Source organism: Castor canadensis, chromosome 1 (genome assembly GCF_047511655.1).
Source record: "Castor canadensis chromosome 1, mCasCan1.hap1v2, whole genome shotgun sequence".
NCBI classification, from domain to species: domain Eukaryota; kingdom Metazoa; phylum Chordata; class Mammalia; order Rodentia; family Castoridae; genus Castor; species Castor canadensis.
This window is the reverse complement of record NC_133386.1, coordinates 149579640-149651728: the sequence shown is the minus strand read 5'-3', so window position 1 is coordinate 149651728 and position 72089 is coordinate 149579640.

Sequence of the window (72089 nt, the reverse complement as noted above, 5' to 3'; positions counted from 1 at the left end):
GGTCTGGAGGGATAGCTCAGTGACAGGGTGGTAGAGTTCTTGCTTATTATGCAAAAGGCACCACCACGGGAGGGGGGTGGGGAGAGATGGTTAGAGTTTCCCCAACCCACCCCACCCAACATGCCCCACCACCATACCCACATGGGAGGCCATCCTCATTTGGAAGAGGTGGAGAGCCCTCAACAAGACTGCAAAGTGAGGAGGAGGTGCTCCAAGGGTATGGGCCTAGTTCCCAGTGCTGCATATGCTGCTGGGTGGCCCCAAACTGCATGATTACCCCACCCCAACACACAGAGGGAGTTTCAGTACTTTCAGTTCCACCATCCTCAATCTAGAAGCAAGTTGAAAAGGCATATGCAGCAGACAAGTTCTAAGGATCTCTCAAAGCTCAGGTCCCAGACTTCTGCATCCACAATCCTAGAGGGTCCTTTTGCATCCCTAATCCCATAGTCAGCTGCCTTTCCTGCTGTGTATCACAACCTCCCTCCAGGCCTGAGCCCACCCTGAGCCCCAGCACTTGCCAAGCTCCAACAGTCTCTCCCACAGGGCCCGTTACACTTCCCGGGGCCCCCATGGCCTCCTGGTACTTCTTGGTAATCCCTCTGAGAATGGAAGTGCATCTATCAAGATATGAATAATAACAATAGCATTTGCTACATAGCAAGTATTTACTATTACCCAGGCATCCCACTAAATGCTTTATACACCTTAGAATCTCATTTAACCCTTTAAGTACCCGCAAGAAGTAAATGCTGTCCTCATTTCATATATGGAAAAACAAGAAGCTAGAATGGAATCTTCAGCATCACATGGTCCCAGGGTAACTACCCATGGCAGGACCAGTTAGATCTGTCTGACTCCAGGGCCCATGCTTACAGTCACCACTCTAAGTGGCCTCCTGGCTAGCAACACTGCTAAGGTTTCCACAGTGGGGAGAGGAGTGGTGCGTGACTTTATCCCTTCCATACTTTACTCATAGGGCTAAGGAGAGAAACAAGCAGAGTTCGGGAGAAAGGAATAACACAGGGATGACCAGCGCTTCACTCTACCAGCATCCCCTCACTTTAACATGCTACTAAACTCTACTGAGTTCTGTATATATTGCTATGCAAGAGTAGCTTTAACCTTAATTCAGTCAACTGTGGATCTCTAAAGCCTTCCAACATAAAAACTCTGGAGCCACCCTGACAAGGTTCCTCCAATATTGTCCTGAAAGAAGACCAACCACGCTCAGGTGAACTCACCTACCCAATTGGACTCTAGTACCAACATCTGTCCTCCCTAGGACCACCCTCTGTGGCCAGGACAGCTTTTGCCAAGGTATACCTGTGCCCTGTCCAGTTGACTCTTTCCCAGTATTCCTCTAGTCCCCCAGTCCACAAGCTTTGGGGCATTCTGCATTCAGGCTGCCTCTTGCAAAGTCACCCCATTATGCAAGCAAAAGGCTTCTTCCCTCCTATGATTCATTGGTATGGCATCCAAAAAGAAGAGAATAGCAATAAAAAATGATAATAAAGCTTTGGTTTTAAGGGTTCCTGGCATAATTCAAAGGAAGATTATGCTAAGTATAGGAGGAAATATTTCACCAAAAGAACATCATTAGCATTTTCCACATCATTTAAGCCCCTATAATTATTTAAAACCAGTGAATTTCTTATAATAATAACAACAACAACAATAATAATAATAATAATTATGGCCACCATTCTGAAAGCACAGATAACATATTGAAACAAATGCCTAGGAAGCTGCTCACAATGTCTTTGAATGGAGTCCCTTTTTCCAACACTAAGAGGAGACAACAATCATATATTTATGAAGAATTAGCACTAAAGGGGAATTGATGAGAAGACCTTGTCCAAGGGACTGTGGTGTGCACAGGAGGGAGTTGGGGCAGGGCACAACAAGATGGTGAGGGGATAGCATGTCTGCTCGCCAAGTCTACTTTGCAGCCCTATGATACAGAGATTAAAAGAAACACCTGGTCTCTGGCTGCAGGCAATTTCCAGTCCATCAGGGGTGACAGGCTTGTAAGCCAGCAACTATCCCATTAAAAAAAAAAGCACAGGCACCAGTAACACACATGGGCAGAAGCTCTAGAATTCAGTTAGCTCTTTGGTTCACTTGGGAAAGTCATTGAATCTCAGCATCTCTCTTTCCTCACATAGAAAACGAGGATGAAACTAAGGAGCTCAATTACGTAAAAGGAAGAGCTCCTGCTACATTCTGAGTGTGGCTGGCCATCATTGTCCTTACTAGAGATTCAACACCAAGCCAGAGCCACCTTCTCACCACCACCTCCAAAGGCAAAGTTTGAGGAAGGCAAAATCTGTACTAAAGTGCATGTTACACACACTGCACGTATCAAATGATATGTTGTGCACGTGCATTACACTGGAAGCCATGTTGTATGCATGTGCACACATTAAGTAGCACATTGTATATACATGTATGTACACTAAATGGCACACTGTGTGCATGTGCATACATTACATGGCATGTTGCACACAGGCATATTAAATGGTATATTGTGTGTTGTTGGGATGATGGGTAGTGAGTGGGAATAGCTGATAAGACAGAGGTGCAAAAGTCACCCTACAGGGAATCTTGGTCATATTAAGGAGCTCGAGTGCTTTTGTTTGTGTGTTGGAAGCTGCTAAAGGATTTAAACAGAAGCAACATAATCAGATTTGCAGCTTGGGAGAAAGCTTTGCATGGGGAGAGGCTGGAAGTAAGCAGCCGGCTCCAGATGGTAGAAGGCTGATGCAATCTTTCTCTTAGAAATGATGAGGATATGAAGTAGAATAGATCAAGACAGAGAATCAAGAGATATTTAGGACTGCCATTTCTGGTCCGTGGATTGAGCACGTACATTTTTATCTTTGCTACCTCTTAAAGCAACTGTATGTTATTTAAATTATATATTATGTAATTTTTTATATATTATCTAAATTAAATTTGTATATATAGATATACACACACAATAAAGGAAAAAGAGAAAAAAATGAAGAATAGATAGCAACAAACTCTCAGAACCCTGGAAGCAGACAACCACTTAGTAATTGACAAGCAAGCCAAGGACACTGGGTTCCAGTCAGACAGTGAGCAAAGTCAAGAACCACACACTCTATGGACACCCACAGGCTCAAGCAGGGCTCAGAGGGAAGCTGAGACTCAGACCAGCCTCTTCTCACTGGAGCAGCATCCTAGCCTTCAAGACAGCATGCCAATGGAAATGTAGTGCAAGCCACACACATAATTTCACATTTTCTACTGGAAATTTTAATTTAATAATTAAATTTAATTAACAACTTAGTTATTAAGATATACATTTCCACATTATAGTGGGGAGGGTTATCAGTACTGGGATTTGAACTCAAAGCCTTGCACTTGCTAGGCAGGTGCTCTTCCACTTGAACCATGCCCCCCAGCCCTAGTATCCACATTTTATAAAGTAAAATAAAAAAAGGAAAATTAACTTTTTAAAAAGTTTTATATTTTATTTTAAATTGATATGATAGGTATTAATTGGTACAATCTGATGTTTTGATACATGTGTACAGTGTGTGGTGATTAGCATACTTATCACTTCAACCCAATCCTTTATCAGTTCTTTGGTGTGAGAACATCAAAGTCCACTCTTCCATCTATTTTGAAATACGCAATACATTATTGTTAACTATAGTCACCCTGCTCTGCAATAGATCACCAGAACTTACTCCTTCTGCATCACTGTGGCTTTGTGTGTTGACCATCCTCTCCCCATCTCTGATAATCACTATTCTACTCCACTTCTATGAGATCAACTTTTTTTAGACTCCATATATGAGTAAAATTAACTTTAATATCATAATTCACTTAGCCTAATATATCCAAAGTGTGTCATTTTAATGTATAATCAATTTTAAAAATATTGACAAGCTCTTTTGCATTCTTTCTTTCAAAACACAGTGTGTATTTACACCTATAACATATCTCAATTTAGTTGCTGAATTTTCAAGGGAAACATTTGATCTGTTGTTGGATTTCATGAGATTTACTGGTGAAAAGTAAATCCACATACCCAAATCATTGTAAAACATGTAAAAGTTTCCTGCTACCGAATAAATTATGTGCTTGGGAAAATAAATAGTTTAAAATTAAAACTTTAGTTCCTGGCTAAAATGTTGCACTGGCTACATTAAAAGTGCTCAAAAGCCCCATGTATCCAAGGCCTATTACATTGGACAACACAGGTCTAGGATCTCTGCACTAAGAATACAGATTTCCAATTGAAACCAGAGACCCCATACTAACAAAGGAATAGGTGAAACCAGCTTTACTCACTGAATGTCAAAGTCTCCTGGCCTTCCCCAGACAGTCTCCAGTGATTGCTACTAAGCTAGGCTCATAGCCACCAGGCAGGAGACTAGAAAAATCTTTTTCAAAAAATGTAACCAGTGCAAGAGAAAGTCCCAAACCTATGACATTAAGGGATCCAATTAAACACCCCAGCAAAATTAGCCTACATTGAGGCCCAGAGTCATTGAGATTCAACCATAAACAATGTTATGGTTTAGACCAAAAATGTTCCCCAAAGGCCCAAAGGCTCATGTGTTGAAGGCTTGGTCCACAATGCAGCCATACTTAGAGCTAGGACTTTTGAGAAGTGACTGGATCATAAGGACTCTCATGATCATCAGTGGATTAATCCATTGATGGGTTTATAACTGATGGGCTACTAGGAGGTGATGGAAACATAGGAGATGGAATCTGGCTGAAGGGAATGGATCATTTGGGGCCTGCCTTTGGGTACTACATTTTGTCCCCAGTCGCTCTCTCTCTGTCTGACTGTCTGTCTGTCTCTCTCTCTCTCTTTCTCTCTCTAAGGTGAGCAACTATATAACTTTACTGTGCCTCAAGCTATCTGCCATGATGTTTCTGCTTCAGCATAGGCCCACAAACAATGTAGCCAAATGACCATGAACCACAACCTCTGAAACCATGGACCAAAATGAATCTTTCTTCCTCAAAATTGATTTTCTGGGGTATTTTGTCACAATGATAGAAAGGGAACTGACACAGAAAATTGGTAACCAAAGTAGGATTTTGCTGATTCCTGAGATGCCCTCAAGGTATCTTTTCCATTGTTTCTATACAAAGTACTCAACTTCTTTTTAATGTCACTAATCTCTTTAGTGACCATACCCTCATTGGCCTCAACTTTACATGCATTCCTTTTCTGACCAAACTGCACGTTTGGTTTTTTTCAAATCTTTGTGTTCTGCTTTTCACTGCAAAAAGCAGCCAGGGATACCTATGCCATAACCTTAATGCTGTGCTGTCTTGATGTTTCCTTCACCAGATTTGTCTATTACCTCCCATGAAGTCTCAAGGCATGGACAAAACGTATACAAGTTCTTTACCAAAATATAATGTAAATGGCCTCTAGTCCAATTGCCAAGAGAGTTCTCATTTTCATCTTAAACTGAATGAGCCTGGCCTTTATTCTCTGCATTCTGGTCTTCTGAGTTCCCACCAGAATCACTAAGCTATACTTACAGCAATCTAGACTTTCTCTAGCCTGCTTCCTGCCTGAGGAATTTTTCCAAATCCTTCCTGTAAACCAGTTCCAAAGGCATCTGAGCCACATAATCAAGTATAGTCACAGCAATGGCCCAACTTCTTGATACAAATTTTCTGTGTTAATCATCTTTCTGTTTCTGTGACAGAATACCTGAAAAAGTCAACTTAAAGGGAAAAAGCTTTGTTTTGGCTCGTGGTTACAGAGGTTTCAGTCCACAGTCATATGGCACTCCCTCCTTCACAGCTGCCATGAAGTGAGCAACTGTGCTCTACCATATGCTCTCTGCCATGATGTGCTGTCTCACCACAGGACCAGAAGGAACGAACCAAGTAACCTCAGACTGAAACATCTGAAACTGTGAGCCAAAAGAAATTTTCCTCCTATAAGCTGATGTTCTCAGGTATTTTGTTGCAGTAATGGGAAGATGAAAGACAGAAGGAATCCCAAGCATGTGAAGAATGCCACTAGCCTGCAGGCAGACTTCGTTAGTTAGCCTTACATTACTATAACAAACATGTAATATAACAACTTATAAAAAGAAAAGGTTTATTTTGGCTCAATTTTGGAGGTTTCAGTCCATTACTAATTGTCCTCATTGCTTTGAATCTGTGGCAACACGTTACGGTTACGGTAGCAGCACACAGTAGAGCAAAACTACTCATTTCATGACTGGTATACAAAAATAAATAAATAAATAAAAAGAGGAAGAAAAAGGGATAATGGGTCCCAGTATCCCTTTCAAGAGCACATATCTCCAATGACCAGAATATCTCCCACCAGGCCTGTCCTCTTAAAGTTTCTACCATCTCCCAGTAGTGCTACTCTCGGTATTAAGTCTTTAACATAGATTCCTTTAGAGGAATATTTAAGATCCAACTATAGGGGCCAGGCATGGTGGCACAAGTTTATAATCCCAGCTATGAAGCGGGTAGAAATAGGATGATTATGGTCCAAGGCTGACCCAGGGAAAAGTATGAGAACTTATTTAAGAAACTAAAAGCAAAAGGACTGGGGCATAGCTCAAGTGATAGACACTTGCCTAGCAAGATGAGGCCCTGAGTTCAATCCCAAGTACCATCTAATAAAAAAAAAAGATTCAACTATAACACAGACTAAAACACGGGGGCGGCGGAGGGGGGGCGGTGGTGAACAACTTGAGAAAAACAGAAACTAGGCAAGAAGAAGAAAATATCCAAAAACCTATTGATAAAACCATACAGAGCTATCTGAAGATTTTGAATTCATTATATTAGAGAAGAATACTACTCAAAACTAATATTCAGGAGACATAAGACAACAAAAAAACTGGTGGGCAATAACATAACCTATAACCAGAAATGAAATCTTCAATACAAAGTCTAGAAGATAAAAACTGACTAGATTTCCTAGAAAGTACAGCAAACAGATCAGAAGATGGAAAATGAGAGAAAAAAGATTTTAAAAAATGAAAGGATCAAACCAAAAGATGCAGTAGTTTAGAACTAGGAATTCTAGATATGGTAAGGATAAAGTGATGGTGAAAGAAACACTTTTTTAAAGTTCAAAAAAATACCCTAGAGCTTGAAACTCGTGGATTTCAAGGTCCATCGCATACCCAGCAAAGTGAATAAAAATAAATTCACTCTAAGGCATAGAAGGGAAATTTCAGAATACTGGGGGACAAATAAAATACCCTAACAGGTTTTCAGAGATGGTAGGGGAAGGGAAAAGATTGTAAAACATGAATCCAAATTGTATTTGCATGGGACATCCCAATAGCAACTCTGAAATCTGGAAGAAAATGGAACAATGGCTTTAATATGCTAAGGGAAAATAATTTTCAACTCAAGATTCTATGCTCATTCAAAATATAAAGTAAGTTTAAAAGTAGAATAAAAGTACTTCATATTCTCAAAAAATTTTTAAATTATTTCCCATAAACCCTTTCTCAGAAAGATACTTTAGGACACACTGTACCAAAATGAGGGAGTAAATGAAGAAAGAGGACAACATGAGATCCAAGAAATGAGATCTAATACAAATGAGAGGTCAGGGGACATTTAGGATGCTGATGAAAAACAATTTAGTCTGGTTTCTGTGCAGCAGACCTAGAGGTCAGAATTGGTCAGAAGTTTCATAAGCAACTTCTGCAATAAGACATTGATAAGTGACCTTATATACTTAAATATATTGAGAGGTAGTTTAGAAATCTAGGGGAGAATTTAGGGGTTGAATTAGTGATGAGTATAAAGAAAGCCAAGGAAATTATTTAAAGTAAGATAATTATAAATTCCACTGAGAACAAAAAAAGTGCAAAAAAGGTCGAGTAATAATTGTGCTGCAAATAAAATTTACATAATTATATAAATGCTGGATATTAGCATATGAATATCAATGAAGGAGAGCCAGTTGCAAAAAAGCATGTCGTGTGCTCACATGAGGAGCTAAGGGTGAAAGGGAATTAAATTCTCAGTCCTATTGAGGAAGTCAGCAGATGAGACTAAAGCCAAACTATCACAAAGTAGCAGTATGAACATATAATTCCTCACTGGAGGTGAACACTGAAATAAACAGAGAGGGTCCTTGACAGGGTGAAGTGACCTGGAGTGGGACTGAAGTATTTTTGTAAAGGACTTGCAGAATTATCAGTCTTTTCAAACTATGGCCACATATCATTTTGACAAAAATTAAAACTTCAAACAAGAGTACTATTTGGACACTAAGAGTGACTGAATTTTATTATTTGCAGAGAATAAAATGAAAAATAATATATTAGTCTGTTCCAGCTGCCATTACAAAATATCACAGAAAGTGATTTAAACAACAGGAGTTTATCTTCCAGAGTTCTAGAGGCTGGAAATCCCAGGGACCAGCAGGGTCAGTTTCTGGCGAGGCCTCTTTTCCTGACTTGTAGATGTATGTCTTTTCTCTATGTCAGAGAGAGAGAGAGAGAGACAGAGAGATCTTCCTCTTCTTATAAGGGCATGGTTCTGTTGAATTAGGATCTCATTCTTCCTCACTTAACCTTAATTATCTCCTAAAGACTTAACCCCAGATACAGTTAGTTTAGCCAAAGTCTACAGTGTCAGTGGGACACTTGAGAAGAGCTGTCTGGTTTTCCCTGTTCACCTCTCATTAATATATTCCTTAATGAGTTTCCACTTCCACTATGACCAAACTCACAGCACAGGGCAAACACAAAGGCAACCTGGGAAGCTAGGACTGAAGTGTTCAGGTCCAAGCACCCAACACCTGGCTTTTGAGCCTTCCAGGAGTTGTAGATAAAAAACAGCTGGTGGTGTAGCTGGGTCATTAGTGTCCTTCAGAGAGATACTTCACTGGCAGGTGGTAATGTCACCTTCCTCAACCTCTGCCCAGTAGGTTGAGGAAATGGAAGAGTAAGAGAGGGAGTTCAGCCCACCAAGATGTGAGTCCTTTCTCAGATCCCTGGGCATTTCTGACCTTTCCAAATGAAATCCAAAAAGTTCTTAGGCCCAAACCATATATCATCACAGTGGTGGCACTTTTATTATTTATTGATTAAGAAAACACAATTCCAAAAGACTTCTCTAAAAGGTCTGAATGTGCCTTTAGGTAGTTTCTCTTTCACAAGAGCATCTATATACATTTGCAATGTAAGTGAGTACTTAATTTCAAGACACAATTGCCTACTGTATAGGCAATGTTTGCTGAGCATATGGATCCATGGAACTCTGAAATAATTCATTTTTTCCCAAGTATCAGGGTCCACGGTCCACTTGCTGGAAAAGATTGACTCAGACTATGAGGAGGATGGAATATTCTGCCATGGCAGAGAAAAATTGGTACTCTCATGAGGGTGTCAACACAGATATTAGCAAAATCAAGGAATGGGACTCTTCCCAGAGATAGAATTAGAAAGTTCAAGATTCCATGGGAAGATGCAGGTCAGAGTCTTCATTCACTCCTGCATAGAGTGTGCTACCCAGGCCTACAAGCACCAAAAGGTAACATCCGAATAAGCATGGGGTCTTAGAGCTCTCTCCTCAATTGTCATAATTATCCACCCTTGCCCTAACTCAGCTCAGCAATCCAGTATGTGCCAGGCCAGGTGCTACAATCTTTTATGTATGCCATCTCATGTTGCTGAATATCTGCAACAGCCTATGGAACAGGTATCATTATCTTCATTTTATAGCTATGGAAAATGAGGGTCAGAGAGAGGTAAATTGCTTTGTGCAAGGTCACATAGCCAATAAATGATGACTTAGGATCCAGACTCAGTTTGGGGGTACAAATTCTCTTTTCACCATAATATATTGCCTTTTCCCTCTGAAATATAGAATTACTGTTGAGAGATGGGATGGAGACAAGGGGTGGGTGGTAGTCATTTTTTAAGCCAGTTCCAGGCAGAAGGAACTCCTCCTAATGGCATTTCCATAATTAGAATGCATTTTTTCTGATAGTTATAATTTAGGCAATTGCAGTGACATTCAGCAGAAACCTGGCATACAAGATGTTCATTTCTCTTAAAAGTTCACTTTTAATTGGCCCCAGTTCTTTCCAAGCCTGGAAGAGGTACAGAATGGGTACATCTGACGTTTCCAATGTTGATATCTGTTTGACACAAGTACTCAGTCTCTGGAGTTTATTCTGAATTCTCTGGTAAGGGAGGAGGGGAGCTAGGTAGTAAAGGAAGAAAAACAAAAAGAGAGGGAAGGGCCTTGTCAGACAAGAGGGCTGCTCCCACAGACATGCTATTTCCAAAGGGACTCTGGAATCATAAATGCATTCTGTGTACCAGACAGAGTAGAAAATATCCTGAAAATGAGATTTCACTCCCTCAGTCCCCATGGGTCTCTAGAGACACATAGACTGCACGTGATGCCCCATTTCTCAGTTTGTTCAGTCACAGCTGCTCTTCCACCTTAATAAAAGTGCATACCTTCAGGAGAAGCAGAGCTGTGTGTGGTCAAGTGAGAGGAGAACAGAAGCCAAACATCTCCTGCAATTTCAGTGTACTTCTGAATTTTAGGAAGAACCCAAACCCTGGAGATTCCTGGAATTTGCACTAAATGAAGCTAAGAAAGCCAGAGAACTAGAATAGTATGGTGGAGAGGCAGAAAATGAACTGAAATCAAAAGGTGTAGATTGAAGGTCCATCCCTTCTCTGCTGCTTGCTGTTTGTGTAATCTCCTTGAGCCTCATTTTCCTGGACCAAAAGATTGAGCTCATAATCCCAAGATTATTGTAAGAACTAAATGATATTTCATGTGACCTAGCTCAAACTACTATTTCTGGTACTGTAACAGACTAGGTATTCTGACAAACACTCCCACTGTGCTAAATAAAGTACAGAAATAAATAAGAAGAAAGTAAAAAAAAAAAGCAAAAAGAAACTTCTCAGAGACCAAAAACTAAGTAAAAGTGAAAACCTAGAGCAACCAATTTCTTTTTTTTTAATTGTTTTATTATTCATATGTGCATACAAGGCTTGGGTCATTTCTCCCCCCTTCCCCCACCCCCTCTCTTACCACCCACTCCACTCCCACCTTCTCCCCCCACCCCCTCAATACCCAGCAGAAACTATTTTGCCCTTATCTCTAATTTTGTTGAAGAGAGAGTATAGGCAATAATAGGAAGGAACAAGGGGTTTTGCTGGTTGAGATAAGGATAGCCAAATAGGGAGTTGATCACATTAATTTCCTGTGCGTGTGTGTTACCTTCTAGGTTAATTCTTTTTGATCTAACCTTTTCTCTAGTTCCTGGTCCCCTATTCCTATTGGCCTCAGTTGCTTTTAAGATATCTGCTTTAGTTTCTCTGTGTTAAGGGCAATAAATGCTAGCTAGGTTTTTAGGTGTCTTACCTATCCTCACCCCTCCCTTGTGTGCTCTCACTTTTATCATGTGCTCATAGTCCAATCCCCTTGTTGTGTTTGCCCTTGATCTGATGTCCACATATGAGGGAGAACATACAATTTTTGGTCTTTTGGGCCAGGCTAACCTCACTCAGAATGATGTTCTCCAATTCCATCCATTTACCAGCGAATGATAACATTTCATTCTTCTTCATGGCTGCATAAAATTCCATTGTGTATAGATACCACATTTTCTTGATCCATTCATCAGTGGTGGGGCATCTTGGCTGTTTCCATAACTTGGCTATTGTGAATAGTAGAGCAACCAATTTCTTCAAGGACATTTGTCAAACCCAGATGGCCTTAAGGTTCATTCTTAGTAGTTTATAGAAAACAAAAGACAAAGACTTTGGCTCATCCAAAGTGGGGAGTCTTATAGGAGAACTACCACCCCTACAGAAAGCTCATAACTCAAAGGGCTGCATCCTCAATGCTAGGGAGAAGTAGGGACAATGAAGAGAGTTCCCCCCAGAATTTGGCTGCAATGTACAGGGAAAAATATTTTTGAGGACTATAACTATAATAGGTATTTATTTGCAGTTGAAATTGATACTACCTGGATTTTCCACAAAACCTCAAGCTTAAAAAGATCCTTATTTAATGGTATACACAGGCATGTGCTAGCACCAAACACAAATCGTTTCAACCCAGAGCTAAAATAATTCTTAGGAAGTTCCAAAAATTATCTGGTTATATTCAAAAAGGCACAATGCACAAAGAAACATGATACCATGAGCAAAAGGCACCAGCTTCGTCACAACATAAAGACTTCAGATATCAGAATTATCTGACACAAAATGTAAAATATATTTTATCTGTTCATAAATAAAAAAAGAGATTGACAATAAGAGTAGGAATATCTATAAACATGACCAAATAGACTTGAAAAAAAGAGGATTGGGGACATGCCTCAAATGGTAGAGTGCCTGCCTCATAAGCACAAACCCAAATACACCAAAAAAGGGGGGAGGGATAGGGGAAGATTTGAAAAAGAAATACACTATCTACAAAAATAATTGAAATCAAAAGCCAATAGATGGATATAACATTATTAGGTATGCCTAAAGAGAGATTGTCAACTCTAAGAAAAATCTGAAAAAAATACCCAAAATACAGCATAGAAGTAAAAACAAATTTGCAAATCTAAAAGAGAAGTTAAGAGACATGGATGTTAAAGTGAGAAGGACTAGCTGATATCTAACCAATTTTTCAAAAAGAGAAGAGAGAACTAGGACAGAAGCATTATTTGAAGAGGTAATGGCTGAGACTTTTCAAAGACCAAATAGACATTAATCTTCAAATTTGGCAAATTCTAAAATAATTAAAATCTGCTCTTCAACACGCAAGGGTTGTAATCTTTAAAACATCAAAGGCCAAGACAGAATCTTTAAACTATCTAGAAAAGAAGACAAAAGAAGAACAACCGAAAGACAGTGTGATGACACCTTCATGTGCTAAGAAAAAGATAAGTTGTGTACCCAGAAAATGTCCACCAAGAATGGGGAAGAGATTTTTAGACAAACTGAGACAGATGGCATCCACAGCTCCACACTGTACCAGTTATCCGGCTGGTACAGCTCTCAGCTCCAAATTTAAGCTTCTGATTTGCAAAACTGGAGATGGTCTCCAATATAAATATTTTTCTTCTGCCTGCTGGCATCACTTGTTGTCAACAGAGGACAAAGGGATTTCCCTTCCCATTTCCAGTTCTTGACCTCTCAGAAAACTCTAGAGCACACAGCTTCTCTCGTGCATAGCTAGTCATCATCCAGCACAATCAGCAACACCTGGTAGCCAATGGTTTCTTTAGACACTTCCCCAGGATATGTTCTGATCAAACAGATTTCCCTGGGAACCTAGAGGACAGATTTCCACTAAGTTCCATCAGTATAGCACCTCAGCAACTGTTCTTCCATTCAGTGAGCTACAGTCAACCTCTTTCCATCGAGGTCTGGATCTCAGCCCTGGGGAACTTATTCCTTGTATGTTCTTTCTCAGTCCTAGCAGTGCTGGCTGCTCGCATATCTGCTATTACTAGACCCTTAAGTTCTCTTTACTGCCTACTGGCTAACCCCTTATTACTCCACTCACTATTATAGTGAACTATTCTTTCTACTAAATTTTCCCTGTGCCAAATTAATGTGTGATTTTCATCTTCTGACTGGACCTAGGACATCCTTCACACAGAAAGAAAAATAACCACTAGTAGAAGGTCTGAAGTGCAAGAAGAAATGACAACTAAAGAAAGTGGTAAAAGGGAGTGCGTAAATCTAAAAATTGCATCATAATTTCATTTTTAAAAATGAAATTATAGTCCCTGGAAACTATATCCCCAAGACATTGTTCCTTTTGTCCTCTCCTCCTAGCAGAGCTAGAACAGTGGCATGATAAAAGTATAAGCTTTAGGGTCAGACAAACCTATGTATAAATCACAGCTCTGCCACTTGCCAGCTGTGTCCCAGAGAAACTTCTGCCCTCTGTAATCCTGTTTCCTTACCTGAAAACTAAGATAACCATCACTAACTCACTGACTAGCCATGAGATTTAGCTGAGATAATCTACATGGAGGTAACTGGAGCATAGTAGATCTTCTATTTCTTTTGAAGAAAGCATCTTGAAGAGATGCTTTCTTCTAGAAACCCTTGACTCTCTCTCTTAGTCAGAAAAGTTTCTTCCAGAGGACCTCAATGCTTTTAAAAGATTCTTTAATGTTCTTCTCCAAATGGGTTTATGTAATTAGCTGATGTCTGCACATAGCTAAGAAGAAAAGTGCTGAGTCAGTTCTTTCTATTATCTGATTCTCTTCCTTCCCTAATGGACTTCTAAATCTTTAAATCTGAGCCCTGGGTATCTATTTGATCCTCATGCTGTAAGGAGATTGGGAGACACCAACTGTCCTGAGCCAAGGATGAAGTGGCAAGGCAAAGTAAATGCTTACACATTCTCTAAGAATATTTGCTGTGCTGTGAGTTTTAAGTCAGCCTGCCTACTGGCACTGAGGATGCACTATATAATACATAGGGGTGTGGGGATGGTATCAGACTCTTCCCAAAATCTACAGGATAATCTGAGTATCAGCCAACTCTGCTTTCCTACCACAATATATTTGAATCTAGCTGGCCTGAATAGATACCTGCTAGACCCCATACTTTCTCAGTCATTCAGTTACTCAGTCCCTCTGTTAGTGACAGAAACTGAACATTCTGTGTCCAGACAGAGCTCATCATGAGGACCTGTACCAGACAAATGAAAAAATTTACCTCTGTGTTCTGGGAGCTCATCCATACACACACACAAAAGCAAGTGAACAGATAGTTTCACAATCTTAGTTCTAGAAAGGCTGCAGAAGTTGTCACGTGCCTCTTCCTTCCTACCCTAGGACTTCCAACTACTGCGTGGATGTTTCCAAGGATGGGGAGTTTATATTCTCTAGGGGAGGGTTTCTCATGGGAGAGTAGCTGAGCATTAGAATGTTCTGTCCCTACAGCTGAAAACTTCTTTCTTTGCATAAAAGTTCATACAGTGCCAATTCCTAAAACAAGCAGAGGGGCCGTATCTGAGTTACAGATATGTGAGGTGATGGAGTGTCCCAAGATAGCTGTCATAGGAGGGCATTCATTGAGTGCTTTGGCACATGTGACCTCTGTTCACTTCATCTGGGGCCTTCCACTGATATCTTCTAAACCCAAATCTCTCCTCAGAGGGTGGGCCTTTCACTTCTAGAAAGATGGATTAAATACTTTCCTCTATTCCTTCTCCTATGTATAGCTAAAAACCCTTACCATTATTTTTGAATAAATCAAAGAAAAGTTTGATGGATGGAGGGAAGGAGGCAGATCAGTAGAGAAGTTGGAACCAGGAATAACATGGTGATAAGTTCCCTGGTTTTTATTTTTGCCTCATATATCCTAGAAATGGAGCTGACAAAGCCAGCAACTTGAAAATGCCAAGAGGTGCAGATAACAAAAGCCTACTCTCTTCCTAACCAAAAATATCAGAAAAACAATCATCTAAAACAGAAAGCTTTTCAACAATAACCATTGTTCTCCAGTCAAACCACATAAAAATGTCTGTGGTCCCATCCCCACTCATACCAGCAAATGTTGATTGAGGAGCTTATATTTCACTCATGAGAGGCTGTACCTACACAAATGTATCATTCAGGATTCTCCAGAAAGGCAGAACCAATAGGATAAAGATATATCAATACATAGGTATTTGTTATAAGGATTAGTGCCTATAATTGTGGAAGCTGAGGCATTCCACAGTTTGCCATCTATAAGTTAGAGAATCAGGAAAGTTGGTAGTGTAGTTCAGTCCAAGTCCAAAGGCCTGAGAACCAAAAGCTCTGACAGCTAAGGACAGGAGATGGATGTCCTAGCTAAAGAAGAAAGAGAACGAATTGCCCTTCCTCTATCTTTTTGTTCTATGCATGCCCTGAACAGATGTTCACCAACATTGGTGAGGGTAGATCTTTTTTGCTTAGTTTATGAATTAAATAATATCTAATATCTTCTAGAAATATCCTCACAGACATACCCAGAAATAATGTTTTACCAGTTATCTGGGTATCTCTTAGCTCAGTTGAGTTGACAAGTCAAATTAACCATCGTAAAACCCTAGCGCCCCAGCCATGATGGTGTCAAGAAGGACAAATAGAGTTGGACTTACATCTCCACTGGGCAATAATAAGGCATCTGAGGTTCCTTCCTGGTTTAGAGAATACTACGTGGGGATTCTGGACTTTTACAGACATCTGACAGTAATGAAACTTCCTTCCGTTACTCACTACAGTGGTATCAGAGGAAGCCTAGAGGAGAGTCAAGACTTTCACCATTTCCCAGCAATATAAAGGCCATCCCTGGGGGGGGGTCAACTTGTACTTCTACTTCCACCTGACAGTAATGTGACCTCAGCTCATTTCCCCTGCCAGTGCTATGTCTGAGGAAATCGTTTTTAAAAGATTTGAATTTTATCCAGAGCCTTATAACGTAATACAAAAAAAAGTCTAGGTTTCAATTAAAATCTCAATTTGAATAAAAAATACAACAAAATATGTCAACTCTAAGATGAAAGGAATGTTAAAATCACCCTACAAAGATCTTAAAGCAGCCACGATTCTTAAATGCTTCATTGAACAAGTACAAACATGCTTGATGAAAAAGTTGAAAATCGCTTACAGATAATAGAATGTCTCAGAAGAGATACAGAAAATCTGTGGAAGAACCATGTGGAAATTTTGGAGCTAAAAAAATACAATAACTAAAATAAAAATCTCAGCGAATGGACTCAATAGAAGAATGGAGTGGACAGAGGAGGGGGGAAAAATCAGTGAAGTGGAAAATAGAAGAGCAATTCTCCAACCTGATCAGTGAAGAGAGAAAAAAAGGACAAAGCTGAAGGATCTGTGAGACTATAACTGACACTCATGTCACTGGAATCCCAAAAGAAGACAAAAAGAAGGAAAATATTTAAAGAAATGATGGCTAAAAATTTCCAGATTTGGCAAGAGACATAAACCTACAGATTTTACAAGTTGAGAGAATCATCAAATAGGCTAAGCCCCCAAATTTTTTAAAATTAAAACCTAAAAACAAAAAAACTTTAAGTAGGACAAGAGAAATAACACCTTACATATATACAAATGGCTATTTAAATGGCATAAGCAAAGATATGGACAAGTCCAATAGTTTCCTCTTGAGTTTCCTAAATTGTTTGAAACATGTCTTAAATTACATTGAAGCAGGAATTATAATACTTTCTTACATGGCTCTAAATACACAGAAAGGAAATATTTAAAGTAATTAAATTGTAATTAAGTCAATTTTATATATAATTGTAATTAAAGCAATTACACAGCAAATCCAGTAGAGTATAATAGTTTTGTATGTATATGTACGTGTATATACATATATATACATCTGTATATATTATGTATGAGTATATATCATATATCTGTAATGTATACATACAGATGTGTATATAAATATATTACACATACATAAAATTTAATATCTAGGCAATCACTAAAAAATACAAACAGTTAAAAAACACTATAGGTAAAATAGAATTCTAAAATATTTTCAAGTAGACCACAGAAAGGAAGGAAAAAGAAAACAGAGACTGAAAGATTGAGAGAACAAAAAATAAAACAACAGATTTAAATTCTAACACATCAATAATTGTATTAAATGTAACTTTAAATGAGACAGATTATCAGAGTAGAGTTTTTAAAAATCACCCAAAAATTCAATCATATGCTGCCTGTAAAAGACTCACTTAAAGTGAATTTTATAGGCAAAAGGAATGTAAATGGATAGGAAAAGATATATTACACAAGCACTAAGCAAAGGAGAGCAGATGCAACTCTATTAGTGCCAGATAAAGAAGACTTTAGAACAAAAACATATGACACTATGTAATAATGAAAGGATCAGTCCTCTAAGAAGATACAACAATCCTAAGTGGGTATGCACAAAATATCAATTGCAAAATATATGAAGCAAAAACTGATAGAAGTTAAAAGAGAAGCAGACAAATCCAATCTTATAACGATTTCAGCACCCCATCTCACCAATTAATAGAATAAATAGACAGAAAAGAAGTAATGAGAACATAAGAACACCTCAACCAAAGGGATCTAACCAGCATCTGTGAGATATTCATTCAACAATAGCAGCATCCACATTATTTTCAGGTTTCTGTGGAATATGCACCAAGATTAACTCTATGGGCCATAAAATAAACATTGACGAATTTAAAATTTTTAAATCATGAGGAACATGCTCTCTAACCACATTGAAATAAAACTTGAAATGAATAACAAAAATATCTTTAAACAATTGTAAACTAAACAATATATTCCTAAATAATCCTTGAATCAAAGAGGAAGACCCAAAAGAAAATTTAAAAGTACATTGAACAAAAATGAAAATTAAAATAAAACATATCAAAACTTGTGGATCATAACTACTGAGCGATAAATTTATACGCTGAAGAAGAGGAAAGTTCTCAAATCTGCCATCTAAACTTTTGTCTCAAAAACCTAGAAAAAGAAAAGCAAAATAAACCCAAAGCAAGAAGAAGAAAAGAAATAATAAGATAAGGACAAAAAAAAATCTATGCTATTAAAACCAGAAAAACAGTAGCAAACACCAATGAAACAAAAAGCTGGTTCTTTGAAAAGATTAATAGAATTGGCAAATTTCTATTGAGACTGACAAAGAAAAGTAGGAGGAGACAGAAATTCCCAATGCTGGGAATTAAACATGGGACATCAATAAAGACCCTGTAGACAGTCATGGATAATAAGGGAATGCTAACAACTCTACACACATAAATTTGATGGTTAGATAAAAATGGTTCAATTCATTGAAAAACATGAACTCATGTGATTCTCCCAATATAAACAGACAATTTGAATAACACTATAATTATTAAGGAAATTTAATTCATAATTTTAAAACTAAATTTTAAAAAATCTCCAGACTCAAATGGTTACATTTAACAAAGAATGAACAATCAATTTTGCCCAAGTTCTTCCAGGAAACAGAAGAAAAGGGTATATTTCTTAATTCACATTATGAGGCTCATATAGATTTCATACAAAGACCAGGAAAGAGCAGGGGAAGGAGAAAAAAATTCTCCTGGTTTGCAGATGACATGATTGTCTATGTACAAAATCCCAAGGATTTACAAAACAACTCCTAGAACTAACAAATGAGTCAGAACATCACTGGACACAAGGTAAGCACAAAAACCACCTTATTTTTGAATTTTAGTAATGAAACATTGACACAGAAACTAAAAATACAATACTCTTTACAACCATCCAAAAATTAAACATTTAGGTGTAAATCTAACAAAACAATTTCAGGACTTATACACTAAAAAATCGACTAATGAAAGAAGCCAAAGCAGAATTAAATAAATGGAAAAACGTTTCATATTCATGTACTAAAAGAATCAACATAGCAAAGGTGCCAGTGCTCAAACTGATACGCACTTCTAACCCAAATCACAAGATTTTTTGTAGCTGTAGACCAAAGAAAAGTATTTTTGAGATTTACCTGAATAGCTAAAACAATTTTGGAAAAGAAGAATAAAGTCAAAGAAATCAGTCTATCCAATTTCAAAAGACTTTTTGCCTTGCTACACTAATCAAGACTGAGAGACAGACACACTGATGAATACAACAGAATAGGGAATCCAGAAATAGCCCCCACAAAATGACCAATTGATCTTTTATAAAAGCACAAAAGCAATTCAATTTCCTTCTCAACATATAGTGCTGGACCAAAAAAAAATGAATTTGGAGAGTACTGTGGGAAAACAGTTGAAGATATAGTATAGGCAATGACTTTCTGAAGAGGGAAAAAAATACAAGAACTAATAAAATGGGGATGGCTGGGTAGCTCACACCTATAATTCCAGCTATTCAGGAGGTAAAGATTGGGAAGGTTATGGTTCAAGGACAGCCCAGACAAAAGTTATGACATCCCTCTTCCAACAAATAGGCCAGATGTGGTGACATGTGCCTAAACTCCTAGCTACACAGGAGGTGTTTGTAGGAGGATCATGGCCCAAGTCTGGCCCTATGACAAAAATTACAAGACCCTATCCAAAAAATAACTAAAGCAAAAAAAGGCTGGGGCATGGCCCAGGTGGTAGAGTGCCTGCTTAGCAAGCATTAGGACCTGACTTCAAATTTCAATACTACCAAAAAAAAAAAAGAATTGACAAATGGAATTTCATCTAATTAAAAATTTCTGAACATCAAAAAAAAAAACAATTACCATAACAAAGAGATGACTCACAGAAAAGGAGAAAAATTTTGCAAACTTTTCATCAAAGGACTGATAGCCAGAATATATAAAGAGTTCCAGAAATTAAACAACAAAAGAATAAATAATCCAATTAACAAATGGGTAAATAAATTGAACATACAGTTCTCAGAGGAAGTACAAATGGTTAATAAATACATGAAGAAATGTTCAACACCTTCAGACATAAAGGAAATGCAAATCAAAATGACATTGAGAGTCCATCTCACACCAGTCAAATTGGCAATCATCAAGAAAACAAAAAACAACAAATGCTGGCAAGAATGCAGAAAAAAAAGGAACCCTCATACACTAGTAGGAATGTAAACTAGTGCACCCAGTATGGAAATCAATATGGAGGCTCCTCATAAAACTAAAAATAGACCTACCTTATGATCCTGCTATACCACTCTTGGCCATATACTCAAAGGAATGTAAGTCAGCACTCCTGCACACCATGTTTATAGCAGCACTATTCACAAGAGCCCAACATCTAATAAATGGATAAAAAACGTAGTACATATCTGTGATGGAATATAATTCAGCCATAAAGAATAATGGGATTACATCATTTGCAAGAATATGGATAGAACTGGAGATCATCATGTTGAATGAGCTGAGCCAAGCTCAAAAAACAAATATTGCATGTTCTCACGCATATGTGGCATCTATACATAATAATAATACAATAGGGGACTATTTGGAGGGGGAAGACAGTGGAAGGGGAGAGTGGGAATGGAGCAGCTGATTTGTTTGAGGATCACAGTTTGAGGACAGCCTGGGCAAAAAGTTAGCAAGCCTCCACCTCAAAAAGTAAACGAGGTGTGGTGGTTCACGTCTGTAATCCCAGCCACAAAGGAGGCCATAAGTAGGAAGATACCAGTCTAAGACCTGCCCCCAGCAAAAACACATGCCTTAACTAAAAATAATTAAATCAAAGAGGGCTGGGGGCATGGCTCAAGTAGTAGAGTACCTGCTTAGCAAGTGTGAGGCCCAGAGTGCAAACCCAAGTACCGTCCCCTTGCCAAAATCTGTGGTGTGTCTCTGCCATAGACAGTACTTAACATTATTTTAAAAAAAAATAAACTACTGAAATATACAACCTGGATTGATCTCCACAGAAATGGAGTGTGGGGAATCAATCCCAAAGGCTACGTGCTGTATGATTCCATTTATATAACATTCGCGAACTGAGAAAATCATAGGAATTGAGAATGGATGACTGGTCGCCATGGTTACAGGGAGGGGAAAGGGGGAACATTAGAGTGGCTATAAAACAGCAACACATGCTGATGGAAATGGTCTGAGTATCAACTGTGTCAATATCATCACCCTGGTTTTGACATTGTAGTATGCTTTTGGAAGATGTTGTCACTGGAGGATGGGTAAAGAGTCTACAATTATCTCACAAGAAAAATTTAGTGTAAACAAACAAAAAACTCTACTCTCCCCATATCCAGTACTTTCTTGATTTAGTCATTGCTCAGCCTTTGACACCAAGCTCAAAACCAGAATTCTGGGACCCAGAGTCAGGTCTACTCCTTCAACATTTTCTCTATGCTAACAGTGAGATCCGGAGCTGCCTCCTGGTTCCAGGCCTAACAGGAAAGACCAATCTTATAAAGAGAGTCTTAAGGAAGGAAAGAAAGTCTGTCTGGCCTGACAGCTTAGAGCAACAGATCCTCACCCTAGTGATTTTCCAGGGCTCACCAGAAGGTCACCAGGTCCTTGGTGGCATAAGATGATGCACCTCCTGGTCCGTTGACTTTGTGGCAATAGTGAAGCCTTGGTCCCTTGGATCAGTTTTGATTGTGTGCAGAGTGGCAGAGCACCACTGGATCATCCACCCCTTTGCTGGCCAGCTGAGGTTAGATGAGTAGCTAAGCCCCTCCTCCAAGATTCAAGGCAGAGGTGATCTGCTCACACAAAGATGTGGTCTAATTCTCTTTTCCAACCACCTGAAGTTCTCCAACACTGTCTCAGCACCAGATTCTCAAGGACAGCTGACACTTCCCATAGCCGTACATCCACCACATGTGTTTCATTAGACGCGAGCACAGTCTGGGTTTCAGCAGGGGACCAACGCTCTCAGCCTCTGTGGGTCTTGGGTGCTGGTTTCCAGTCCCACTTCTCATCCCGACCACAACTCTTCTTAGCAGGTGTACTGTCTTCATTTTTATAGGCAAGGGCAGGGAGGTTCTGAGTAGACTCTCTAAGGTGGCACAGAAAGTGATGGAGTCTGTACCTTCTGCCTATCTCTGAGGTCTTTTCCATGGTGTGGCATGACCTCCCTAGAAAGCACATTCAGAAAACCAGAGCGGAGGCAGCCTCCGAAAGCAGGCTGACAGGAATGAGGTGAACAAATAGATCTGGGAGGCAGTGTGGTACCAAGGCAAGCCTCCCACAGAGGCCACTGTCTTGGGCATGACATGTGAAGCAGGAGGTAGAAATTCCAGGTCCCCAAGATGACTTGGCAAGAGGGGCCAGCAGGTAACCAGCCTCTAAGCACAGGAATCCCATGAACACTGCACCCAATAGCAGTGCCTGATTCCAGGTGATGGGTGTCAAGTGTCCAGTGGAGAGCAGCCTCCTTCATTCTTTTCCTGTTGTCTTTCTCCTCTAGAACATTCTCATCCTCCCGGTGCTCTGAGTTTCCTGGAACATAATCCACACTGCAGCATCCTCCCTTTGGAAGTGTTCCATCAATTAATCTTTCATCTACATTGGTCCTCTGAAAAATGACTTCCTCATTATCCATCTTGCAGAGTTTCCACTTGGCAGCTTGAATGGCAAAGCGCCTGTCACGCTCGAATTCTCTCTGATGCAGGGCTCTGGAGTCAAACCCAAGAAAGAAGACCAGGACTACCACTCTCCAGTTGTATGATCATAGGTGAGGCACTTGGTTTCTCTGAGCCTGAGTTTGCTCATGTATGAAGTGTCCCCCTTATGGGACCAATGAAAAGACAAAAAGTAAAATGAAATAACACAATGCATCTGAGATTTTTATAAAATCCTACATAAGTGTAAATTCAGCTTTAATTATTGCTTTTCACTAGTTCCCCGGCAGCCTGTAACTAATCTCCATTCAGCCTCTAAGTCTCAGAGAGGCAAAACTAAGGTGACAGGCAAGAAAGGTGTCCCCAAGTGCCCCTCATCACTCCAGTGACCAAAGTTACAGCTAGCCCTGCAAGGCCAAAGCCCAGATATCATTGAGGCTTAAAGTGATAGCCAAAACATGGGAAAAAGGGACTCGTTTCAGTTGCAGAAATAAAGGAGGAAAAAAATTCAAATGCACAAACTCACTCATTGGAAGAACAATGAAGATTAGAATTCTATCAAAACATAATTTCTCATGATTTGATTGGCAAAATCCAAACTATTGGTGAGACTGGAGGAAAACAAGCATCCTCATACTTCACTAGTGAGAATGCAAGAGGTTATAAGTGCTTGGGGGGGCATTTGGCAAAACCTAGGACAATTACATATTTAGTCATATTTTGAGCCAGAACCCTGCATCTATGAGCCTATTTTAAAGAAATACTGGAACTATATAAGGGTGATCTGACTGCAGCATTTATCACCCCATTTGGTAACCAGGGTTGATTCAGCTGATTTGGCTGGCTAGGTAGGTGTCCATTCTTCCCTTGCCACTCCATGTGTGTCCCTCCTGAATTGCATGTTTGGTCAAAGAGAATGACCCTCCTTAATAGAGGAGGATCATTCCATTCTTTGGTTAAAGGTATACACGTAACTGCACTCCCCTGCTAGAACCTCCAATCAAGCTCTCAAGAATACTGGAAAAATATGAAGGGGAAAAAAATGAATGAACTAGGATATGCATTGCAGGAGTATTTATAAAAGCAAAAGATTAGAAACCACCCAAGCATCCTCAACAAGAGGGAAGTAGTTCAATAAACCATAATGGGTCTGTATGAAGGAGTTTTACACACCTGTGGGGAAAAAATGCAGACCTCTGGCTACTGCTGTGAGGTGTTCTCTGAGGGACCAAGTTAAATGAAGAGTAAAGTGCATCTAGTATTATTTTACCATTTACCTAAGAAAGAGGAGCTATGCATACCTACATTTTTTTTAATGCAAGAGGAAGGATATGTTGGATTCTTCTTGGTCTATCCTATAGTTTCATAATCCAGTCATTGCTGCAGTTCCCAGCTATGCACACTCATAGGCTGACACCACCTCTGAGCCACACTGTTCATCTCTCACAGAGCCTTCTCTCTGCCACTGCTGGAAGCCACTTTCACCCTCAGCACCCCTGCAAGTTCAGGTGAGTTAACACCCTCAGGGGTGAGAGCACAGGGTTTAAGGATTAATGCCTCTTGCCGTCCATGTATGGAGCCAACCATTCTGAGATACATTCTCCTTGGTTCCTCAGAGTTCCTCTGTGGTCTTGAACCCCAACTGCAGTCATCAACTTGGTAACACATTTTTTATTTATGATTTTGTTAGCATATCATAGTTGTACAATTGTGATATTTACATATGTGTTTAAAATATATCTTATTTGGATTTACTCCGTCATTCTCCCTCTTTCCTCCTTCCCACTTCTTAGAACAATTTGAACAGGTTTCATTCTTCTATTTTTATATATGGATACAAAACACATCCACCATATACACCCTAATTCCCCCCTCTCCTTGTATCTACCCCCTCCCTCTACCCATCCCTGGTTTTATTTTTCCCTCCTGCCCTTCTTTTTTTTTTAAGTTAGGTCAGTAACACATGTTTTTTGGTCTTTTTGTGTGTGTGTGTGTGAGACTGAAGTTTGAACTCAGGGTTTCACGCTTGCAAAGCAGGCACGCTACTACTTGAGCCACACCTGCAGTCCATTTTGTTCTGGTTATTTTGGAGATGGAGTTACAAAAACTGTCTGGGCTGTCCTTGAACTGTGACCCTCCCAAGTAGCTAGGATTACAAGTATAAGCCACTCACGCTCAGCTTGATGACACATTTTTACATTATCTGTTCTTGCTTCTGTTTCCCACTTCCTCCATTCTCATTACTGTCCCCTGGGGTCACCTCCTAAAATTAATTACTTGTACACAGTCATATTAGGCTCTGTTTGTGACAAAACCTAAACTATGGCAAAGAATAAACTATAAAAAATTTTAATGATTACTAACAGGAAAAGGAGAAAATAGGAATAGAAATTATATTTTGTGAATATATTTCACATTTTAGATTTGGTTTTTGATACACTTAAATATTTTACTACATTATAAAGCAAAATTAAGTTTCAAAAGGTAATCCCTAAAATCGGAAGTCAAATGATACAGAAAAAAAAACAAAAAATCCTAGATGTGAATAATGTTAGAGGCGTAACACACAGGGAAGAACTATTCCAAATGACTTTAAGACATATTTTTTAAATTATAAATAAAAAGTCATCTTAAATTATGTCTAGTTGTCATATTGTTAGTAGGATTGCTACTGCTATTCTGAGATTACCCGGATGTCTTTGGGAGCCTGTATTTTCAAAATGGTGAAAAGAGATACAGATCTCGTCGTGTGTTGCTTAACAGTGGGGATACTTCCTGAGAACTGCGTCACTGGGTGATTTTGTCACTGTATGAACATCATAAAATGTGGTTACACAAACTGAGGTGACTAACAATGTCACTAGGCTGTATAATTTTATGGGACCAATGTCGTATCTGTGGTACATTATTAACTAAAACATTATACATCACAAAACTATATAAGATTAATGATTTTTTGAAACATTTAGTTTTCTTTTTGAGTTAGAAGAATCAATAAGAAAAGAAGACATCTAATTTTTACAGATAAATACCTATTTTTCCAACTCCATCTCTTTATAACACCAAGAAAAAATGATTAGAGACAATATTAATTAAAACCCTAGCACCCAAATTATAGTTATTTAAAACCATTTCCCACTTAAAAACAAAAACAAGGCTATTTGTAGAAACAGCTGATTCCAGATTGGGTCCAGAAATGCAAGATGGGCCTATAACATTTCATCATAACAGAAAGCAAAGCAACTACCAGAGGCTCCCAGGCTTGCAGCAAAGGGTCCTGGGAAACCACTGGAAGAAGTTCCTCCTTCTCAGGCATTGATGGACACGAGCACCAACCAGTAAGGAGAAGCACTGTGATGAACTGAAGTGCATCTGCATGTCACAAATTCCAAGCTGATAAATAAAAGGAAATGAGCATTTTCTTGTCTTTCCTATATACTGTACCTCAGGATAATTGAACAGCCATGAGGGGAAATTTTCTCTTCATAGCAGTATTCTAATTTAGTAAACAAAGATGAAACAATAAAAGCAAAATATTACCATTTTATAACACCTGGTAAATTCCCAGATCCATCCAGTGGTTATCAATAATTGTCATATCACAAAGAAATAATTAGATATTATGGATTCCTGACAGACAAAAAAAAAAAACAAACCTGCACCTGATCAGACATCTAGATCTACCTACCCAGGGGCAATACATATAGGAGACAGGAATATGTTAATAATATCACCAGAGACAAGCAGCAAAATTCAGACTATAAGAAACTGAAGGACAAAAGACAGTTTCTTCAACAAATAAACATTAAAGAAAAATGTTTGAGATACCGTATACAAAAAGATATGAGAGATACACTAAACAAACTGAGAGTCATTGGTCCTATTTGGATCCTAATTAGGCTTGGCATGAACTTCATAAATACTGGACTGTGCTTTGACCAGGCTCTTTAGTACACATCCGAGAGCAGGGCCCTCTGTCCTGGGGATCAATGAGACCAGGGAAAATCCTTGGCCAGTATTCCTGATCCCTGGCACTGAAATTCACCATTGCTCCTCCCACCACAACCTCTAGCCTTCTCCCCCTACTCATGGCATCAGCCTTGAACCATGTGTTCTGCTCCTTTGACTTTATTCCATCCCATTCTTCACCCCACACACACACATTCCCAAGCCTCATTGTTCATTCTTCTGCTTCTCATTTCATTCATCCCTCCACAGGTCCTAGACTCCTTAAACCCCTAAACTAGGACTCTTCCCTAACCATGCTGCTTCACACCACCTGGACAAAATGGCACATCAATGGCCCCCAATCTCCAAGCTCCATACACAGCTTGCTGGCCCATCAGCACTACCCAAACAGTCTACATGTTGTCCTACAGCACCACCCTCTCTGCACCTGACCATCTCTCAGGGATCACAGAGTGTCAGAGTAAGTACTGTCTTGCTTTTGTTGATAGGTATTAATCCCAGGCTTCTAAGGAAGCCTCCTGTCAAGATGTCTGTGTTGGTCAGGATTCTCCAGAGAGACAAAACCAGTAAGATACAGACAGGTAGGTAGGTAGATGATAGCTAGATAGATGAGGGAGGATTGATAAAGAGAATTGACTTCTACAACTAAATAGGCCAAGAAGTCCCATGAAGTCTGTAGCTAGAGACTCTGAAGTGCTGGTATGATGCTGCAGTTCCGAGTGCAAAGGCCTCAGACCCAAAGAAGTCAATTGTGTAACTCTCTGTCCAAGGCTGAAGGCCTAAGGACCCAGGAGGTATAAGTCCTGGAGTCTAAAGGCTAGAAATGCCATAATTCTGCCAAGGACAGAAGAAGAGTACATTCCAGCCCCAGGAGAGAGATAAAATCACTTTTTTGTCCTGTCTGGCCCCCAGCCACTTGGATGGCACCCACCCACATTGACAGTGGCTCTTTCCCATTGACTCCACCGATTCACACATCAATATCCTCTGGAAACACCCCTCAATATACCCAGAAACTATGCTTTTCCAGTTCCTAGGTAATCTTTTACCAGTTCTCTAGGAAATCTCAATCCAGTCAAGTTGACACCTAATATTAATCATCACAGAGTCTAACCCGTAAAGGTTCTGCACCCTGCCCCCCACCTGTACTGAATAGGGCCAGGCCTGTCAGATGTCAGGAATGGTAAGGACAGTGGTTTAACATTCACACATTTGCAGAGGGCTAGACAGAGATTAAACAACTCCCTGAGTTATCTTTCAATTCAGGCTAGCTATCTTGGTAAGGATCAGAGCAGGTGCTGACCTCTAATCATTGAAGAACTAAGGACAGAGGTTTGGGGATGGGATGGGATGGGAAGGGATGGAATAGGAAGGGAAGGGGTAGGATGGAATAGCAACCCTATCTAGGGGAATTAAGATCAGGTGAGTCATCCAGTCCCAGAATAGAAGTCCATTTTAAGACTTAAAGGAGCCTTCTCAGAGCCAACCAAAGACACAACCGGGCTTTGCTGAAATAGACAACTGTTAGGACTAGATGCCTTGTACTTGTGTGTTCTGTTTCTCATTTTTGAAAGATGAAAAGTAGCTGAGTAACTTATTAGGAAATGTAATGACACATGCTGAAATGAAAGGCACTAAAAGAGAAGCAATCTTCTAGAGGGAAACGTAAATGCAAAGCAACATAAAAGCAATGAGCTTTCGAAACCAGCTGTGATTGTTAGCTAGTTTACTCTTGCCCTGGGAGTACAGAACTTCCTTTGCAAAGCTTCTGCCTTCTGCATGGGAAGGGGAAATGCCCTTGCATAGTGGCCGTGTGGAAGGGGTGCTAGGAGCAGTATATAATCCTGACAGTGCTGAAGAAAGAACATTTTTGTCTCCATTTAATTGAGGTCAGCTAGCTTGACTACTGTCACCTGGAAAAACATGAAGGAACCAGACTGTTAACTCAAGTTCATCTGACTCTAAAGCTTATGCTCTTTATTCAACTCTTTGCTGCCACTGGTCCAAATCAGAACACTTAATACTCTCTTCCCAAGAGAAGCCTTCACATTTTCAAAAAACAACCGCCATCTGCCCATCTTCCCTGTTCCCAGACCAATGTCCTACAACCCAAATAGTCTCAGTCCCTTCATTGGTCAGCTTGACATGATTTCAAATCTTTGCATCTTTCTTCTCTGAATATGTTCCAATTTGCCCAAATCCCCTTAAACATGCAAGATGCAGAAGTGGACACAGATTTTCAGATCCTGACTGATGGGCTGACCAAAGCCAAGCCTGAGGGGATTATCTCCCCTTGTGATGTGGAGTCGAAGCTGACAGAAGCACAGCTCAAGATGGATTCATTAACTCTGCTGACAGCCCCCAACACAGAGCTGGCTCATAATGAGTGTTCGCTCAGCATAAAGCTCCCCTGAGCTTTGTGGCCTGGCCTCCTAAGCCAGCCTCCCCCTTCCTACACTTCAGCAATTTGCTATTTTGAACCTCAATGCAGAATTTTCCCATTATTGATGTCAATTCCGTTGCACAAACACCCACTGAGCTAGGCATAAGGGCTCCTTGCTGGGGAATGGACTGAACAAGTCACCATTCAACTGGGTGCTATTTCATTGCAGCTCTTGCAACACTCAGAGCTCATCCGGGTACCCTAACCTATCCCATGTGGCCCCAGGGGGCCTGTGCATACTGCACTCTTCTCCCAACAGATGCTGAGGCCACTTCAAAAGCAGAGTCACACCTTGAGAATGGCCAGGAGTCGTTTTTGAGTGACCATGGCTACGCTGAGCAGGGTGTTTTTGTTAGTGAGTGAGCGGCTGCCAAGAACACTTCAAGGGATGATTTACTCCCTCTCTGAGGGTTGTTTACACCAGAGCTCTCTGTTCCCCCAGTCTGTGCCTCTCCTGAAAAACCTGTCACAGTTTGTGATCTAAGCAGAGCCAGCTTGCCTGAAGGAAGAAAGCTCATCTATTTTTTCCTATACAGAAAATACTGCCATGTTTTCTCACTTGTCCAGGACCTGTTCCCAGGCCTGGATGGGAGGTAGAGGCCCAGGAGGTCATTAGCTGACCCAGGCCTAGGCGCTGTAGAGGTTATTGTAGTTTGCGGTGCAAGTTCATGTTACCCGTACCCTCTGACAAGCTGGGCAGGCCTGGGCTGAGTTATGGAATATTTTACCCTTTAAAGCCAGAAGAGCATTCTGGTCCTTTCTAATGAGTCCAACCCAAGGCTTGAACTAAAGTGTCTTGAGACTTGGTTTTGTATAAATGGTGCTCAGATGATGACAAGACCTCTAAACTGGGAGCCAGAAGACCTGGCTATTCAAACTCTACCACGAACAACCTATGTGACCTTAGGCAAGTCATTTCCACTGTCTGGGCCTCTGTTTCCTTATCTGCTACGGTTCGAAGGTTAACTGTATATATGATATGTGGGTTATGAGATTGGCTCATATTATGGGTTATGAGATGGCTATGGACCCTGAGTGCCTGGGTTTATACCTCAGCTCTATCATTTGGCCAGCCGTGTGACAAGTTGCTTAAGTTCTTTAAACCTCAGTTTCCTCATCTGTAAAATGGGGATAATATTATGACTTATGTCACAGGATTCTTACAAGGATGAACTCAGCACAGAAGGGTCTGGAACGGTGCCTAGCACATAGTGAATGCAAGTAGAGAGTGGTGAGGCTCTTGTTCTAATACTAATTACCAACCTGAGCCTCGCCCTAAAGCAGATTTTTGAGGTACTAGATTAAATAGAAGTTTTTGTACCATCAAAGTTTCTGACAGGAGTTCTCTGCAATTCTGAGGGCCTCCGGCAAGAATAGAAGAAACACTCCTGGCCCCTGGGAGCTCCAGAATGGACAGGGGGCCACAGTTTGCACAGGGCCTGAAGCTATTTCCTAGTCAGGTCCCAGAGCTGTCTTTTTCCCCATGCAGTCCACTCCCCAGGCTCCTGTCAGGGAACAAGTGAGGCTTAGGACAGAGGCCACAAGGGCCTCTGAGGCATTTTACAGGGAGTCCTTCCAGGTGCCCAGTCTGCACCAGACAGACACTTCTGGTGCGCCACCCCTTCATGCTCCCTGCTCCAGCTGCTCTCTGTAGGAAGGTAAAAAGCCCTTTCTTTCCTTTGGAACAGTACCTTGAGATCTCAGTGGGAGACACTGAAGAGGTGCGATACTTCATGATGCTGACCAACTGTACTTTGCCGAGAGAAGAAATTAAAATTCATCATTGTCTTCTGAGGCTTAGCACTACCTATCGGGGTACTTCCAGGACAAGGGTGGGAGGTCCAGATTACACAACTTCTTTGCTCTTGCTAAGCTACTTTGTGCCTAAAATAGGCACCTGCCCCCTTTCCTGAGGGTAACTGTGTCAAGGGCCTAGCCTTCACAAGGACTCATATGTGCCAGGGACCAGATCACAGAAAGATGAAGACATCTCAAAAGATACCCCACATGGAGCTGCCAGGGGCCTGCTAGTCAAGATTCTCCCAGACCAGAATATGAACTGGAACAGAGGAAGCCAGAGGGCCTTGGGATCCTCTTCATAAATGACAGTGATATTTTCTCTGGCTGAGATTGTGACCTGTTGAGAGGTAAGACAAACTTGGAACTTTATTAATGAAAAAGGCTGGTATGGGAATGCATGGCTTAAGGTAAGCAGAAATGTAATGTTTCCCTGACCCTAAAGCCAGAACTAGTAGAGTCCCTGCCCGGTCACCAGCAACACTGCACAGCTCCCAGGGTATTTTACCGGCCAGTGCAATTCACCCCAAGGAGAAAAGGAGCAGAACTGCACGTGCCTATTTTTTTGTCCTAAACACACCAGGCAAGATAGAATTCAGGAGGGTTGTACTCACTTGTCCTCCACATGGAAGGAAATATGAAAACTGCAGAAGAAGTGTTCCCTCCAACAGCCTCCTGTCAAATCCTACCCAGCCTTGCCCACACAGCTCCTGGGCCTTCCTTTGTGACTCTGGTCTGCATCAAAGACTTGTGCTCCACTGAGGTGTGAGCACTTAAGGGCCAAAATAGCTTCTTCATCTACACAGTGGTTCAGAATGTAGGGACTCTGTTTGACTCTGTCACATACTCGCTGTGTGACTTTGTACAAGTTACTTCATCTCTTTCTGTGTGCCTCAATATTCTTTTCTGTAAATGGTGCCAAAATAGTACCTACCCCATAGGGTGCTATGAAGAGTATATGAAAGTTCTGGAACAATGCCAGAACTATATAGTTAATGATGATGATTTGTGTTGCCAATAGTTAGCAAATGGAATGGAATGAAATGGAGCAAAAAAGCATTACCTTTTGTTGGGGGGAGAGGGAGCAAATGGGAAATCTCTGTACCTTTACCACAATTTTGCTATAAGCCTAAAACTGCTCTAAAAAAAAAAAAAATCTGTTAAAAAGAATGCTCTACCCTGTCACCCTGGCTGGAGCAGCCCTGCTCCCGAAAGTGTCTGGCAGCACCAACTTTCAACTACCCTCTTCCCTCACAGGGAGCTATGCTAAGGCCTGGGCTTCACAAAGACTTGTGGGTCCCAGAAACCAGATCTCCAGGACACATACGAATGAACACATCTCAAAGGGTGCTCCACACATGTTGCTGCACAAGGCCTGCAGGTCAAGATTCCCCCAGACCAGAATATGTAACTTGAACAAAGGAAGCCAGAGGGCTTTGTGATCCATGTCACTAAGGATGATAAAGTTGGCTAAGACAGAGCCTCAGTTCACACATACCAAGCCCTAAAGCCTGCTCCAGCATCTCAGGTGGGAAAACTTACAACTAATCTTCCCTCAAGATTTCAGGGAAGGGAGTATGGGGGCGCATCCTGTAGAAACAGCTGTACTGGCAGCACCAGTTTTTCCCACAGTGTGTGGAGTCGATTACCACGAAAGGAAAACCAATAACCGGGAATTAGTTCAAGGCAAGGCAACAAGTCCCAGCCCATCAGACTTGTCACCAAGAGCATCTCTTCTGGGCCCAACACTAAACCCCTCCCACCCACCCAAGCTGACTCCTGCACCTGAAGGGCCAGTGAGGGCACCTGGGCCCCTGGAGCCAGAATCACCAGGCATGAAACTTACCTTTTATTGAGGTCCTGAGGGTTATAAAGAAGCAGGCCTGACATATGGGTCATTCCTGAGACTCCTGCTTCATTGGCTTTAAGGGCCCCTTGGCGGTAAAGAATTTCAAAGCTGCTAACTCCATAGTATATTAAAGTGGAATAAATTCCTCTGAATGGTCCTCAGGTGAGAACCAGTGCTTAGCAAACACCTCCTGCTTCTTCTTGTAGGACCCAAGACTGACCCCTGGTGGTTTCTAAGAACACCTGAAGCCCAGCCTTTCCCAAGTCCATCCTCAAGAATCTTCCCTCCCATCTGAGCTGAACTGAAGCTGCTCTCTCTCTCTCTCTCTCTCTCTCTCTGTCTGTCTTTACCTCCCCCTTTCTCTCCTCCTCCCTCCCTCTCTCTTCCTTAGAAATGCAAGTATAATCAGACATCAGAATGAGGTTCTTGTTTTAGTTTCAACTGAGGCACCAATATGTGATCAACTAGAGAAATATCAGATACCAAAACTGGTGTAAAATAGACCTCCCCAAATATCCAGATTTGCGAAGGATATAGTCCCAAGCACTTGTTCCATACTTGTGGTCAAGTTCAAAAGGAGGTCGTTCTCCCAACCTTTCCAGCTTATTTTCAGCCCATGCCCCATTCCCCATGTTGCATTGAGGCTGTCCTGCTCCCCTTATGTACCTCGGCAACCAAGGCTTTCTTAGTTTATGCTGCCCTCTCTTCCCAGAATGCCTTTCCCTATCTTGCCCCTTGTACCCCTGTTTATCCTTCAAGACCAACCACAATGACTCTCCCTCCTAAAACCATCACTTCCCTTCTTTCCCAACCGGTGCATTTGAAAATGAACCACACCCTCCTCTGCATTACCATCTGGGCTATCTGGGCTTTTACCATAGCTCTCCGTCCTTCCCATCTGGTATTAGGGAAAGAAGTGCACACCTGTGCCCCCTACCAGCCTCTGAAGTTGTGGCTGGCAGGATGTACACACATTGGTAAATGCTTTGCAAATGAGTCAATGAGTGGATCCTATTGGTGGTAGGGCCTAGAGGGATTTTCCTTGTTCTGAGCATCAAAGAAAAGACAGAAGTGACTTCCCTGATCTCTTGGAGGTGGAGTGGAGTTGGGCAGGGGGGAACTGCAAAGCCAGTGCTCAAGAAAAGAGTGGCAGTATATCCCAAGCTCAGAGCCCCCATCTTCTCTTGACCCTCCGTGCAAATACCAGTCTCTCTCCTGGCTCCAAACACCATACCTATCTCTGGGCTGGTGCTATAGCTTCTGTATGCAAAGTCATGTCTCTACAGTCCAGTTTCTGTGCACTCCATGTCTCTTTAAACTCTGTCTCTACAGTCTGTACATATCAGTCCAACTCCCCTGCCTGCAAACCGCTCCTGGACAGCCTGGCTGTACCATAATAAAACTGTTTATTTTCATAAATAAAAAGTGTCTGCTTCCTGTATCAAAATTTTAGTCTCAAACTTAAAAATCCTTGGAACTTAAGTTTTTTAATATTAAACTATTTTCCAGAGTAGCTGGGCCATGACTTTGGCATTAGATATCTTCATCCATTTTCCACTTGGAGTCTTTGTGGTTCTTAGTGTTGAGTTTTCAGTGTTCCTTATATACTCTAGTTACCATCCTTATTGAATATGTCATTTGGAAATTACTCTTTTCCAATCTACACCTTTTTTTTCCATCCTCTTCATGTGGGCTTTCACAGAACAAAAGTTTATTATTTTGATAAGATCTAATTTATATATTTTCAAATTGTGGTTTCTGTTGTCAAGCGTAAGAATTTTTGCCTAGCTCTAGATCCCAAAGATTTTCTCCTTTTTTTTCTAAAAGTTTTATTGTTTTTGTTAACATCTAAGTCTGTGATTCATTTTGAATTAATTTTTGCATAAGGTATGAGACTTAGTTTGTGGGGGGTTTTGTTTTTTGTCTATGTAGCTAACAGCTTGAATACTATTTGTTGAAAAATTTACTGAACTCTAGTTTTAATGTAGGCTAAAATAAAGACATTTGAAATTTATAATCATTTCATACATAAACATGTAGAAAGAAGAAATAAGAAAGTTGTATGTATTTTCTTATTTAGTTGCAAAAACATAACTGAGACAAGATAAGCCAGAGGCTAGTGAGAATAGTTACCTGCAGGGTAGATGGCAATAGGTAAGTAGAGGAGGAATACTTCAGTGAGCAACATTTTGTAAAGTTGAGGATTAGGAATCATGTTAATGTTTTAAATACTTGTCAAAAATTAAATCAAATCAATAAAGATGTCAGTTTTTAAAACTCTAAAATGGCACCTAAGCAGAAAAAAATGAGCCTAATCATAATTTAACATAACCACAGTGAAGGAAAAAAACAAAAGTAGCCTAATTCAGTTTTGAGACCATCTAATGACCAAAAGAACTATTAATAAATAATTGACTTAAAGACTTGCATTTTGCAGTGGTATGAGTTACAATTCTGAAACTACTTTCTGTGAAAAATGGGATTAAGCAAATGAATAAGTAGGAAGAGGATCTGGGGCATAGGAAGTAGATCTCTTTGGGGAGCATTGTCCAGCCTACCACAGTGACCTAAATTGATTGCTGTCCCAACAGATTTTTCTCACTACTCAAATACCCCAGCCTTTATGATTATTTGCTATCTTTTACTAAATTATCCCCCCAACTACACTGATTTGAGCTCAGAAGTGCAACAGACCAATGCCTTCTTTTTGTTGATCTGCTGTATTTCGCCCCCTACTGGCAGATGAAGCTACAGATCTTACAGTCTGCACCCCTGGTCGCCAACCCAGACCCATTAACAACTGAACTGATGCATTCTGTTGGTGTTGTATAGCCCCAGCCCCGGATGGAAACTCTGAAACAACAGAAAAGGAGTTGAGCGAGAAGATCCATGCCACTTTCCATCCAAGTCTGTGTCTGGGGAGAGCTGAGGTCTCCCTGGCAGTTCTCACCAGCAATGACCACACACATAAATCAAAAAAGACTGAGCCACAGTGCTTCTGGAGAATGAAAGGAGTAAAAGAACATTGGTTCATGTTTCAATTGATTCTAAAATATATGGGAATAAATGCTTTGGGGGTGATGAATTTCCCTTTAACGCTGTCACATCTGTAGTCCTAGAGGCTTAACCTCTGGTTTTTGGCGGTAAAACCAACATTATTTCTGTAAATTTGACACCAGATGCTGCCAGGGAGATATAGCTGAAGTGACAGAAATCTATTTAACAGATTTAGTGAAGCAAATACAAACTAATTAACAATTTTAGAATTGGGATTAAACACTAATTCTTTTAAACCATAAAAACTGAGATGAACAAAGGGAGAAAATGTTCTCCTTCTGAATAACTCAAAGAAGCCATCTGTTTGTCATTGAGAAAATGGTCCAATTGATAGACTTTGAACAAATTCTGACATATTTTCTGTCTGGATTTGAATACATATGGACACTCATCCCAGAAAGTAGGCCTATTATTTTCTGGCTAATGTGTTAATCTGGGCTTCCCCAAAGCTCCAGAAAACAGGCTATTTGTGTATTGATTCAGAAATGAGGCAAGGAATAAAATGAATTCTTTATGAATCCTGCTTGAGACATATGTTTCTGGACATTAGGAAGGAAAGATGGCCTGGGGATGCCTCTAACCTCATTGAGAAGTAGCCATTAGTGGGACATGGTTCCTTCCCTGTGTCTTCAGTGTTATCTCCCAGAGGAGGCTGACAGGCTTCATCTGCTGCCATCAGATACTTTCCAAATTAAATGAAGTCTAGGCTTGGAAACTGGACTTCCCATCTCCCTGCCTGAGCATTCTTAGCCTCAGTATGCTATCAAGTTTGGAGACGTAAACTCTAAAATTAATCCCATCCTGACCAGGTGCTATAGTTTAGATGTCCCTAAAATGCCATGTCGTAAAGGCTTGGTTGCCAATATGTGGCACTGTTTGGAGGTGATGAAACCCTTAGGAGGTGGGTCCTAGTAGAAGGAAGTGAGGTCACTGGGGGTGGGCCCTTGAAGGGGATCTTGGAACCTCAGGACCTCCTCTTCTCTCTCTTTGTTTCCTGGCTACCATGAGAAAAACAGCTCTGGTCCACCACAGCCTCCTTGCCTCACCTCAGGCCCAAAGAGAGGGGGCCAAGCAATTACAAACTGAAACCTCTCAAATCATGAGCCAAAATAAATCTTTCCTACTTATAAATTGATTATTTCAAGTATTTTGTCACAGCAATAGAAAACTGACAACACATCAGGGTTGGATGATGGGGACAAATTATTTTTGCTTTGACCCCAAATTCAGTTGCTTTACCATTAGATCAGCCTGTCAGTTGGTCTAAATGGCTCCTTTTTTTTTTGGTAGTACTGGGGTTTGAACTCAGGGTCTCATGCTTTTTAGGCAGGTAGTCTACTACTTGAGCCACAACTCCAGCTCTAATCTATTGTAAGCTACCTGCATATGGAGATTTTGGCACACCTTGTGTCTAGCTCAAAGGTCTGTATATATAAATGCCCAAATAATAATAATTAAATTACCATTCATTGAGTATCAATTATGTGCTAGAGACTATGCTATCCAATTTAGTCCTTTAACAACATCATGAAGTAGATATTACTATGACTTCTATTTTACAGATAAGAAAACTGAGTCCTAGAGAAATTTAATGATTTGTCTAAGATCATACAGCTCCTAAACAGCAAGACAAAGTAAAAACTCAGGCCTGTTTGATTCTAAAACTGACTTCCAACCACTACAACATACCCTACTCTGTGTGTGTGCATAATCACCTGTTCATTTATACCCACCTCATTCTAAAATACATAGGAGATTGCTTTCTCAAACTGTAACCAGTACAAGTCAATTGAGAGTATTTTCAGGGATGACCAGAGTAGAAAGGTTGATTGTGAATTACATCATCAGTCAAACGATGTCAGAAGCAGCACTTGGGAAGCAACTTGAAGCACTTGGTGAGGTTTAATACTTGGATTCATGAAGCAGGCAGGGGTATGGGCAACTGGCTTCAATAAGCAAGATCTTGGGCTATAAAGACTGCTGATAGACTGCACTAAAACCATGCAGGGTGAGCTGCAGATGCAGCAAGCCTGCCAGCAGGACTTTGGAGAAAGACTTAGATATCAGGTGTTAGCTGCCTCAGAAAACTACTGCCTCAGCAGAAAGCAGGCTATGCAACACTTGATGCATGAGGAAACCCTAGAGGTCAATATTTGGAGGCTACAAACAACGTGTTTTAGCAACAATTCAGGATGTTTTATTGGATTGGGGGGTTACCACTGCATGTCACAGAGCAGTCCAACTTCTTTTTATTTGCCTGTAGAAAGTAAGGAAGTTTATGGGTTTCTGATAGTCATTTGAACACTCCCCTGGTCAAAGTTCCTTCCTTCCTCTGTAAGGTCCTTTATACCTAGGAGTTTATGCAGTTCTCTTGAGCCCTCCCAAAAGCATCTAAAATTCTCCTGGTGATAAACATACACACTTAAGCATAGATACAGCATGAAAAGTTTTCAGATTAGGGTTTCTGATCTATCTTTTTTGAACAATGGATTGCTCAGGTCTCCTATTCCAAGCACTAGGTAGGGTGGCAAGCAGTCACAGTCAGAGAGGTATGGTACAGCAGCAGAAGGCCAGGCCCAGAATGACAGGTGAGGATCAGACTGCAAATGAGTAGTTGACATGCCTCAGTTTCTCCAGTAAATCTGAGAACAAACCAGTTTTGAGGAGTTGGGGATGAGAGCAGGTAGAAACTGGTTTGGTCACCTTCTGACAATGTAAGCCTTTAGTCCTTCCCTCCATTCCTTGCCCCATACCCACCAGGAAGTTACCCCACCAGCTTTTCATGCTAGTATCTCTCAAACTGGAGCCTTTGGACATTTTCTCTGGGTTCATAAGGTTTTTTTTTAATTTTGTGTTTTCATTTTGATGAAAATCTAAAAACAATCAAGATAAGTATCTTAGAGATCAACTGAAATGACCAACTCAAGCTACAGAAATTCTATTTCCACATGCAGGTTTGTGGTTTTTGGCAGTATGTGGGGCCAAATGCAACTATTTTTGATATCTCAGCTAAATGCTAATGAAAAATAAATGAGATGGCTTTCAACACAAATTGTGTGCTGATTATCACACAACTGAAGCAAATGACCTTACAATGTCCCCTAGAATTTTGGAATAGAGGACAATGGTGGATGTACTGAGTCATCACGTGACAGGCTTCATATTCAGCAGCCAGGACAAATCACATGAACCTCTTGCTTCAGCTTCCAGGACCATCTCCACATGGCACTTGATGATTTCATTTTAGCAAACCAACACCATCCACCATATTAAACAAAGTTTAATCTGAATTTTGTTGACTTTGTGGATTTTTTTCATGTTTTATAAATTTGTAAGTTTTTATCTGAATGATAATGTTTGCATAGTGCTGTTTATACTTCAATTTTTACATTTGGTTTTATTGAGATTATACTTGGTTTGTTATCTGTACATACTTAAGTTAATTGTGATAATAAAGCAATTTGTCACTATTTTTTTTCTTTAAAATGGCTTATCCATCCCTTAACCTTAAAGCACTATTATTTTCTGAGAATTACATTCTCAGTTTCTTTACTACAATGGAGTTTGCCCCTTATTGGTTAGTGGGTGTGGCTAAGTATGTTTTTGTAGTCAAACTAACTTCTTTACTTTTTTATGGAATCCTTGTTCAGAATCCGTTCCCCTGAGGAGTGTTGAAAGGGCCAATAGCTTGAGTGGGAAAACTGTCCATCTGACCATTTTTCTAAACAGGAATAGAACAGAAAGTTCTGCAAGGTTCTCACAGAAAGTCCTCAAAGATGAGAGTTGGTCAAAGAAACCAAGCAGAAGCCCAGCCCCAAATCTGGGTAGGTTACATTCAACCAGGCAGGAGGATGGCTCTGATGCTCATCCCCAGGGTCTCTCTGTCCCCTGCCACTTCCACTGGACTAGCACTGGAGGCTGAGGAGGACAGCGTCTAAGCTGGAAATCCACTACCCAGGTGGAAGAGGTGAGGTTGAGAAGTAGGAGCCACACTAGTGAATTCACAAATCAGTCACTGGCTGCAGAGAAAACAAATTATTTTAGACATAATTGCCTGTAGAAAATAAAATACCACACCATCCCAATAAAACATTGAGTTAGTTTGACTTGAGTTCAATGGAAGAAGGGAAACAAGGATCCCACTAGAAGAAATTGTTGACATGTGAGCCCTTTGCCCTCAAGCCCCATCCATGGCCTTTGAATGTGGCCGGTGTGCTCATAAGCAGTGCTGGGATCTGGGGAGGGACTTGCCCAGGGCCACTCCTACTTAACCTGAAGCAAAAACCCATTAAGACCTATAAAATAATAGGAATGAAGGAGGTGGACAAAACCTGAGACACAGACACACTTGTGTGTATATTAAATGCATAGAAGTATTTTCAATCTCACAAGGAGGTATGCTTTGTACCATTTTTCTCGAAACACACAACTCCTATGGTCTCTCATTTATTTTCAGAATTTCTGAAGACATAGGTATAGAAAGATATGCTCTATCATAGAGAAACCATAGTGCACGGGCGATGCAGATGAAAATCAAGAGAGGGTGGATGGTGGCAGGGATGGTGCTGAGCTGAGGAGCACGTGGACTTGCTCTGCTCGGGGCTGCTGACACCACAAACATCAGTTCTGCTCAGCACTAATTCTAAGCAACTACGAACAGAGCAGAGGATGAAGTGATTGCTAAAGGGCCATCCCTCCTGCAGATTTGGGCGAAGCACTGCCCAATTCAACCAGTTTGTTGCCGGGCATATTTTTTTTCCTATAATGCATTTATCAAGCAACAGGTAATAGAGCTAGAGCCTCAATTCTGAACACCATTATGTGTCTGGCCACACATAATGAGGCCATGCCCACATCTTGGCCAACCACCCACACTAACACTACTCTTCTGCTAAATGAAAAACCCAACATAATGGCAGCTATTAGTACTTTCTAATATTAATAGGAAGTGTTAATCTTATGTACTAGAATCTGTCTGCATAGCAGGCACTTTGTCTCATAGCTCTTCCCAGGTTTTTGTTTTTCAGTGTCCTTTCATCACTCACAACTCTGACCACTCTCTGCTGAACATCCTCCAATTTGTCATCCCTACTAAGGTGAGGGCAAGAAGGCCAACAATGCACATGGTACCACAGAAAAAGTAGCCCTCGTCAGGGCTCTAGGACGCTCCTCTTTGTTCATCTACATCCACTAAGCAAGAATGAACACAGGAGACGTCCTCATCAGTATAACACATTCCTACTTTCCTTCAGATCTTGCCTTAGAGATCACTGCCACCTTCTCTGCCTATCTTCTCCATCTCTACCAAAACAGCAACAAAAAGTGAATTAAACACCTTCCAAGAATCCCTCCCAACACTAGTGGCTTTCCCAGACTTGCAACTGGCCCTCTATGAGCTCCTTTCAAGGAGGGTTCTGGCATCTCTCTGACCAAAGCCTAGAAAGCACGCAATAAATGTTGACTAAATGGACAAGTGGTTAAGTGGATTGCTATAAGGATAGATAGACGAATGGATAGATGAGTGATGGTGGATGGATGGATGGGTGGATGGGTGGATGGATGGGTGGATGGCTGGATGTATGATGGATGGATGGTTAACGGATGGGTGGGTGGATGGCTAATAGATGTTCTCTGCCTTTTTAGAGACTCTGGGTAAGAGAAGCATTCTGCTTTAAGGGAAACCTCTTACAATATGGTGCTCATAAGTTTCTTAATTTGTAGTTTTTGCAGAAATTTTTCATATTGCAAATTTTTTAACTATCTTAGAATTATTATGTATGCATTCAAAGTTGATGTAACTTGTTTACCACACCATCCGTGTTTCATGAGCCAACACATCACACCCAATTACAAACATGCTTTTTCCCCTGGGCCATCAAGGCATATCTGTAGCATTTTACTTTGACACTGAGCGTTGTTGTGAGGCTTGTCCAGTTGTTGCAGTCAGGAAGCACATCAGTCCCTGGACAGTACAAGTCACGAAGGTGTCATTCTTCCACCACTCCATCGACAACAAGGAAGAGTCAGCAGAAAAGTAAACCTAGACCTGAAATAGCTGCTAACCTTTGGAACCATGAATTTTGCCTTGATGAAATAAGAGCCTCTTACATTTGTACAGGGCTGTCTGCCAAACAAAGCAAGTGCATAGTTTTGAGTACGTAAGAATGATGCCAGGCACGTCAGACTTACTATCTCTGTTTGACTCTCTTAGCAGCCCTGTGAGTGAGGTCATAAGGCCTCCCATTTCACAGACAATAAAATGGAGCTGCAGAGAAAGGACGCCATTCCTCAAAATCACATGCGTGGTAAGTGGCAGGGCTGTTTGAGTCCAGTTTGTCTTTATGTTAATTTGTTTCCCAGTATTTTACATGACATGGGCCATTTCGCTGACAGTATTGGGCAATAAAGGGAAGGAAACTTTCATGTATGACTGCCTGCATTTATGCATGTGCACACCTGTGCACACATGCATGCACACACACCCTCCTCACAGCAGCTCTCTAAGGGGAGTAATATTTACTGTTCTCAAGAGACCACCCATCCTAGGCACAAGGCCAAGTGCTTCCTTGTGCATCCTTTCATTGCATCCCTGTCTCTATCTGTGAGGAGGACAGTATTAAGCTCACTTTAAAGATGAGAAAACATACCTCAGAGAGATTAAAATGGTTTATGTAATGTCTCAAAAAATCCAAGTTCTAGGGCCGTTGTTAAGAGCTCTGGTCCTCTCTGTAGTGCCAGATGCTGTTGCCAAAGGCCACCTAAGTGAGGGCAACTTAGAAATTCTGGGAAGGATTACTGGAGCTGCCTCTCTGCTCTTTCTGCTCTGACCAAAATGAACACAATCCCATGCATTTCTCTGGAACATGGCACACCTTATCTCTGTGCCACAAAAGCCCTTCCCTGCCTGGAGAGCTCCTAACACACATTTTGAGGCCCAGGACAAATGTCACCTCTCCGATAGGATCTTATCTGATGCCTCCTCACCAAACACACACACATCCCATCCTCATATGTTATCTATTGTCCCTCTCCTAAGTCTCTCCCCCACTACACACACACACACACACACACACACACACACATCTTGTCAGTCTTTATAGAGTCATAACTATCCCATGGTGTCAAGAACTGTGAAGGGCCTGATGTTTCTCTGCCTGTGCATGACTCAGACAGCCTGCCGCAGCTGCAGCAGAGGACACAGACTGTGTCTTCACCCTACCTCTTCAGCACCCTCAACAGTGGCCTGCCCAGAAAAGGTGCCCCGTGAGTGATTGCTGAATGACGTAAGAATGTGGTAAGGGAAGCTGGGCATAGTTGCACATATCTATAATCCCAGCACTCAGGAGGTAGAGGCAGGAGGCAGGCTGGGCTACATAGTAAGAACCTGTCTCAAAGAAAAAAAATAATAAGGAATAAAGTAAGGGAGGGCTCAAAGTTCAAAGCTTTTATGGTAGTTAACTACAGAGAGGGAGAGTTGGCAGATCTGTGTGTGAGTGAAGGAAGGTAGGTGGGAGATACTTCAGCAGGTAAAGTAGGGGAGGTAGCAAGACCCTTCTCTCTCTCTCTCTCTCTCTCTCTCTCTCTCTCTCTCTCTCTCTCTCTCTCTCCTGGCACTTACTCTGTGCCAGGTCCTGGCTTAATTACATTTATGAATCATGTTGATCTTCACAATCTCTGTGACAGCCACAGGGAACTTAGTGCAATGTAGCAGGAGTGATGCTCCCTGACCCCAGAGGCTGCCGGGGAAAAGACCACACAGCCCCACCAGTTTCTCTTGGCGCTTCAGAAATCTTTAGCCAATAAATTCACCCACTTGAGGCCAGCTTTCAGAAAGACCACATGGAGCCAGAGACAGGCAGAGAGAGAAAGAGATCAGCTCTCTATGAGATGGGTGCTGCCACTAGTCCCAGAGACCATATCCCTAACCACCACACACCACTACCTCTCTGGTTAAGCTCATGCAATGAAACCAGCTAGATCATCCTGATCACATGCCAGATTTCCAAGTGACACTAGCTTGCTCATAGTGCCTGCACATTTCAAAACTGCCTGCTAGGAAGGTAAAACAAGACCTGTCCAGGGGTTGGTACCAGTGGAAGGGGGGAGGGCATGAGGAAAGAGTGAAGGAGGGAGAATATGCTGAAAGTGCTATGTACACTACGTACTCATGTATGAAAGTGGAACAATGAGACCTGTTGAAACTGTTCTAAGAAGGGGGGCAAGAGGATAAAAGAAAAAGATGGTAGGGTGAATATACTGTGAGCACAATGTCCCCCCAGTACAATTTATACTATGCTAATAAATAAATAAATAAAAGAAAATTGCCTACTAATGCTTTGCTGTGGCAGTCATTCTGCTTAGCTGCAGTTAGAAGTGACTCTGGAGTTGGAACACTTTCAGTTCTTCCAAAATGTACACATAAATGAGCCTAAGTAAAGCCTGCAAAGGCCTCAATGCCCACAACCAAACAAAGATAAAGACAGGGAACCAGTCTTCAATCATACATTTGATAGGTGGTGAGGAGTCTCAGCAACAAAAGTGCTCTGTCCATCTGCAGTATTGTAGTTGGGGGTACAGCTGTGCCAAGTTTGCTTTAGCACACATTCAGAAGCATGCCTGGTAAGTAGATTCTCGAGATCAGGGGTGGCAAACTATAGCCTGTGGCTGAATCTGGCCACCTGGTTTTATAAATAAAGCTTTATGAGAACACAGCCACATCCATTCATCTTCTTTCCCTTTCCAAAAAAAGTTTGTCAAGTCCTGCTTTACATAAGTGAAGCTCAGCTATTTATTTACATCCTAAATATCTTCTAAATCATTCACCCTCCCTTCGTTATCGTCTTTTAGATTTTAAATTTTATGATATTTCAAACATTCAGAAAATAAGACTAAATAGTACCTAACTCTCTCATTACCCACCACTAAGATTAAATGGCTGCTAGCTTTTATTTGTAGGGAGGCAGCACTTGGTTTGAACTCAGGGCTTCATGCTTGCTAGGCAGGCACTCTACCACTTGAGCCAGTCTGCCAGCCCAGATGCTAACACTTTGTCATATTTGTTCCAGCTTGACTTAAAAACATAACAAAAATCCAAATGCAACTAGAGTATCACCGACTCTTTCCATTCCCCCATCAGCGGTTATCATTTTCTTGAAGTTATTATGTTTCCTTCCTATACACATCTCTGTGCTGTTAAGGTAGCAATTTTCTACTGGCTTGTACAATTTTTATGTAAGGACCATCATGTCGTATCTTATGGCAGCATTTTTTCCACTGAGTATTATTTTTGAGATTTATAGATATTGTCATGTGGATGTCTAGTTCATTCATTTTAATTACATGGTGGCATTTCATCTTATGAATACATTATAGCTTACATAATAGTTAGGAAACAACAAAATAAAGTACAGTTCAATTGTTTGCCCCCTTCTCAATTATTCACTGTGCTGTAATAAACATCTTTGTCCTATACATCTCCTTGTGCACACACATGTGTTTCTCTAGGACATGTTCCCTGGAGTGGAATCACTGATCAAAGGGCATGAATGTGACTACTGATCTTCCATTGCCACTTCACAAGACTACACTCTCTACAGCCCCATATGGCCCCAGGAGGCTGAATTATATGAATTAATTCAGCAGATTCCTGGTGTGTTTGGCCAATGAAGAAGACCAAAGGGAAATTGGAAGATGGAGGACAGTGAGGCCCGGGTATTTGTTTCCCTGGTTGCCTCACTATGAGATGGCAGTGGGCTGGCCAGGTCCCTACACTGACAGGTGACAGACCAAGACCAACCATGCCTCACAGTCTTCACTGCCTCCAGGTGACTGTTCCCTCAGCTTTCCCTATAAGTTGGTAGTTAGGTCCCACCAACACTAATTCCTGGGTACTGCTCTACCCCTTGTGCTGTTCCTGTATCTGTCCATAACTTTCTAAGTCGTCCCATAATTAAAACTCTCCTTAAATGACCGAATTTCAGTGTGCAACCTGTTTCCTGCCAGAATCCTGGCTGATACAATATAAATTGCTCCCCAAAGGACCTGGGTTAATCCACACTCCAACAAATTAGCATATGGGTTCCTATTTCCTCACATTCTCCCCAAAACTTGGTATGATTTACATTGTAACCTTTGCCAATGAGCCCAACAGGAGCATCTTTCTACATGTTTATTGGTCCTTTGGGTTTCTTCATCTCTTAATTGACTACTCATAGTCTCTCCTGAATTTCTGGCATTTTCTTTTGCTTACTGATTTAAATGAGACTTTTAGATACATAGGATGCTAATTCTTGATGAACTGAAAAAAATTCTCTCACTCTGAGTCTGATCATTTCCCTTGATTTATGGATGTGGCTTTCACTTTTAAAGGTGTTAAATAAAGTGGGGGTGGGGGGGCAGGCAAACAATGTATATACGTGTGAGTAAATGTAAAAACAATAAAATAAAAAAATAAATCTTTGATTTCCAAAAAATAAATAAAGGTGTTAAATATTGTCAATCTTTTTCTGATTTTACTTTTCATAACTTACTTAAGGAATTCTTTACTAACCAACTGCCATAAAGATAATCTTTTGAGCTAGGTGTGGTAGGGCACACCTGTAATAGCAACTACGTGAGAAGCAGAGATAGGAAAGATTTACCTCTGCCAACCTGGGCAAAAAGTTGATGAGACCCCATGTCAACAAACAATCCAGGCATGGTAGTAGGTGCCTGTGATCCCAGCTACACAGGGTGACTAGGTAGGAGGATCACAGGCAAAAACACAAGACTCTATTCCAAAAACAACTACAGCCAAAAAGGACTTGGGGAATGCTCAAGTGGAAGAGAGTGCTTGCCTAGCAAGTGCATGGCCCTTGAGTTCAAACCTCTGTACTACAAAAAAAAAAAAAAAAAAAAGATATTTTCTTCCAAAAAAAATTATGGTTTTGGCCTTACCGGAGTAGATCACTATTCTATCTGGAATGTATTTTTGATTTTGGTGAAGGGGGGGTACAATCACTAGTTTATTCGATAGTTCCTCCCATCCTCACCAGTTCATATGTCATATCAGCCATATTTCAAGACTCCATGACTATGTGGGGCTGTTTCTGGTCTCTCTTATTTTGTTCCACTGATTTGTTTTCCTGTCCACCTCTGAATAACACACTGTCTATTTAAAAGTCACCCCCAACTCCCAAAACTAATGAGCCAATAAAGAAATGGGCACGTGAACTAAACAGAACTTTCTCAAAAGAACAAATTCAAATGGCCAGAAAACACATGAAAAAATGCTCACCATCTCTAGCAATAAAGGAAATGCAAATTAAAACCACGCTAAGATTCCACCTCACCCCTTTAGAATAGCCATCATCAGCAACACCACCAACAACAGGTGTTGGCGAGGATGCGGGGAAAAAGGAACCCTCTTACACTGTTGGTGGGAATGTAGACTAGTACAACCACTCTGGAAAAAAATTTGGAGGCTACTTAAAAAGCTGGACATCGATCTACCATTTGATCCAGCAATACCACTCTTGGGGATATACTCAAAAGACTGTTACTCCAGAGGCACCTGCACATCCATGTTTATTGCGGCACTATTCACAATAGCCAAGTTATGGAAACAGCCAAGATGCCCCAGCACTGACGAATGGATTAAGAAAATGTGGTATCTATACACAATGGAATTTTATGCAGCCATGAAGAAGAACGAAATGTTATCATTTGCTGGTAAATGGATGGAATTGGAGAACATCATTCTGAGTGAGGTTAGCCTGGCCCAAAAGACCAAAAATCGTATGTTCTCCCTCATATGTGGACATTAGATCAAGGGCAAACACAACAAGGGGATTGGACTATGAGCACATGATAAAAGCGAGAGCACACAAGGAAGGGGTAAGGATAGGTAAGACACCTAAAAAACTAGCTAGCATTTGTTGCCCTTAACGCAGAGAAACTAAAGCAGATACCTTAAAGCAACTGAGGCCAATAGGAAAAGGGGAACAGGTACTAGAGAAAAGGTTAGATCAAAAAGAATTAACCTAGAAGGTAACACCCACGCACAGGAAATCAATGTGAGTCAATACCCTGTATAGCTATCCTTATCTCAACCAGCAAAAACCCTTGTTCCTTCCTATTATTGCTTATACTCTCTCTACAACAAAATTAGAAATAAGGGCAAAATAGTTTCTGCTGGGTATTGGGGGGGGAGAGGGAGGGGGCGGAGTGGGTGGTAAGGGAGGGAGTGGGGGCAGGGGAGAGAAATGAACCAAGCCTGTATGCACATATGAATAATAAAAGAAAAATGAAAAAAAAAAAGTCACCCCCAAAAAAACCTGCTCTTTACCAAAATTATTTGGGGTATACCCTCCCATGTGCATTTTGGGGTTTTGATACTTTAAATCAGATCATGACAACTTCTATTTCTAATTCTCCAAGTGTTTTAATGTGTTAACATCAATAACGTATATTAGAAATGACATATAATGTGTTGTATATAGCAAAAGAATAAGTAGATATAAATAAATTTATAGAATTATTTTTTCTGCACTGAGACAATCATATGACTTTTCTCTGGTTATTGAGAGTACTACACCCGCAAATTCTCTCATGTCAAACTGTCGTTGAATTCCAGAGGTAAGCACTACTTTGTTGTATTATTTTTCTTAATAAGAGAGATTACTTTATAAACTATTTCCTGTGTTATCTTCATGCATTTTTGATAAGTACTCATAACTGGTAGCTTTTCTCTTTGTTATTATCAGAATTCATTTAAGAGGGATCCTCTGAAGATTTTTAGAGATTTGTGAGAACTCTCTATGCCCATAGCCTTTGGATTAGATAGACCATTAACCTGTTCTGGTTCATTTCATAGTTACAGGTCTAGTCAACATTCCCGATTCTTGTTGAGTCATTTTTCGTATGAAACTTTTTTTGACTAAGCATCTATTTCACCAGTTTTCAAATGCATGAGGTAGGGGAGCAGCGTGGCTATGGCACACAGTGGGCTTGCACAGATTCACATAGACCACACAGCCACAAATAAGGCACAGCAGGCTGTCTGATGAGCACCTCTCCATCTTGGGGAACACTCCTCATTTTGTAAGACTTCGCCATAAGACTATGTATCATCTGCCTCCTAGGTCTGGCAAAGCCTCAGCTTTCAACTTCAATCATCCCACATCCCACCCATCCCTGGCACCCCATCCCCACACTCAGTGCACAGCTATAAGCTATAAACTGCTTACCCATACTCTAAAATTGGCTCCCCCATAACAGAGCAACCTATGACTTGTCATCTGTCATCTGGCCCCTTGCATTGTGAGACAAGGTATGTAGGGAGCTGACACTGTACTGACCTTGCTTTTACTGTCTACATAAATAGTAAACTGTATGTACCCGGGTAGCTTGTGTTCTCACTGAGAAAATCTATGAAAGAATACAGCCCTCCCACCACACTGCAGTAGTCAAGGCTGTTCAGAGGTTGCATGACACATTAGCACGCTGCTAATTGTATTGCTTATGATTTTTAAAGTTGAAATCCCGTTTTTATTGTAGTACAAATTTGACCTCACTCTTATTACTTATTCAGTCTTGTTAAAGATATGTCATCTGATTAGCTTCAAATAACCAGCCTTAGTTTCACAGAACTTTCTTTTTTATCATTATTCATAATTTATTATTTCCTATTTTATCTTCATATCTTGTCTTTTCATTAGATTGGATTCTTTTTCTTTTTTTTTTTTTCCTTTTTCTTTTATTATTCGTATGTGCATACAAGGCTTGGTTCATTTCTCCCCCCTGCCCCCACCCCCTCCCTTACCACCCACTACTTTCCTTTTTTCTAGTATTTTCTTTTAAAGCTATAAATTTCCCCTAAGTATTGTTTCAAATTTGTGGCTTACAAATTTGGATTTGCAAGGATCTTTGTCATTCGATTCTTTAAAAATTCTCATTTCAATAACTTTTTTCTTCAATTCATGAATTGTTTAGAATTTTAAATTTACAAATGAGTGGAGGACTGGTAAGAATGTCTAATTCTATTAAATTGGGGAAGGAGAATGTAGCTATTTGATCCTGAGTCTTCACACTGTGACTCAGTGTATGAACACATTTAAGAGCTTCTTCTCTAAGGACTCTGCTTAAAGTTCTATATATTTCCATTGAAAGAAGACCATTCATTTTGTTTTCAGATCTTCAATAGACAAAATAAATGTTGCCTAGGTGATCTATCAGTTACTGAGAAAAATATTAACCTCTCATTATGATTATGACCTTGTCAATTTTGTCTTATTATTCTATCATTCTATCTTTGTGAATTTTAAGGCTGTATAAAAAGTCACAATTATCTTTCTGCTTTATAATTTTATCAGTATGTAATGACCTTCTGTGACCTTTTTGTCACTGTGACAAGTACCCAAAAGAAACAATTTAAAAAGAGGAAAGATTTATTTGGGCTCATGATTTCAGAGGTTTCATCCAAGATCAGCTGGATCAATTGCTTTGGGCCTGAGCCAAGGCAGAGTAGCCTACCGGAGAAAGAATTACCTCATGGTGGCCAGGAAGCAGAGAGGAGAACACCTGTGCTGCGAGTGTCCCTTCTTACCCTCTCATTCCATCTGGGCCCCAGCCTATGGAGTGGTGCCACCCACATTCAGGACAGGTCTTCCCCCCTTATTTAATCTTCTCTGGAAATGCTCTCACAGACACAGCCAGAGTGTGAATTGTCTAGGCATCTCTCAATCCAATCAAGTTGACAGTCAAAATTAACCATCACACCCATTTTTATTTAAAAAAAAAAGACCTGCATTGCTGATATTAATATGTTGTGCTAGCTTCCTTATGATTAATATTTTTATCGTATATGTTTTTCCTCTTGATTTTTAATTTTTATTTTCCATTTTTTTTACTTTTAGTCATTCTCAGTTCCTATGTTTTAGAGGTAACTCTTCTACACAGTGTTTTGTAGTCAGTCTGAGAGATTCTGTCTTTTAAGTGCTGGGTTTGGTCCATTTATATTAATTTCATTTAGTGATATATTTGCATTTGTTTCAATTTCATTATTTTATGCATTACACTTATCCCAATTTTTCTAGTTGTCTTCTTCTTTCCTTCCTTCAATTGGATTGAGTTTTATTTATTCCCCATCATTCTACTGTCTATTGATTTGTAAAGCATATCATCTAATCTCTATCCTCCTATTGGTTACTTTTAATTTTTGAACATACAAACCTATTTTAACAATATGTAAATCTTACATATTTCCCATACTTCCTAATCACAATATAGGAACCTTGAGTTCAAGGTCAGACTAGGCTACATAGGAAGACCATGTCTCAAAATACATGTGTGTGTATTGATGCATATATACGTGAGTGTATATATGTATATTATATGCACACACATAGATATGTAGCTTATCTTTCTCTCATGCATTTTACTGTTGTCCACTAGTACTTGTATACCTTAGGATTAGCCATTCTTATTCTGGTTTCACCGAGTAAGATACATTATTTGTATATGCACAAAGTTATTATTATTTATTTTCTCATAGTCATTGTCCTACATCCCTTTCCTTCCTTTTGGGTTTTATTCTTGAGGTCTTCTTTTTCTTAAGCACACTGGAGTAGTTCTTTAAGGGAAGCTTAGTTAGTGGTAATTGAAGCAGTTTCATCTAAAAATGCTTTGATCTCACCTTCACTCTCAAATGATAATGGGATAGGTTTCTCAGTTGACAGATATTTTCCCTCAGTTCTTAAAGATAGTATTCCATTGTGTTCTAAAATCCATTGTTGCAGTTAGGAAAACTGCTGTCAGTCTAATTTTCATTCTTTTATGAGCAATCTGTCTTTTCTTTGTGCTGCTATCGTAATTATGTATTTGTTCTTGGAGCTCTGCACTCTCCCTAATAGGAGTTTTGGGGATATTTTGCAATAATTCTCAGGATTGTATTTCTGCAATTCCTTACCTTTTCTTAATTCTGAAAAAGTCATTGTTAATATCTCTATGTCTTTTTCAATATTGCCTTTATTCAATGCCTTTATCTTGTGTATCTGGAACTACCTGTCTGTCCACACATATACACACACACACGTACATGCATATATACATACATATATTTATATGGAATTCTTGAGCTTACTCTATGATACACACACATGCACAATTTGTTCATATCTTTCTCTCCCTTCTGCTTAAAAAAATCCAGGGATTTTTTTGTTTCTAGTGATTATCACTTTATTTTAGAAATTATATGTTTTTGTTTGTTCTTTCCTTATACCTTCATAATTTAAAAAACATATATTCTCTTTCACATTGCTATTTTGATATTTAGTGTCTTCAGTGCTTAGGTATCTAATTGTCCTTTAGTGCAACTCTTGACATTCATTCTGCATGGAGCATTCCTTCAATTAATTTATAACTTTTAGTATGGTTTCTCATATTTTATCATGCCAAGGTCTCTTTCCTAACAATCTGCTCTAAGCATACCAAGACTTTCCCTCATTATACTGTGGATGTTATAACCTAAATACACTCACATGAACAGGAACAATAATCCCACACACACATGCACACACGTGCACACATATACAACACACACACACATGCAAATGCACACACACCAGCTACACCCTCAGCTCTATATTTACTGATTTTATTTTCAATTCTCTCTTCACTTTGGGTCTCTAGGGATTTTTTCCTTTCTTGAAATTGTATTTAAACTATTATACCATATCTAGGTTTCTAGGTGTTTTTATGTGGGAGGATTTTTGTGTTCTTAATCTTCCCTCTTGCTGGAACCAGAAGTCAAAGTGAACATACAGCCTGTAACAGTTTTTAAACTATTCTCAAGCCAAAATGGGCTCATTAGTGAGCAAATTAGTGATGGGAGCATCACTGTGTACCTCAAGCTTACATGTGAAAGTCAGCATGGTATCACAGAAATATCGTAACCCTTCAAATTCCAAAGACCTTACTTTGAACTTTAGCTCTGCAAAATTTAATACCCATGTGATTTCAGATGACTTAGAATCTTCAAAACTCAATCTTTTCACCTGTAAAATGCAAATTTTGACATCTCATGGTTACTAGAGATGCCAAACTTAGATATGTGCATTGAGGTATATTGGGATTAAGATAGACCAAAGTTGTGTGACACAATTCCATGCCTTCTTCAAAGAATAAGAATTACTTTGTCTTGTCTTGATGACTCAGGGTAATCCATAATAACCTCAGTGATCATCCTGAGAAGGAAGAGAACATCTGCCAGGACCAGTGTGGTCTGTGGGCCTGTGTCCAGAACCTCAAGGCTACTTTGCAACATCGGGGTGGAGAGTCTCACAGTTTGTAACAACACCTTAGATGTTCACACTAAAGAGAAGTCAAGACAGACACTTGTGGAGATATAAGAACAGGTGCACAGCAGGTTCCACAAAGAGCTTCATGTACCTCTTTTCAGGAATCTTCAGAACAACTCTGAGAATGGATTATATTAGCCCCACTTTACATATGAGAAAATTGAGGCTAATCTTATATACCCCCCAAGAAAATACCATAATAATTGAGGTATCCAAGAATAAGGCCTCCTGCCTGTAAATCCCTCTGTTCCACGCTGCCTCTGAGTCATCAGCACAGGAAGCTACAGAGCCTATCTGGAATAGCCCCACACCCAAATTCTCCTGGATCCATGCTCCTCCCCCACCCACCCCAAGGTCAGCATCTAGCTGAGGTTTGGGCTCTGGCAACAGAGACAAAAGCCTTACCAATTGCAGTGTCCCTGCCTGGGCTGGGAAGAGTGTCTGGCATGGGTCGGGCACCTCTCAGGTGCTCGGAAGGCCTAGATGATTGAAATGGATGGACTTCTTGATTTGAGAAGCCTCAGACACAGAACAGTGCTGACTCGGGGAATCACAGCTCCTGCAATGACTCATACATCAAGACCTCTTTAATGGGGAATTATGGAAATACGCTGCCTGGAGCTATCTTAATTAAGAACAACCTGATCTTGATTGTAGCTTCAGAGTGGACTCCCTCCCCCCCTCTGCTCTCCTTTTCTCCTTGGCGCCTAGAGGCAGAACCCAGCCGCTTTGACAAGGCTTTCCTTCTCCTAATAAAGCTGCTGACAGGCTCAGTTTGGTAGCAGCCAAGCTAGTTGGGGCTGGCAGCCCTTCAGCCAGCATGAGGCTCCCTAATGGGCAACCTAAATCAGGGAGTAATAGAGATCTCCCGCACCTCACCTGCACCCACTCTCAGGAGAGGCAGGGGCTAGCTCACAAACAGACAAAAGATAATGGGGTTGGATGTTCTGCCAGGGCCCACACCCCTCACCCCTATCCCAAAATTAGTTTATCCAGAGACTGCATCCCGACTAGAGAATAAAGATGGGCACCGTCTACCCCCAACACCTCTGAAAGAAATCTGGACCTGAGCCCCCAAGAGAAGGAGGACTGTAGCCATTATCTCTATGCACAAGGATTTCTGCTTCAGATGCTGCAGGGCCACAGAGTACTGGACTCCAGGATGGTTTGTCTTCTGGCAACTTCCTGTCAGGTTGTCCCTGGATTTCCCACCCCCATGCTTAATGCACTTGTCATATCTTCATTTAGCAAATATTTCTTAAGGTATGTAAGGTCCTGACATTTGGTAGCTCCATATCCTTCCTTCTCCTTCCTCGTCTCCAAATGTGCATGCACTCACACACACAGAGACAAATTATAACTTTGAAGTCAAGTATTTATTAAACAAATAAAAGTTTTCAAAGAAGCTTTATCATCACATATGACTCATCTTTCAGTTGGTAGCTTCAGGTTTCTCTGGTCCCCAGCTTCTCTAGAGAGTCATTAATAAAGTGTAAATAAACATTTAAATCATTTGGGAGCTCACTGCTTAAAAGTGCTAGGGGTAAGCTTCTTGTAATGATACAGTCAGTTCTTAAATCATCTGAGGCAAACCCTTCTTAAACCCTGTGTAGAACTGCTACTTGAGTAAAAAGAGCTATCAAACATCACCTGGCATGACAAGATGGGGCATATTGTATATTCACTGTCCTTAATATATCTAGCTGTCCAAACTCGGTCACAAAGGGTATCAGAAACCCTAATCCCAGGAAATAGATCCTTCTTCCCTGGGGCTTGGCTCTGCTTCTCCTACCTGACCCTTTTCAATGGCTTCCTACTACCCAAATGAGTAATTCCCAGAGTGCGATCCCCAAACCAGCAGCACCAGCATCCCTTGGGAACATAAAAGAAATGCACATTCTCGGGCCCCGCCCCAGATCCACCCATTCAGAAAGCCCAAGACTAGAGCCAACCATGGTTGATTTAAGCAGCTCTCCAGGTGATTCTCATGCACTGAGATTGAGAAACACTGCTCTAGACAGAAATGCACCCTTAGCAAGTCTGCAAGGCCCTCAATAGAGACTGCTGGCCCATGCAAGCCTTGTAGATTACACACAGAGCCTCCCCTGGGAAGATGCATGCACACGCATGTGCTTGCAAAGGGGAGCCAGAGTTAGATTTTAGGTTCACTCCCTCCCTCAAGCACTGTACCCTCATAAAGCCATACAGCAGCCCTGCTTTTAGCCCTCCCCATTCCCCAGCCTATATTCCACCATTTGCCCCTCATCCTCTATTTTCTAGCCACACCAAACATTTTGCAATTCCCTGAACACATCATGGTACTTCAGCCTCTTTCATACCTTTGCCCAAGTTGTTCTCTCCACCCAGAATGCCTTTCTCCACTTGTCCACTTGGAAAATGCCTGCATCCTTTATGACTCAGCCTGGTAGTCTCTCCTTCCAAGAAATATTTGCTGGCTGCAGGACAGTCAGATTCCTCTCCTCAGCTCCCTTACCATGTCGTGTTACCTCTCCCACAGATGCATTTTATCTGCTGATTTCCTTGTCTCTGTCTTCCCCAAGGGCAGGATCTATGTCTGATCCACCTTTGTTTCGCAGTATCAATGCAGTCCCTACCATGACAAAGTCTACTGGGCATCAATTCTGTACCAGGGTCACCGAACCAAAGACATAGTGAAGATCACATCTGAAAAATCAACCTCACAAGAACCCATTCACAGTTAAGTGAATAGGAGAAAGGGGGAAAAGGAAGAAGTAAGAGCCTAGCAAAAGTGGGGATGCAACTGCTTTTCTGATGATTTGCAATAATTTGGAAGTCATTTCAATGGCACAATGACTTCCTCCAGCTCTGAGAAGATGAAGTCCTTTCTTGCAAGCCCCTCTCCAGATTCATTCATGATACTGATCATCACCAGTCCCAAGAAGAAAGAGAATCTTGAATCAGGAGGCTTTCTCCTTACATGAGGCCTAGCTGAGTCCCAGACACTGAGGAGTCATCTTGAAGTCCACAAGTTTCGGTATCTTCCCCATGCTACCAAGAGAGTGAACAAGGACAGAGCCAATTAGGAATCTTGGTGCTTCACCTCTTGTGATTAAAGCCCTAATCACTTTGTCGAAGCTCAAATCAGGTTGGCATGCCCCTCCTCCATTAGCAGCTTATTTAATTTTAAGATATGAATTCTAAGTTTTTGCTCACTCCAGTATTGCAATCATGAGTGTCCTTGTGGAAGCCTTGTGAATTCTGAACAAATTTCTACACCCAGAGCGATGGAGATTAATAAAATAGAGGTTCCGCTTATATGCAGAAAACATGGATTTTCTCAAAGTAAAAGGCAGTTTTGAATACAGAAGGGAGGGCGATACTGAAGAGTTTGTTACAATCAACTGGAGAAGAAGTAACGATGCCTACACTAGGGCAAAGGCAGTGGGGAGGAGATCATTCTAGAAGGACATAAAAGATGTTTGGGATATAGACTGAGGGTCAGAGAAGGAAAACGAGGAGTCAGGAGAGAGATAAATGTGATCCAGTCCAGGTCCTAAAAATGCTACAGAAATAACTCAACAGACCTTCTGATAGGATACTTTATTAGCAGTTTGCTCTCCAGATTTACACACACACACACACACACACACACACACACACACACACAGAAGCTTTCTCATTCACAGACTCACGTGAGAACTTGTAGAAAATACATCATTGCACACACAGACTCATCACAACAAACAGGTACTCACTGACAGCTGCACATAAATACATTCACTCCCTTAAATTTAGTGTTTTGGAATAATTATTCAGAAAATGAAAGAAAATAAATACCTCAGTGTCAATTATCTGTATTTTTTTCTTTCAGGAAAAATATGAATTTTGTCAATGAAATGTTCTATCTGTATTTTCTTCTCTCAAGAAAAAAAAGAATCATGTCAATGAAATGTCCTACCTATGATAATGAACCTTTCTAGCAAAAAAATGTCTTGTGGAGAGGAGAGCTGAAATGTAGCTCAATGGTAGAGGGCAGGCTTAGCATTCATGAAAGTCTAGATTTGATCCCCAGTACTGCAATAAATAAAAATAATCAATCTTGGATTTGTATGGCATGTCTTTTCAAAGAAAATTCACAAATGTTATGTCCTTAAACTTTACTGTTTTATTTGGTTTGTTTTTATAATGTCCAAATGCATTTTGTGCAGGATATTGTCTGATAGTAGTGAGAGCTATCCCAGACCTTCTGAGCTCACTGATCATCAGGAGCTAGAAACAAAAAAAAAAAAACACTGTATTTTTCAGAGTCCCTCAGCAGCAACTGGTTTTGATTCCACCAATAAGATGTTCTCATGAGATTTGGAAGGTTGAAAAGAAACAAGCCATTATTGGTCCTTGGACACTGATAGGTAAGAATGGTTTACAGCCGGGCACCAGTGGCTCAAACCTATAATCCAAGCTACTGAGGAGGCAGAGATCAGGAGGATGGTGTTTGGAAACCAGCCAAGCCAACCAACACAAAAAAGCACTGGTGGAGTGGTTCAAGTGGTAAAGCGCCTGCCTGACAAACGTAAGACCTCAAGTTCAAACTCCAGCGCCAACAAAAAAAAGAAAAGAAAAAGAATGTTTTACAGTGACTTCCGTAAGTCATCCATCTTCACTGCTTCTGGAAACTGAGACCATTGGTGATGGTTTTGGGTTTGCAGGGTTGGGGAAGAGTTGGTTTTTGGTTTTCTTTCTCTTTTTTTTTTTTTTCACAACTTCCTTATTACCTGGAACCATCAGCAGTTTTTCCTGAACTTTGCTCTTCCAAACTTTTCAAATACTTTGTAAGCACCAACTTCCCTCTGCCAATTCCTTTCTACATAGAATACCTTAAGCAGTTTCCCTGACTGATACACTTTTGTGCGTTCCACACATGTAAACATTTATGATTATTTCCCACTAACAAGTTAAACAGCATCTTCACAAGCAATGGCTAATAGCAACGCTTCACTTTACTGTAGTGCCATCAGAGTTATTTGTTTTACTCTCTGTATTAGTTTGCTAGGGCTACTGTCACAAAGTACTACAAAACTGTGTAGTTTAAACAACAGAAATTGTCGTGTCACAGTTCTAGAGACTTGGTGTTGGCAGGGCTGGTTCTGTAAGAGGTACTTAAACTGCTTTTGCTGAAAAGCACCAGCTCCTTACTTGGGTCTACAAATTCACTAAAAGCTGGAGAAAAGCTTGGCCTCTCTCCTTCATTTTGTATCTGTCTTTGCCTCTCTGCAGACACTTTGCAATCCCCTTGAATTCCAGGAAAGACAGACTGATAACATCTTCATGACAAGGGACAGAAACTATCCCCCAACAGTACAGCCTCCTCAAGATGGAACACCTGCCAAATGACATAACTCTGGATTATAACTCCCTGAATCTTTCCCAGAATAAGGACTGAGATAATGACCAACCAGACCACACCTGTGACTAGGGCTGTTTAACTATGCATACCTTTGTCCCCAGCCCCCCAGTTCTTTTGTCTATTTATACCTATAGGTCCTGACTGTACCCTGAAGATGGATGGTCCTGAGCTGTGTAGTAAACCTGCTTTCTCTGTCCTTCACCATGTCTCATTATTTGGCATATAAGAGCAAGTCAACGGACATGACATGTGCAAGCCCAGGAGTTTGGACCTGGGGTACAAAACTCCGGTTTCAGCTTCTTCTGAGGGTGTGAGGGCAGGTCTGGTTTTTGCCCCTTTCCTAGATTCTGGTCATCTTTGGCATTCCTTGGATCTAGTAGTACCATCTGGATCTCTGCCTCCATCTTCTAGGGCATTCTCCCTGTGTGCAAACTTCCTCTCATTTATAAGAACACCAGAAATGTTGAATTGCACACACTTTAATGACCTCATTCTAATTTGATTTCCTCCATAAAGAACCTATTTCTGATTGAGTCATATTCTGAAGTACTAGGATTGGACTTCGACATATCATTTTGGGGAAAAACAATACAACCTAGAACACTATTCAATTCCAAATGGCAATATCCAGCTGCCATCAGTTAGAGGTGTATCTTGTGAATGCAAAAGAGATTTGGGTTAGAGGTAAGACGTTGAGAGTATCATCAAAAAGTGGCTGTGGAGATCACTAAAAAGCTCAGAAAGAAGAAGACAGAAGAGAGAGGTTTCAAAACAGAGTCCCAGGGCACCTGGCATGTGAGTGAGTGGCAGAGGGACAGGAGACTGAGAGAGAAGAAAAGCCTTCCTGCAGAAGGACTCTTGATTCACCTGCTCACCCTTTATGTACCCTCCTGGGCCAAGTCTGAGGCCAGAGGCATGGGACACTGATTGACTTTGCCATTAGCCAGACAGTTCAGATTTACTGTCAAAAGGTGAGGAGTGGGGGAAAAGAAACTGTGAACAGAAAAAAGGAAATAGATATGCCACCCATTATTTTGCCAATTACAAACTCAGTTGAATTTCAATAGGTCACCAACTGTGTGATATCAGCAAGTCACTTTGTCTCAGCTGTCAAGTGGAGATGAGTAATGACAATAAATGAGATAATGCATGTAATAGTCCTTCTTTGCACAAGGTTGGCACATAGTAAATATCTAAGGATACCGCCATAATTTTGACAGCTAAAGTGGTAGAGCATCTGCCTAAGAAGTGCCAGGCCCTGAGTTCAAGCCCAGTACCACTTAAAAAAAAGAAAATACAGTTTTGCATCTCAATCTTCTGAGCAAATTTTCAAAGCATGAATGACAAATCAAAATCCAATTGAGGCTAATTATATTTACTCCAGGCCTAAAAACTTACAAAGTTACCTGAAATATGCATGTTCTTGGGGGCCCAGAAAAGTTAATAACTTTCCCACGATCCTACAAAGAATAGAGATAAGTAGAGACAGGGCTGGGATTAAGAATACTGACCTCTTAAACCAGGTGTGGTGATGAATTCCTATAATCCCAGCTACATGAAAGGTATATGTAGGAGGATCCTAGTCTAAGACTGGCCCTAGACAAAAGCTCAAGACCCTATCTGTGAAAACCAAAGCAGAAAGGACTGGAGGTGTGGCTCAGGTGATACAGCGCTTACCTAAAAAGCACAGGACATTGAGTTCAAATCCAAGTACTTCAAAAAAAAATCCTGAATTCTAATGCCAATCCCAGGTTACCCCCAAATCACCTGCCACATCCCTACCATTATAACCATCTGCACCTCCAACCTGACTTTTAACTTATCCTAGCCCAGGGCTGCAGCCTCTGCCTTTCTCTTCCAGACACCCAAGCCCTCATCTACTAAGCAAGCCTAGCTGTGACAGAATTGGAACCCGGTGGGGCACCTGGAAAGCAAGTAGAATATCTGTAAATAATAAACTTATAACTGTGTGTTCATTTGGCACCCAGTGGGGGGAGCACAGATTCTGCTCATCTCTCTTTCTTAAGAATCAATAAAAAGTTAGTGATGCATTTAGCTGAGATTCAGTAAACAAAATTAGTTTCCTTTTTTAACCTTTTATGGGACATTGGTTACACTCCTAAAAGCCACTCTGGAGCAATCTGACACATCATTTGGTAACTGAAGCACAAATTTTTAAAACTCTATCTTGCTATCCAGAGAAGAAAAGAAAGTATTTGTTGGCTGGGGGAAGTAGGAGTAACAAGGAGAAAGTAGTGTTTTTAGCTTTAGCGAAGCCGTGAAGGATAACTAAGGCTGGGCATTCATGGAGGAAGAACCAGGGTGAGCACGAATGCAGAAGAAATAAACACAGAGTATATTTGGCACCGGCAGGAGGAGATTAGAGTTCAGAGGTCATTTTGTTGAGCAGTGGAGGCTTGCTGGGGTCAGGGAAGGCTGGTTGTAATGGTCCCTGAACTGCCCATAACCATAGCCAAGGCAATGAGGTCATGGGGAAAGACATGCAGGCCAGGTCATTTCAGAGGTAGGACACAATGGAATTTGGGGACAAATTCTGCCTTTTCTGATACTAACTTGGAAGTGCTGGAGGAGAGATACCTGACTTGAAATCCCACTGCTGCCATTCCATGAAGATTTTTATTCTAGTCATTTAACCCCATAGCAAACCTGTTTTCTCAGGTGCTAGGGACAATAACAACACTTTCCTTAGAGAATTCAAACTCAGTGCCTACAGGGACCAGGCAAGTAAAATCAATAACTTTGCCTGGGTGTGAAATAACAAGGAGTAAAGGGATTACCTCCAACCTCTAAAGCTAAAACTTGTCAAACTCAAAATGTTTGAAAGCGTCATGCAGGCTAAACAACACACTTGGCCAACATCTAGTCAGCACGTGGATATTTGACTGCTTTATAGGATTATTACAAAAACTAAGAAAGGTAGTGCATATAAAATGTTTCACATAGCAGAGACTCCAGACCAAAAAAATAATAATAATTCATTTACATGAAAATGAAGAACAAGCAAATCAATCTACAATGAGAGAAAGCTAAGTAGTGTGTAGGGAGGTGGGGAGGATTGGTAGTGAAGGGGATAAGGAAGCCTCAGCAGTTAAAAGAGGTATACCAAAGGTGTTCTATGTCTGGTTCAAGGTTTGGTTATGTGAGCTGGTGGTATGGCTCAAGTGGTTGAGTGCCTACCTACCAAGTGTGAAGCCCTGAATCCAAAACAGTACTGCAACACACACACACACACACACACACACACACACACACAAGGTTTAGTTATCTGTTTATAATCATACATAAAATCCATGGAGCCATACGCTTAAGCTTGGTGAGCTGAAGGTATGGCTCAAGTGGTAGAGCGTCTGCCTAGCAAGCACAAAGTCCTAAGTTCAAATTCTAGTACTGCCAAAAAAAAGAGGAATTTTTCAAAGAAGACCTTCACATTGTAGTAAGTGCTTAATAAATCACTGGTATAGCCATTATTATCACTGCTATTTTCACTTTTGTTATTATTAACAAGGTCAATACAGAGCCAAATGAGCAACAAACACTCAGCAAAGACCACTGGGTACTGGTGCACATGTCAGATTACATTTTCTAAAAATGATTTTATAACACATATGTATACACATACACACATACATATATGCATGCATGTTGTGTGAACTGCTCTCACATATTCTTGCTACAATGTGGACAACATTTCTTCTATCAAGAAATGGAGTTTTTGTTCCATTCCCTTGATTCTAAGCTGGGCTTGTAACTACTGTCACCAATAGAGCATGGCAGACACAATGTGACTTCTGAGATTAGGTCATAAAAAAGCACACGGCTTCCACCTGGCTCTCTCTTGAGACACACACTTTGGGAACCCTTCTTCTCAAAGTGTAGGAAGTCTGGCTACCTTGAAAGTGCCATGCAGAAGAAACAGCGAGAATGACTGCCTTGAGGACGATGCCTAAGAAGCCTTGGCTGTCCCAGCCACTGGATGTACACATCTTAGCCCAGGCACCAGATGCATGAGTCGAGAAGCCTTTTAGATGATCCCAGGCACCATTGAGAGCAGCCTCATAAGAGCCCCAGAGCCAGTACCAGTCAGAAAAGCTGTTCCTAAATTTATAACCCACAGCAACCACAAGAGAGTAAATGATAATGGGCTTAAGCCAGTAAGTTTTGGAGTGACTTTTTGAAAGCAATCACAGATGACTAATATAGATTTTGGTACCCAGAAAGGGGGTGATGCTATAATGACGATAAAAGCTAAAAATGGAATAGTGGCTTTGAGGGCAGAGGTTGGAAGGGCATTAAAAAGACTGAAATCTTACAGCCTTCAAGGAGACTATCCATGGACATTTCATGAAAACCAAGAAAGATATTATCAGAAGATGGAAAAAGAGGATCTTTATTATATAGTGTCTTATCCTGCTCAAATTGCCGTAAAAAATATCATAAATTGAGTGGCTTTAACTAACAAAGTTTATTTTCCCACAGTTCTGGAGGCTAGAAGTCCAAGATCAAAGTACCATCAAACTGATTCTTGATGAGGGTTCTCTTTGTGGCTTGCAAATGACTACCTTCTTGCTGTGTCCTCCCATGGAGGGGAGAGAGAGAGAGAGAGAGAGAGAAGAGAGAGAGACCCCTGACTCTTCTTCCTCTTCTTATAGGAGCACCAGCCCTATCAGATTAAGGTTACCATGTGCATACATTTAACCTTTAACACCTTTTCACAGCCCTTATCTCTAAATACAGTTACGTTGAGGGCTGGGGCTTCAATGTATGAATTTGGGGAGCAACACAAAAAAAATCTGTCCATTACATATAGTGAGAAAAAGTTACCAATACTGGCTTCTGTGGTAAAATGGAGAACAGAAAAATGTTCCTAATGAAGTAGGTGATCTAGCAAAGGAAATTTCCAGGCAGAATGTTGAAAGTGTCACCTGGTTTCTAATTATTCACAATAAAATGTAAAAAGAAGGAAGACCATGTTAAAGAAGGAACCACTGGGAATAAAGGAGCCAGGACTTTCTGGCTTTAAAAAAAAAAAAAGTCTTATTCTTAGACTTTCTCTCTATTCAGGATGTGATACTCAAAGTTTAAAATGGCCTCCAGGCAAAAAATAAATCTAGGGTGCTGTCAAGGAAATGCAGTCTAAAGATAAAGCTGAGAGAATAAATGCAAAATATTTTAATAAGACCTCAGAAATGTCAGAGGGTATGGTGGGCACACCTGTACTCCCAACAAGAAGAGCTCAGGTTCAAGTCTAGCTGGGGCTACATAGTGATTTTGAGGCTAACTTGGGTAATACAGTGCTGCAAACAGGGAAATAAGAATAGGGCTTCTGGTAATCTTGAGTGTGGTATCCCACAGTGGCTTCAGAGGAAGCTCAAGATGAAAAGGAGCTTATCTCATGGATATTTGTGGTTGAGACTTCTATCAATGGAGAGACTGCTGACAAAATCTTACAGCAATTGGAAGATGATAGCTTTTTCTGAAACACATGCTTGCTTAGACTAAAAGGGACAGCGGAGCACAAAATGAAAATGGGTCTTTGGACTTCCTAACCACTATGATAAAGAGGCTGAGAAAAAAACCCAGTGTCAAACACTATTTCTTATGGAAAAGAAAGGATGACTTAGATACCTCCTGCCTCTACCCCAAAAGGTTGTCAAGAGCCGCAGAAAGCCATTCTGTGGGACTGAGTTCTAATTCAGAAATGTGCTCAGAAGAATTTTGGAATTGCTAAGGACCCCTGTATACCTCCCATTTTCCCTTTTCTTTTTTCTCTTTAACAGGAGGTTCTATTGTGATGTATATTAGGTGGAGAGAAGAGAACATGTTTCTTTGGTTCAAAGGCCTATGGACCAAGGGGAACGATAGGAAGTACTGTTTTTGAGGAATTCATCCACGAAGCCTCATTAGAGGACAAGCACAGGACATTAGCTGATACTGTCACATGATGAGACTTCCAGGGCCTTGGCAAGATGCGGGTGCATTTTCATGTGGGAAGGATGTAGATTATCAGGGCCCAGCAGGTAGGATGAGCTAGCTAGTTGTATTAGTAACTTTCACTTAGCTGTGACCAAAATACCTGACACAAACAACTAGAGGGAGGAAGGATTTATTTTAGCTTGTGGTTTCGGGTGGTTCAGTCCATGGATGCTTGACCCTATCAGCTTGGGAACAATGTCATGGGGACAGAAGCATGCAGCACAGAGTAGTTCCTTCACCTACAGCAGATAGGCAGCAGAAAGAGAGGAGAACAGGAAAGGCCCGGAACAAGACATAGCTCCCAAGGTCACAGCCCCAGTGACCTACTCCCTCCCACTAGACCCCACCTCCTACCTTTCTCCACTTTCCAATAATGCCATATTAGGAATCCATCAAGGGATTAATCCATTAATTAAGTCAGAGCCCTCAAGATCCAATCATTTCCTAAAAGTCCATCAGCTGGCCACCATGCCCCCAATACACGAATAAGCCTACGGAGGATATTTGTTACTGAAATCATAACACTAGACTCCTGACATCCTTGCCTCCTGGTATTTCTGCCCTCATGTAATCCCCTCCCATGGTTGGATCTGTGTGACCAATATAACCGAGAGGAAATGAGGCTGGGCATAAAAAGACTTGGACTCTTAGACCTCATGCTCTGAGGGAAGCCAGCCACCGTGATATGAGATATTCGTGCCACTCTGTGGCAGAGGCCACATCCAGGTGCCATTCCTGTGAGTGAACTCTCTTGAGAGTCAATCCTCCAGCCCCAGGTAAGCCTGACTACAAACTCAGGGGAGACTGTGACCAAGATTACTCAACCCTGATGCTCTAAAATTTCTGTTCCAAAGAAACCATAAGAAACAATTATAGGTGTTCTGTTCTGTGTGGTTCAATTTGGTTTGGTTTGGTTTGGCAGTACTTGGATTTGAACTCAACAATGATTATTGTTGTTTAAAGTCAGTAAATTTAGGGGCAACTTACTTCACAGCAATGGAAATAACATACCTCTTTGTAGTATACAAAGGAGAGTCAGATGTAATTGTGGCCACAAAGAATGTGTAGTGGGTGAGAAAAAAAATGTGTAGACTAGAAATCACCCAGCTTAAGAGAGTGTGAGGGTCCCTTGGCCAACGTGTTGAAGGGCAATGACTACATCTCCTGCTGGTGTTGGCACTGGGATCAGAAGGTAAAGTGCCTGGGGCTGTGGGATATTAGGAGACAATTTCAAGGGGAGACTGGTGCCATAGTCAGGAGTTATTTTCCTGTCAGCATTAAACTCTATCAAGTCCTGGGCTTTGTTGCTGCAAAAGAGGTCTTTTCATTTACTGAGGCCTTGTGCATTTGCTCTGTCACCAGATGGTAGAAGCAGGTCAGGGATCATCACCCTAGTAACACAAAGTCAAAACTGAGGGTCCCACTGAGGAACTGGGTTTCCAGGCACTTTCTGCTTCCACAACAGCTCTCAGCAACATAGAGCTGCTGTCAGCTACCAAAGGAACCGGAATTCTAGATGCCTCAAGGCTGAGCCATAAACACACATTAAGAAACAATGTGGAGGGGAAATGCAGGCCAATTACTCTGGTGGGGACCCTCAATAAGTAATAACAACTTTGGCTGCCTTCAAGCAATCTCTCACATCTATTAAAAGCTGTGCCTCAGGATGCTGACTGAACTAACATCATAGCAAGATTGTGTCCATTGTGTCCCTCTGCACCATGTGACCTCAGGTCTTTCCAGGTCTCTGAGCTTCATCAGTATTATGTGGGGGGTAGACTGGAAGATCTCTAAAGGCTCTGTCATTGTAGGATTTGTGAGGAATTTGTGGGATGTTCAACACTCATGTTGGCATAATAATACCCAGCTATTTCCCATCTTGAGGCCCCAATCTACAAGATCAATGCCAAACAGGAAATTGCAGGCAGTAATTTATTCTGAATTTTCCCACCATGGAACTCGTTTAATATACATTGCTACATGAACTCTAATAAAACATTAAACAGACAAAGAAGTTTTCGCAGCTTCTCCAGCCTCTTGACATATGCTCCCCTTTCTGCCAGACTCCCCTGGAGAGGGGACCTTGCTGGGACTGCAGCTGTGATCAAGAATAGCTGCAAAGAGCCAGGCAGGAGGTCTGTGACAAAACCAGCCAAGACCATAAACTAAAATGACATAAGAATAAAATGAAACTTCGTAAAGCCTAAAATGACCAAGCTAGACTAATGTCAGAGGACCCTATCATAGATACCCACTCTTGGTCTATATATCTAGAGGAGAGAAACCAATTGGAGTTTCTGCCTGTCCATTCCTGCCCAGCTGGACTGGTGGATTGGCCCTAGTGTTTTAGTCTGGGTTCTCTAGAAAAAGCAGAACAAATAGAAGAGAGAAAGAGAGGAGAAAGAGAGACTTATTGTAAGGAAGTGACTCACACAATTATGGAGGTGAAATTCAAGATCTATAATCAGCAAGTTAGAGACCCAAGACAGTCAATGGCGTAGTTCCAGTTCAAGTCTAATTTCAAAGGCACAAGATTGACGTTCCAACTCTAAGACAGGTAGAGAAAGAATTCTTTCCTATTCTGCCTTCAATGGATTGGATGAGACTCACCCACACTGAGAAAGGCATCTATCAATTCAGATGTTAACTTATCCAAAAATATACTTAAACACATACCCAGAAATGAGGTTTAACCAAATATCTGGGCACCTTGTGGTCCAGTCAAATTGACAAAGAAAATTAATCACTGAGGGGTGGGAGGTGACCCTGGGAAAAGCAGTGGGCTGAAATGAGGTCTGAAAACTAACCACTGTCAACACTGGTGCCTGCCTCATCTGTTAGACTTGGCTCTGGGAGCCCAAGCTAGCACTGAAGTCAGACTACATTTTACAGCAGCCGTATCACTTTACATGGGAGAACAGCAAGCTTCCATCTTTCCTTATTACATCAGTCTCTGCAGTAGCACACAGGACCAGCAACAGCAAGATAGCCAGAAATGCAGCCATGAAGCTCAATACATGAAGGCTAAATTTTGATATCGCAGAGCAGGAATGCTTGAGAACTTTGGGTACATGGTGTGTCTACTCTGAACAAGGAAATGACCAGTGTGTCCACGCCATGGGCTGGCATCAGAAGCAGAAATAGTTCAGAATATGCAGATTCAGGACATGGCAGGTGACAGGGGAACAGGGTAGCGCTTAAGTGGCTTCTGTCTAAGGAGGTCAGTGTTATCCTGGGAGCTGAGGTTGGCTGAACACATACCCCATCCTGAAGTGGTGCCCCATATTGTGTGTGGCTGATATGTAGGTGCAATCATGACTAGGTTAACTGTTGGGTAAGCAAAATACAAGAAACTCTCTCCTTTGCTAACTTTTCTGTAGTATTTACAAATTCCTAAATAAGGGCACATTTTGATACCTTTAAGGAAGACTAACTTGGAAGGACATATTCACTACATACAGTGGTTACCGTAACAATCAGCAGGGACAGACCCAGACAGACCCAGGAACTGGATCCCCCATTCCTCCTGCCCAAGTGGAAAGAGAGAGGGCATCGCCCCTTGAAGTGGATGATCCTCTCCTTACAGTTTAGTGACAGGCAAAAATCTCACATCTTGAATCCTACTACAGTGCTCTCTGCTGTGCTGTTAAGAGGAAAAATGTAGAACCTGGTTCAGAAGCAAACACCAACTCTCGATGAGGTAGAAGGGAGATTTCAACTCATCCATATTCTTCCTAATTCCTCCCACTCTACACACACACAAACACACACACACACACACTGGACACCAGCACCCAGTGTGGACATGTGGGGTGAAGATGTGAGAACAAAGCTATTTGATTGGCCTAGGTTCCAGGAAACTCAGAACTGCAGAGGGTACAAAATCCAGGCACTGACTGGCCTGGCTGCAGGCTGACAAAGTAGCCACTCCACTAGCTCCCAGTGATCCAAACTACCCATCCCCATAATGGCTGTTGTGGTTCATAACTCTCCTTTCTTACCACTAACCTGTTTCCTTTCTGACCTCAGCCCCTGCCACCCACTTTTCCTCACCCTGTCTCCCAGATCCCAGCCCTTGAGCTTTTCCCTGCACAAGGACTCTCTGGCATCAGAACTTCACCCTTCTTCATGAACAATGATGGAATTCATCCTGAAGACCCGAGAGCATGTAGTAGCCCCTTCAAGTTCTATCACTGCAAAGGAATAAAATTCTGACACAGGCTAGCCTCCTGGCCGGTGTCTGCACAGGCCCAGCTTTCTCAGGGATGATGAAGACAACATCAGGAATTCCCTCTATTCCAACCCAGCACCCCAGGGACCAGGGCATGCAATGTGAATAGACATGTCTTCAAAGAAGACATATATATATATATATGCCCAGCCAATAAGTACATGAAAAGATGCTCAACATAATTAGTCATCAGGGAAAGGCAAATCAAAGTCACAATAACACACCACTTCACAAGGATAGTGATGCCAGGCAGCCTCTACCTACAGCTGGGGGCTATCTCAGAAATGGCTGGCATGTGTCTTGGTGCTGAGCTTGGTGACTTAGACTCAAGCTTGCAATATGGCCCTCACAGAGACAGGCCCAAGGATATTCTGTCCTGTGGTATGTCTTAGCAGGGCTCACTGTCTCCCTTCTTGCTCAACCTTTCCCTCATTGCTGGGCACAAAGGAAATTGAAAGGACAGCTGCATTCTGGATTGCTTTATGAGTTTTTCCAGCCAACGCTATGCTGCTAATTGATCTTTATTACTCCTTTCCATCATTTGGAAACCCACTTCAGCCCCCAGTTGCTCTCCAGTGCCTCTAAAATGTAAAAAAATCACTAGGCTTCTAACTGAACAATAATTATCTTGACATTGCAAAGCCAACAAGATCCCTCACCCTAGCCCATTAACTCTCTCCTGTTTCCATTGTGGAAAAAAATATGAGTCAATGCAAGGCAGTCATTTATTCTTCACTTTGCAGGCTGCACACCAAATAGTTTGTCAAGATCTTTTAAACGCCTGTTTCCTCCCTCATGTTCTGCTCAGCAAGTTGCTTTGTCTTTCTCTCAGCCATTGATTTTTGCATCTTGTTAGGGTTGTACTGTGCTCCTAAGGAATTAATAACAAATTAACCAAAATGCATGAGCTGCAGCTCTGCAGGCCAGGCTCTGCTTTCCTTCTACTCCATTCTAGGTGAACAGGGGCATCTCCAAAGATAGAACTGGGGCTAGAGTGCAGTCAAGGTCTTACTCTGTATTGTGAAGGAAGAGTGGGGAACTGCTCTGGTTTGATTTTGGAATCCCAAGAATTGAGTGTGGATCTCTGGGGAGAAAGCAGGGAGGTCACAGAAAGTGGCAAATGATGTGTTTTGGAGCCAGACAGATCTGAGTGTGAATCCATACCAAACCACTCACTGGCTGTGTGGCCTTGGGGAAGGGTTCTGGTATTTGGGGACTGCAGAGGACCACCACGAGTGATGTCATATGGGTGTCAGACCATAAGCAAGTCATGCTGAAAGTCCAGCTGCAAGTCATGCTGAGTCTCAGCACTGGAAAGAGGTTAAAGAGGTGATGAAGGAAGTTGAAAAAGTGCAAGTCTGGAGTTGAGGCTATAGCCTGATGATAGATCCTTGAATGGGAAAGTCAGGAATCCCTATCTCAATGCCCAGACTGGGATTGCTAAATATCAAGGTTCAGTCCAGAATGGCTTCAATGTCCAATAACTGGGCCCTTGGGTCCAGAGAAGGATTCTGCCTTGAACGCTGTGCTACACAGGCATGACAAGAAACAGAGCACAGACTGAGGGCCAGACTTCCTGGTCCAAATCCTGATTCTACCCCTTACTAGCTGGCATTAAACATTTATATCTCAGTTTTCTCATCTGCCTTGCAGAGTTACTGTTAATATTAATATTAATATGTAAAGGGCTCAGAAAAGTAGGTGGCACCTGGGAAGTACAATATAGGGTGGGTTTTAAAAACAATCAAATAAAAATGAGGGCAAGACTATCACTAAAATTTTAATTGCAATTTTCCTTCCTATACACTTGTAATGTGTTAGTCATCCTTTCGTCACTGTGACAACTTAAGGAAAACAGCTTAAGGGAAGAAAGATTTACTTTGGCTTACAGTTTCACTCCATGGTCACTTGGCTCCATTGTTTCTTGGCCTTGGTAAGGCAGAACATCATGTCAGGGAGCCATGAGGTGAACAGAAAAGCTGTTCACCTCAGGGTGGACAGGAAGCAGGAGGGATGAGGAAAGGGTCAGGGACAAGACACACCCTTCAAAGGCATGGCCTCAGTGACCTACTTCTTCCAATCAGGCCCATGTTCCACAGTTTCCATCTCCTCCCAATAGTTCATTCATGAATTCATCAATGGATTAACGCATTGATAAGATCAGTGCCCTCATGATTCCCGAAAGTTCCACCTGTAAGCATTGCATTGGGGACCAAGTCTTCAACACATGATGCTTTATATAAAACCCTAATATGTACTAAGAGTAAAACTTTCTGGCTTTACAAACCCCAACATCATCTTCAGTGTGTCCCTCTCCTCACCACCAACCCAATCACCTTGTCTTCCTGCTCCTTCTACCAGCGCCCAGCCATGACACCCACCATCCCCATGACCATTGCTTCAGCTTCCCTCCTGCTGCTCTCTGGTCTCCCTAACCCTAGTCACCCTCTCTAATCTGTCTGTCATTCTGCCAGCCAAGAGAGCATTATAACTCTCAAATATGACCAGATCATCCATTTTCAATCATTCCACTGGGCTCCTTCCAGGGTCTACAAGAGTGACTAAAACTCCTTGGCACACAAGGTCTACACATTTCCCTGCAGAGTCCTAAAACCTATTTACTGTCCTCTGGCCCCACTCTTCATATTCCAGTAACACTAAATACTGAAATAGCTATGCCTGTGGTCACCCACACCACACACATGTGCACACATGCACATGGACACACCACTCCTACACACACACACATCATGCTTCATTTGTTCTACTCTCTCTGCCTGAAATATCCTCCCTGCTTCCCCACCTCCCTCCTTCTACCCCTCATCTCAACACCACTACTGTCTCTACACATTGTTTGGCCTGCTTCTAAACCCAGCCAGCACCTAAAACCCAGCCATCATGCTTCCCTAAAGCAACCAATTGGATAAAACACCTGACTCTAATAGGATAATCCTAGACAAATTCATTCCTCAATTTCAGTGGCTTA